Source organism: Phaenicophaeus curvirostris, unplaced genomic scaffold, assembly GCF_032191515.1.
Source record: "Phaenicophaeus curvirostris isolate KB17595 unplaced genomic scaffold, BPBGC_Pcur_1.0 scaffold_153, whole genome shotgun sequence".
NCBI classification, from domain to species: domain Eukaryota; kingdom Metazoa; phylum Chordata; class Aves; order Cuculiformes; family Cuculidae; genus Phaenicophaeus; species Phaenicophaeus curvirostris.
The window spans coordinates 247,455-312,579 of NW_027206773.1; the positions used below are offsets into that span (position 1 = coordinate 247,455).

The 65,125-nt window shown below is 63.2% G+C and overlaps 6 protein-coding genes across 11 annotated transcripts in view; 2 read left to right on the forward strand and 4 right to left on the reverse strand.

Annotated features, from left to right (window-relative positions):
• The window catches only part of GRK1 (G protein-coupled receptor kinase 1), a 5,657-nt gene extending 1,720 nt beyond the window's left edge, over positions 1–3,937 (reverse strand). The window contains exons 1-6 of the mRNA XM_069882464.1: positions 3,416–3,937; positions 2,170–2,450; positions 1,367–1,494; positions 996–1,153; positions 618–701; positions 416–540 (exon numbers count right to left, since the gene is read on the reverse strand). Of these exons, the coding sequence (XP_069738565.1) occupies positions 416–540; positions 618–701; positions 996–1,153; positions 1,367–1,494; positions 2,170–2,450; positions 3,416–3,917 (1,278 nt within the window). The 5' untranslated portion in view covers positions 3,918–3,937. The remainder of the gene's footprint in view (positions 1–415; positions 541–617; positions 702–995; positions 1,154–1,366; positions 1,495–2,169; positions 2,451–3,415) is intronic.
• A 3,298-nt stretch (positions 3,938–7,235) lies between these two features.
• ATP1B2 (ATPase Na+/K+ transporting subunit beta 2) lies at positions 7,236–16,281 on the forward strand. Of its 2 annotated transcripts, XM_069882470.1 has the most exons (7): positions 7,236–7,391; positions 9,728–9,856; positions 10,217–10,321; positions 11,362–11,567; positions 12,669–12,725; positions 14,959–15,057; positions 16,063–16,281. In XM_069882470.1, the coding sequence occupies exons 1-7, from the start codon at positions 7,280–7,282 to the stop codon at positions 16,225–16,227; spliced, it is 873 nt and encodes a 290-aa protein (XP_069738571.1). In that variant the 5' UTR covers positions 7,236–7,279; the 3' UTR covers positions 16,228–16,281. The 2 variants fall into 2 exon arrangements, with proteins under 2 accessions (XP_069738571.1, XP_069738572.1); XM_069882471.1 differs by lacking the exons at positions 14,959–15,057; positions 16,063–16,281 and adding an exon at positions 13,079–13,219.
• A 1,552-nt stretch (positions 16,282–17,833) lies between these two features.
• TP53 (tumor protein p53) lies at positions 17,834–23,582 on the reverse strand. Of its 2 annotated transcripts, none has more exons than XM_069882486.1 (11): positions 23,530–23,582; positions 23,066–23,218; positions 22,407–22,443; positions 22,073–22,222; positions 21,226–21,412; positions 20,598–20,710; positions 20,116–20,225; positions 19,402–19,523; positions 18,856–18,935; positions 18,419–18,510; positions 17,834–18,132 (listed from the first exon to the last, which is right to left on the reverse strand). In XM_069882486.1, the coding sequence occupies exons 2-11, from the start codon at positions 23,122–23,124 to the stop codon at positions 18,042–18,044; spliced, it is 1,041 nt and encodes a 346-aa protein (XP_069738587.1). In that variant the 5' UTR covers positions 23,125–23,218; positions 23,530–23,582; the 3' UTR covers positions 17,834–18,041. The 2 variants fall into 2 exon arrangements, with proteins under 2 accessions (XP_069738587.1, XP_069738586.1); XM_069882485.1 differs by having other exon boundaries at positions 22,073–22,225.
• Positions 23,583–24,846: 1,264 nt separating this feature from the next.
• Positions 24,847–38,446, reverse strand: STAG3 (STAG3 cohesin complex component). The gene is made up of 33 exons (XM_069882458.1): positions 38,337–38,446; positions 38,170–38,260; positions 37,992–38,096; positions 37,718–37,814; positions 37,552–37,628; positions 37,271–37,475; positions 36,335–36,486; positions 36,190–36,263; positions 35,947–36,070; positions 35,649–35,747; positions 35,499–35,578; positions 35,092–35,199; positions 33,947–34,046; positions 33,754–33,865; positions 32,619–32,722; positions 32,444–32,533; positions 32,261–32,350; positions 31,425–31,625; positions 30,364–30,434; positions 30,061–30,148; positions 29,859–29,939; positions 28,858–28,950; positions 28,607–28,787; positions 28,409–28,536; positions 28,014–28,115; positions 27,581–27,726; positions 27,067–27,186; positions 26,388–26,578; positions 25,503–25,587; positions 25,342–25,380; positions 25,175–25,259; positions 25,029–25,073; positions 24,847–24,918 (listed from the first exon to the last, which is right to left on the reverse strand). Exons 1-33 carry the CDS (start codon positions 38,444–38,446, stop codon positions 24,910–24,912), a joined length of 3,483 nt encoding a protein of 1,160 aa, XP_069738559.1. The 3' UTR covers positions 24,847–24,909.
• Positions 38,447–40,935: 2,489 nt separating this feature from the next.
• TRAPPC14 (trafficking protein particle complex subunit 14) lies at positions 40,936–53,847 on the forward strand. 3 transcript variants are annotated; one of them, XM_069882442.1, is made up of 13 exons: positions 40,936–40,952; positions 41,809–41,922; positions 42,850–43,111; positions 46,743–46,838; positions 48,276–48,408; positions 48,484–48,570; positions 49,248–49,368; positions 49,477–49,624; positions 49,940–50,022; positions 50,151–50,314; positions 51,231–51,385; positions 51,462–51,655; positions 53,350–53,847. In XM_069882442.1, coding segments are annotated over exons 1-13 (1,713 nt in total). In that variant the 5' UTR covers positions 40,936–40,950; the 3' UTR covers positions 53,504–53,847. The 3 variants fall into 3 exon arrangements, with proteins under 3 accessions (XP_069738543.1, XP_069738545.1, XP_069738544.1); XM_069882444.1 differs by lacking the exons at positions 40,936–40,952; positions 41,809–41,922 and adding an exon at positions 42,156–42,304; XM_069882443.1 differs by lacking the exons at positions 40,936–40,952; positions 41,809–41,922; positions 42,850–43,111 and adding an exon at positions 45,924–46,662.
• A 54-nt stretch (positions 53,848–53,901) lies between these two features.
• On the reverse strand, positions 53,902–55,810 carry LAMTOR4 (late endosomal/lysosomal adaptor, MAPK and MTOR activator 4). Of its 2 annotated transcripts, none has more exons than XM_069882446.1 (4): positions 55,769–55,810; positions 55,589–55,642; positions 54,265–54,376; positions 53,902–54,158 (listed from the first exon to the last, which is right to left on the reverse strand). In XM_069882446.1, the coding sequence occupies exons 1-4, from the start codon at positions 55,769–55,771 to the stop codon at positions 54,061–54,063; spliced, it is 267 nt and encodes an 88-aa protein (XP_069738547.1). In that variant the 5' UTR covers positions 55,772–55,810; the 3' UTR covers positions 53,902–54,060. The 2 variants fall into 2 exon arrangements, with proteins under 2 accessions (XP_069738547.1, XP_069738546.1); XM_069882445.1 differs by having other exon boundaries at positions 55,562–55,642.
• Between the last annotated feature and the right edge of the window lie 9,315 nt (positions 55,811–65,125).

A 65,125-nucleotide genomic window follows, 5' to 3' on the forward strand; every position in this document is an offset into this window, starting at 1 on the left:
TGGGAGTCCTGGGATGTTAATCGTGGAGTTTTGGGGGGTTCCTGAAGGTTCCTGGGTGGTTCTGGTGGCCCTTTTAGGGTTTCTGGTGGTCCCTGGGAGGTTCTAGGAGCCACTGGGAGTCCTGGGATGTTAATCATGGAGTTTTGGGGGGTTCCTGAAGGTTCCTGGGTGGTTCTGGTGGCCCTTTTAGGGTTTCTGGTGGTCCTTGAGGGGTTCTAGTGGTCCCTGAGAGGTTCTGGGAATCCTGGGGTGTTACTTGTGGAGTTCCTGACGGCTTCTGGAGGTCCTTTAGCGTTTCTGGTGGTCCTTGAGGGGTTCTGGGGCTACCAGGAGGTCCCTAGGAGGTTCCTGGAACCCCTGGGATGTTTCTGGTGGACGTCAAGGGGTTCTGGGAGCTCCTGGGGGGGTCGGGCACCTTCTCCCCTCGCCGGCGGAAAGGTCCCTTGGCCTCCAGCATCTCGTAGAGGGTCACCCCCAGCGTGAAGTAGTCGACGGACCAGTCGTACTCCTCGTCGCGGAGAACCTCGGGGGCCATGAACCCTGGGGGGCGACCAGGGGGTGACCAGGAGGCCCCAGGAGAGGAGCAGGGCTGAGGGGCCACCACCCGTGTCCCCTACCTGGGGTCCCAGCGTAGCCGCGGGTTTTGCTCTGTCCGTCCTTCAGCTCCACGGCCAAGCCCATGTCGGACAGACGGACGTGGCCTGTCCACACCAGTAACCACCAGTAACCACCAGTAACCCCCTCCAGGACCTCCTGCCAGTGTCCCAGCTCCACCAGTGCCACCAGTAACCCCCTGTACCTCTACATCCCTCCACGTCCTCCCCATGGCCCCGACGTCCCCAGCGTCCTCGTATCTCCCGGGGTTCCTGATGTCCCCACGTCCCCCACTGTCCCCGAAGCTCCTGAAGCTCCTGGTGTCCCCGTGTCCCTTTGCCCTCCAATGTTCTCCATGTCCCCGAAGTCCCCGATGTCCCCAGATCCGTCCCCAACGTCACCATCGTCATCGAGGAGGACGTTCTCGGGCTTGAGGTCGCGGTAGACGATGCGATGCTGGTGAAGATGCTCCAGCCCCAGCAGGATCTGAGCCGTGTAGAAGACGGCGCGGGGCTCGGGGAAGCCGGGGTTGTCCTCGTCCACGTTGTAGATGTGGTACCTGCCACGCCGAGGACACGCTAAGGACACGCTGAGGACATGCCAAGGACACGCCACCACCCGGGGGTGCGGCTTGAGGAACCCGAGGTTGGACTCATCCATGTGTGGTAGCTCCACACGCCGCTGGGAGGTGACCCCAGAGGCCACCATCGAGGAGATGAAGGTGGAACCCATCAAGGAAAGCGTGGGAGGAACACGCCAAGGACATGCTTACCGCAGGTCCCCACCGTTCATCAGGGTCATGACGAGGCAGAGGTCGGTCTTGGTCTGGAAGGCGCAGGCCAAGGAGACGATGAAGCGGCTGTGAACCCGAGCCAGGATCCGCTTCTCCACCAGCGCCGCCTGCGCACGGCAAGGAGATCAAGATGGGACCCATCAAGGAGATGAAGGTGGGACACAAGGACATGAAGGTGGCACAGGTCGAGGAAAACACGGGAGGAACATGCTGAGGAGATGAAGATGGGACCCATCAAGTAGATGGAGGTGGGACCCATCAAGGAAATCATGGGAGGAACACGCTGAGGAGATTAAGATGGGACACAACAAGGAGATGAAGATGGGACCCATCAAGGAAATCATGTGAGGAACACGCTGAGGACATGAAGATGGGACCCATCAAGTAGATGGAGGTGGGACACAAGGACATGAAGGTGGCACAGGTCGAGGAAAACATGGGAGGAACATGCTGAGGAGATGAAGATGGGACACAACAAGGAGATGAAGATGGGACACAACAAGGAGATGAAGGTGGAACCCATCAAGGAAGCCACGGGAAGAACACACTGAGGACAAGAAGATGGGACCCATCAAGGAAATCATGGGAGGAACACACTGAGGAGATGAAGATGGGACACAACAAGGAGATGAAGATGGGACCCATCAAGGAAACCATGTGAGGAACACGCTGAGGACACGAAGATGGGACCCATCAAGTAGATGGAGGTGGGACCCATCAAGGAAGCCACGTGAGGAACATGCTGAGGAGATGCAGGTGGGACCCGTGGCCGCCGCCCCCACCTCGTAGCCCTGGCGCTTCTTGAGGCGCTTCTTGTTGAGGCGCTTGTTGGCGTACATCTTGCCGGTGGCTCGGCGCTGGCAGGCGCAGACCTCGCCGAACCCGCCCTTGCCCAACACCCGGAAGTCCACGAAGGCCTCGGCGCCCACCGGCTGCTCCTCCAGCCACTTGAACTGCAGGAACCGCCCGAACTCCAGCGACTCCTGGTACGGCGCCCAGGCCACCGACTCCAGGTGGGCCAGGACCTCCTGCAGCGCCGGCCCGAAGTCGTCCTCGGAGGCCGCTGTGGGGAGAGAGGGCGGCGTGGGGGCCGGGGCAGGAGGAGCGAGGCCCGTGGGGGGCGTGGCGGCGCTGAGAACCGTCGTGGGAGGTGCCAAGGCCTCCAAGCCTGTCATGGCCGCCCGATAGCCACGAGCACTGTCCTGGTGGCCCCCGCCGGAGGTGTCATGGGCACCCCTGGGGGAGGTGTCATGGCCGCCCTCTTTGGAGGCATCATGGCGGCGCCTATGGGAGGCGCCATGTTTGCCCCTATGGGAGGTGTCATGGCCGCCCCCATGGGAGCCGCCATGTTCCCCCCTCAGGAGCCGCCATGTTGACCCCTCGGGAGCCGCCATGTTCCCCCCTCAGGACCCACCATGTTGACCCCTCAGGAGGCGCCATGTTCCCCCTCAGGAGCCGCCATGTTGACCCCTCAGGAGCCGCCATGTTCCCCCTCAGGAGCCGCCATGTTGACCCCTCAGGAGCCACCATGTTCCCCCTCAGGAGCCGCCATGTTGACCCCTCAGGAGGCACCATGTTCCCCCCTCAGGAGCCGCCATGTTCCCCCTCAGGAGCCGCCATGTTGACCCCTCAGGAGCCACCATGTTCCCCCTCAGGAGCCGCCATGTTGACCCCTCAGGAGGCGCCATGTTCCCCCCTCGGGAGCCGCCATGTTGACCCCTCAGGAGCCGCCATGTTGACCCCTCAGGAGGCACCATGTTCCCCCCTCAGGAGCCGCCATGTTGACCCCTCGGGAGCCGCCATGTTGACCCCTCGGGAGCCGCCATGTTGACCCCTCAGGACCCACCATGTTGACCCCTCAGGACCCACCATGTTGACCCCTCGGGAGCCGCCATGTTGACCCCTCGGGAGCCGCCATGTTGACCCCTCAGGAGGCGCCATGTTCCCCCCTCAGGAGCCGCCATGTTCCCCCCTCAGGAGCCGCCATGTTGACCCCTCGGGAGCCGCCCTGGCCGCCGCCGGCCTCACCTTTGCGTGCTTTCTGGCTGAGGAAGGGGCAGGGCAGGCTGGCTCGGGGCTCCAGGTGTCGCTCGCGCAGGGCGGCGGCGGCGCGGGGCCTCTCGGGCCTCTCGCAGCGCTCCAGCTCCTCCAGCCCCTCCCAGAGCGCCGCGGGCGCCGCCAGCTCCGCCGCCGCCCCCGCCAGGAACCTCCGGAAGAGCCGCTGCCCGATGGGCTGCTCCACGCACTGCCAGCGGAACGACGCCTCGCGCCGCGCCGCCGCCTCCTCGGGGCCCTCGACGCCTCCGCCGGGAGCGGCTCCCACGCCGTTCGGAGCCCCTTGGCCGCCATGCGGAGCCTCGACGCCTCCTCCGGGGCCCTGGGGGGCCAGCCTCGCGCGCAGGGCCTGGCACTGGGAGATGTGGGGCAGGCGGAGGCGATGGCGGCGGTCGCGGGTCGAGCCCCCCGGCCCCCCCCGGGCCGACACGTAGGCCGAGTTGGCCACCACCGTCTCCAGGCCCCCGATGTCCATGGCTGCGCGAAAGAGGCCAGGGATGAGCCCTCGTGCGGCGCACGAGGAAAGGCGGGGGGGGGGGGGGGGGGGCTAAGGGGACAGGGCTGAGCCCTCGTGCGACGCACGAGGCCGGCGGGGGATTAACCCCGCTCTCATCAAGGTCGGGGCTCTTAACGAGCTGCTATAATTAGCGGGTAAGCGGCTCAAGCTTAAGCTGCTTTTAGGCCTCCCCCCCCCCGCCACTCCCCGCCGACTCGCACGAGAGATAACCCCCCCCCAACATCCCATAATACCCCGGGGCCACAGGGCAGGATGGGAAGGGGTTTCCCCCCCCACCCCCCCAAAATAAATGGAGCCACAAAGGATTGTGGGAGACACACCCCCCCCCCCCCAGCGCCCCCCCCGGGCTGCAAGGGATGCTGGGAAGTTGGGGGGGGGGGGTAAGGGGTGGGGGTCCACATCAAGAACTCCCCCCAACTTTGGGGCCCCCCCACCCCATAATCCCCTCCCTTGAGACCCCCCCCAACATTCCCAGAACCCCCCCATTTGGGGACACCCCCACCCCCCAAACCGACCGCTTTGGGACCCCCTCACCCCCAACACCCCTCTGAGGCCCCCCCCCCCCAATTTGGGACCCCCCCCAATCCACAAACAAACCCACTTGGGGACCCCCCCCCCTTGAGCCCCCCGCTGCTCATCTTTGGGACCCCCCCCGCCCACTTTCAGGCCCCCCCACCCCCAAACAACCCCTCTTCCCCCCCCCAACTTTGGGGACCCCCCCCCTCCCCCTTTGGGATCCCCCCCAACCTCAAACAACCCCCCTTTGGGACCCCCCCACTCCCACAACCCCCCCTCTTTGGGACCCTCCCCTCTTTGGGGACCCCCCCCACCCCAAACCCAAGCCCATTGGGACCCCCCCCCACTTCGGGGACCCCTCCCCTCTTTGGGGACCCCCCCCCCTTTGCCCCCCCCACCTTTGCTGCTCCCGCTGCTGCGGCTCCCGGTGGCCCCGGATTCGGGATTAACCCCGCCCGGGATTAACGAAATCCTCGGGGGGGGCCCGACCCCCCCCCCCTTACTGACCCCCCCCCATTGATCCGGGGAGGACCCAGGGAAACACCCTCCCCCCCGCCCCCCCGAAACCGAGACCCCTCCTTATTGCCCCCCCCCTTCACTCCAGGGGGTTCCAGTCATCCGGGACACCCCCCCCCCTTCCTAAGACCCCCCCCAATAACTACAGGGGGTCCCAGCCCCCCCCCATTAATTCTAGGGGGTCTCATGCATCCAGCCCCCCTCCCCATTGATTCCAGGGTCCCCATGACCCCCCCACATTGATTCCAGTGGCTCCTAGACCCCCCCCCATTGATTCCAAGGTTCCCAGCCCCCCCCCCCATTGATTCCAGGGGGTCCCAGGCATCCTGCCCCCCCAACTGATTCCAGGGGATCCCTGCCCCCCCAATCAATCCCAGGGGATCCCTGCCCCCCCCAATCGATTCCAGGGGATCCCTGCCCCCCCCCAATTGATCCCAAGAGGTCCCTGCCCCCCCCAATTGATTCCAGGGGATCCCTAACCCCCCCCATCAATCCCAGGAGGTCCCTGCCCCCCCCCAATCGATCCCAGGGGGTCCTTGCCCCCCCTCAATTGATCCCAGGGGGTCCCTGCCCCCCCGCCCCCCCCCCTTGTCCCCATTTTTCCCCGCGGGGGGGTCCAGGGGGGGTTTTTTTTGGCTGCAGCCTCCGCCGGGACGAGCCGTTTCCGAGGAGCTCGAAGCGCTCGGCCGGGAACGCGGAGCCTCCGGATGCCTTGGGGGGCTCCCCCCCCCCCAAAAAAAAACCAACCACCCCCCCTAAACCAACCCCCCCAATGCCTTCGACCCCCCCCAATCGCTCCCTCCCCCCAATTACCTGTTTCACCCCCCCCCCCCCAGTCCTGGAGCCCCTTATTGGTCACACCCCCCCCCCCACTCTTTTCCCTCCAGTCTGACCAGTTTGGAACTGGGGGGGACTGGGAAGGGGGTGCGGGGGGGGGCAGTGGGGGGGGGGGTCTTCTTCCCATGGCCTTGACCCCGAGTGACCCCGAAGGCCACGCCCCCTCCCCCTCAAGCTACGCCCCCTCCCATTAAGAACCAGCCCAGTAACCGTCCCCCAGTGCTCCCAGTAAGGACCCCCGGATGATCCTCCCAGTGTTCCCTGTTCTCATTCCCAGTGCCCCCAGTTCCCATCCCCGGTGCTCCCAGTAACCATCCCCAGTACACCCCGTAACCATCCCCAGTGCCCCCAGTAACCACCACCCAGTGATTCCCCAGTTCACCCAGTAACCGCATCCCAGTGCACGCGGTTTCCGTTCCCCAGTGCTCCCAGTAACCAGCTCCTGGTGCTCCCCCAGTGCGCCCAGTAACTCCTATCGTTATCCCCTAGTAGCCTCCCAGTGATCCCAGTAACCTTCCAGTTGCTACCGGTTACCCTTCAGGGCTCCCAGTCATCTCCAAGTAGCCTCCTAGTGTTTCCAGTAACCACTTCCAGTGCTCCCAGTAGCCTCCCTGTAACCCTCTCCTTCCCAGTGACCCTCCCCAGTGCTTCTCCCCAGTACTCCCAGTAACCCCTACAGTCACATCCCAGTGCTCCCAGTTACCCCCAAGGCTCCCAATTCCTCCTCCAGTGCTCCCAGTCCCCCTCCAGTGCTCCCAGTATTCCCCAGTAACCCCTCCAGTAACATCCTAGAGCTCACAGTTACCCTCAATTCTCCATGTAACCCTCCCCAGTAACATCCCAGTACCCCCAGTTACGCTCAAGGCTCCCTATCCTTCTCCCAGTATCCCCCAGTGCCCCCTGCGACCCTCCCAGTGCTCCCAGTTACCCCCAATTCCCCATGTAACCCTCCCCAGTAACATCCCAGTTACCCCCAATTCCCCATGTAACCCTCCCCAGTAACATCCCAGTGCTCCCAGTTACCCCCAATTCCCCATGTAACCCTCCCCAGCAACGTCCCCGCGCTCCCAGTTACCCTCAAGGCTCCCAAGCCCTCCCCCAGTGCTCCCAGTATCCCCCCAGTGCTCCCAGTCCCCCCCCATCCCCCCGCTCCCCGAGTTTCTCAATGGGGGCCGGTGGGAACCGCCGCGGGTGGCCACGCCCCTTTATGCAAATGAGGCCGCGCGCCGCGCGTTCTATTGGGGAGGGGGGCGTGGCCGAGGCGGAAGGGGGCGTGGCCTCCGAGGCTTTAAAAGGCGCGGGCGGCGGGGGCAGCGGGAGTCGCGGGTTCGAGTCCCGGCGCGGGTGGAGCGGAGCGAATCGAATCATCGACTCGAATCGAATCGAATCGACTCTTGTGTTCGAACAGCGCCCCGGGGGGGTGGGAATCGCGGCGGAGCCCCCTCCTCCCCATGGCTCGAGACAAGGAGAAGCGGAGCTGCGGGCAGGTGCTGGCGGAGTGGAGGGCGTTCCTGTGGGACCCGCGGAGCCGCCAGTTCCTGGGGAGGACTGGGACCAGTTGGGGTAAGACTGGGGACCCCCCTCACCTGGTGGGGGGCGGGGGGAGCATCCCTGGGGGGCGAGGGGGGGGGTTGCAACCCCGTTTCCCCCCAAACTGGGATGATGTGGGAGCTGTCAGAGCTCCCATCCTATAGGGATGCAGCTGGGGGGGGGGGCTAAAGGGTGAAATTAGGGGTCCCCCCCATCTGGGTGCAAGGAGGGGGGTAGTGGGACCCCCCCGTAGGGGTGCAAAGGGAAAGGGGTGCATAGAGACCCCCCCTATGGGGTTGGGGGGCTGCTAGGGACCCCCCCCCCATGTGGGTTCGATGCAGGGGGGTGCATGAGGACCCCCCCCCCCCCCCCTCCATGGGGGCGATTGGAAGGGGGGGGGCTGCATAGGGACCCCTGTATGGATGCGATGGGATGGGGTGAAACGGGGACTCCCCCTCTATAGATGGACCTGGGGGGGGCTGCATAGGGTCCCCCCCTTTTGGGTGCGGGGGGGGGTGCATAGGGACCCCCTGAGGTGGATGCAATTGGGGGGGGGGGGTTGCATATAACCCCCCCCCCAAATCACTGAGACCTCCTCTATGAGCAGCTGGGGGGGGGCTCTTGCCTAGGAGGACACCCACCCCCCCCATTGGGGTGAAATTGGGGACCCCCCCACTTTTAAGGCTGTTTTGGGGGGGCCATTCATACAGGACCCCCCTTATGGACATAAAGGACTGCATAGAGCCCCCCCCCTGCTTTTTGGGGTGCAAGAGGCAATGGGTCTATAGCCCCCCCCCCCGAAATGAATGGGAGGGGGGCAGATTTGGGGGTCCCAAGGCTGAGTTTAGGGGGGGCAAGGGGTGGGTTTTTACCACCCCCCCCCCCATCTGTCGCGCTGTGGCTGGGAAAGTAGGTCATGGTCGGGATTGGGGGATGGGAGCGACGGGACCCCCCCGAGGGGGGGGGATGACCAGATGGACACCCCCCCCCTGCCCAGGGACCCCCCCAAAACTGCAGATGGGGACTTGGGGGGGGGGTTGGGGGGGTCTGGGGTGGGTTTGAGACGCTCTAGAGGGGGATCGGGGTGGGATTCGAGGGGTATAGTGGGGGATTTGGGGGGGGCACTGGGAGAATTTGGGGGGCTAGAGGGGGTCTGGAGGGGGATTTGGGGGGTTTAGAGGGGCATTTGGGGGGGTCTAGAGTGGGATTTGAGGGGGCAGGGGGAGAATTTTGGGGACTAGGGGGGCTTGGGGGGTCTGGAAGGGGATTTGGGGGGTATAGAGGGGGGTTTGGGGGGTCTGGAGGTGGGTTTGGAGGTATTTAGGGGGGATTTGAGGGGTCTAGAGGGGGATTTGGGGGTGCAAGGAGAGAATTTGGGGCTCTAGAGGGGGATTTGGGGAGTCTGGACGTGGGTTTGGGCGTATTTATTGAGGATTTGAAGGGTCTAGAGGGGGATTTGGGGGCCGCGGGGGGGCCTGGGGGGTCTGGAAGTGGGTTTGGGGGGTATTTAGAGGGGGATCAGGCAGAGAGTTTGGGGGATCTGGGGGGCTGGGGGGGGTCCACAGGTGGTTTGGAGGGTCTGGAAGTGGATTTGGGGGGGTCAGGGAGAGAATTTGGGGGGTCAGAGGGGTTGTGGTGATTGGGAGGAGGATTGCGGGGGTCTGGAATTGGGTTTGGGGGGGTCTAGGGAGGATTTGAGGGTCAGGAGGCAGATTGGGAGGGGACTGGAGGTGGGTTTGGGGGATCAGGGGGAGGATTTGAGGAGGATTCCGGGGATCCAGAGGATTTGGGGGGTTCGGGAGGAGGACTGGGGGGTCTGGGGGTTGGGAATGGTGCTTGGGGGGGCCAGGAGGGGATTTGGGGGGTATGGAGAGAGGGTTTGGGGGACTCTAGAGGGGATCTGGGGGCTCTTGGAGGAAGAAGATGAGCATTTGAGGGGTGCGGAAAGGACATTTGGGGGTATCCAGAAGGTTCAGGGGGGTGTCCAGGGGTCAGTTTGATATTGGGGTGAAGTAAGGGGATTTGGGGGGTTCTTTGAGGCTCCGGGGCAGTTTGGGGGGGGGCATTTGATGTCATTAGGGTGGGTTTGGGGGTATTTGAGGGGCCGTGGGGCAGTTTGAGGGGGCATTTAGGGGCTTTGGGGCAGTTTTGTTGGGCATTTAAGGGGTTTGGGGCAGTTTTGTTGGGTATTTAGGGGCTTTGGGGCAGTTTTTATGGGAATTTAGGGGCTTTGGGGCAGTTTGAGGGGGCATTTAGGGCCTTTGGGGCAGTTTTGTTGGGCATTTAGGGGCTTTGGGGCAGTTTTTATGGGAATTTAGGGGCTTTGGGGCAGTTAGGGGGTTATTTACCCCCCTGTTTTGCCCCCCCAGGGCTGATCCTGCTCTTCTACCTGGTGTTTTATGGGTTCCTGGCGGGGCTCTTCGCCCTCACCATGTGGGTGATGCTGCAAAGCGTCGACCCCCACGTCCCCAAATACCAGGACCGACTCGCCACACCCGGTGCGCACCAGGATTTGCACGAGGGTTTGCACGAGGGAGCCCCTCGCACGAGGGTTGGCATGAGGGGGGGCCACGAGGGGCTTCGAGTGTGGGGGTAGGGTGGAATTGGGGGGCGAGGGGGGTGGCCTCGGCACCCTTGGAGCGCCCCAGGGGGTCCCTCGCACGAGGGTTTGCACGAGGGAGCCACCGAGGGGGTCCCTCGCACGAGGATTTGCACGAGGGGAATTAGGTAGGAGCTGGGGGTCATGGCAGCTCCACCGTCGTGCAAGCAGCGTGCGTGGCTCGTGCAAGGCGAGTCCTCGTGTGAGAGGCGGGTCCTCGTGCGAAGCCCTCGTGCGAGGCCACGTTCCTCGTGCGCAGGGATGATGATCCGCCCTCGCACGGAAGGGCTCGACGTCACCTTCAACGTCACCCAGAGCCAGACCTGGCGCCACTACGTCCACGCCCTGCACCAGTTCCTCGAGCGTGAGTGCACTGGGAGGCACTGGGAGGGGACCAGAGCGGGCTGGAGTGGACTGGGCTGTACTGGGAGGGCTCTAGTCCATACTGGGAGGCACTGGGAGGGCCCTAGTCCATACTGGGAGGCACTGGGACAGCCCTAATCCCTACTGGGAGGCACTAGGAGGGCCCTAGTCCATACTGGGAGGCACTAGGAGGGCCCTAGTCCATACTGGGAGGCACTGGGAGGGCCCTAATCCCTACTGGGAGGCACTGGGAGGGCCCTAGTCCATACTGGGAGGCACTGGGAGGGCCCTAGTCCATACTGGGAGGCACTGGGACAGGCCTAATCACTACTGGGAGGCACTGGGAGGGCCCTAGTCCGTACTGGGAGGTACTGGGAGGGCCCTAGTCCATACTGGGAGGTACTGGGAGAGGCCTAATCCCTACGGGGAGGCACTGGGAGAGTCCTAGTCCATACTGGGTGTCCCTGGGAGAGCCCTAATCGATACTGGGAGGGCCCTAATCAATACTGGGAGTGCCCTAACCCTCTACTGGGAGGCACTAGGAGAGCCCTAACCCATACTGGGAGGGCCCTAATCGATACTGGAAGGTCCCTAGTCAATACTGGGAGGGCCCTAGTCCCCACTGGGAGGCACCGAGAGGGCCCTAGTCCATACTGGGAGGCACTGGGACAGCCCTAATCCCTACTGGGAGGCACTGGGAGAGCCCTAACCCATACTGGGAGGGCCCTAGTCGATCCTGGGAGGCACTGGGAGGACCCTAGTCGATACTGGGAGGCACTGGGACAGCCCTAATCCCTACTGGGAGGCACTGGGAGAGCCCTAATCCCTACTGGGAGGCACTGGGAGAGCCCTAATCCCTACTGGGAGGCACTGGGAGAGCCCTAACCCATACTGGGAGGGCCCTAATCAATACTGGAAGGTCCCTAGTCAATTCTGGGATGGCCCTAGTCCCTACTGGGTGTCCCTGGGAGAGCCCTGGGAGGCACTGGGAGGCACTGGGAGCACTGGTGCCGAGCCGGTGCGAGCGGGTGCTGGGCGCAGCGTACAACGACAGCGTCCAGGCCGCCCGCAACGCCGCCTGCGTCCCCGGGCGCTACAACGAGCAGCCCGACGACAGCGTCCCCAACTACCCCAAACGCGCCTGTCGCTTCAACCGCTCCCTGCTCGGCCCCTGCGCCGGCCTGGAGCCCGACGGCGACTACGGCTACGGCGCCGGACAGCCCTGCGTCCTCATCAAGGTCAACCGGGTGAGCTGGGGGGCACTGGGAGGGTGCTCTGTGGGGATTTGCCATGCATTGAATGGCACTGGGAGGCACTGGGAGGCACTGGGGAGCACTGGGAGCACTGGGAGGGTGCTCTGTGGGGATTTGCGTTGCATTGAATGGCACTGGGAGGCACTGGGAGGCACTGGGATGGTGCTCTGTGGGGATTTGCATCGCATTGAATGGGACTGGGAAGCACTGGGAAGCACTGGGAGGCACATGGAGGCACTGGGAGGCACTTGGAAGCACTGGGATGGTGCTCTGCAGGGATTTGATATGCATTGAATGGGACTGGGAGGCACTGGGAGGCACTGGGATGGTGCTCTGTGGGGATTTGCATTGCATTGAATGGCACTGGGAGGCACTGGGAAGCACTGGGAGGCACATGGAGGCACTGGGAGGGTGCTCTGTGGGGATTTGCATTGCATTGAATGGGACTGGGAGGCACTGGGAAGCACTGGGGGGCACTGGGAGGCACTGGGAGGGTGCTCTGTGGGGATTTGCATCGCATTGAATGGCACTGGGAAGCACTGGGAGGCACATGGAGGCACTGGGAGGGTGCTCTGCAGGGATTTGCGTTGCATTGAATGGGACTGGGAGGCACTGGGAGGGACTGGGAGGCACTGGGAGGGTGCTCTGCAGGGATTTGCGTTGCATTGAATGGGACTGGGAGGCACTGGGAGGCACATGGAGGCACTGGGAGGGTGCTCTGTGGGGATTTGCATTGCATTGAATGGGACTGGGAGGCACTGGGAAGCACTGGGAGGCACATGGAGGCACTGGGAGGGTGCTCTGTGGGGATTTGATATGCATTGAATGAGACTGGGGGGCACTGGGAGGCACTGGGGGGCACTGGGGGGCACTGGGAGCACTGGGATGGTGCTCTGCGGGGATTTGCATTGCATTGAATGGGACTGGGAGGCACTGGGAGGCACTGGGAGGCACTGGGAGGCACTGGGAGGCACTGGGGGGCTGCTCTGTGGGGATTTGCATTGCACTGAATGGGACTGGGAGACCCCGAGGCAAGGCTCACTGGGCCGTACTGGGCCGTACTGGGCAGGTGCATTAACCCTTTGCCTCCCGCAGGTCATCAACTTCTTCCCGGGTAGAAACAAGAGCATCAACGTTGTCTGTGCCGCAAAGGTGACACCAGTGTCCCCACATCACCCCCAGTGTCCCCCTGTCACCCCCAGCGTCCCTATGTCACCCCCCTGTCCCCTCCAGTATCCCCCAGTGTGTCCCCATGTCACCCCTAGTGTCTCCGTGTCCCCCCCAGTGTGTCTCCATGTCCCCTCCAGTGTCTCCATGTCACCCCCAGTGTCCCCCCTGTCACGTCCAGTGTTCCCCTGTCACCCCCAGTGTCTCCCAGTGTCCCTATGTCACCCCCTTGTCACCCCCATGTCCCCCCCAGTGTCCCCTGTCCCCCAGGGGCCCCCATCCCATCAGTGTCCCCCGATGTCCCCAATGTCCCCTCACTCTCTCTTGTCTCTCCCCAGCGGCCCCGGGTGAAGGGCGACCTGGTAAGGGGGAGCCCTCCCGTAGCCCCCCAAAACCTGCGGGATGCACCCCAAAGTCCTGCTGGCCACCCAAAAACTGCTAGTTTCACCCCAAATCCTGCTTGACTCACCCCCAAATAGGTTAGATTCACCCCCAAAATCCTGCCGGGCGCCCCAATATCTGCTCGTTTCACCCCAAAATCCTGCTGGGTGCCCCAAAATCCTGCCAGGCACCCCAAAATCTGCTTGTTTCACCCCAAAATCCTGCCGGGTGCCCCAAAATCTGCTCGTTTCACCCCAAAATCTGCTTGTTAAACCCTAAAATGCTGCTGGACTCTCCAAAAAATCCTCTTTTCACTCCAAACTCCTGCTTGATTCATCCCAAAATGGGTTAGATTCACCCCAAAATCCTGCCGGGCACCCCAAAATGTGCTAATTTCACCCCAAAATCCTGCCGGGCACCCTAAAATGTGCTAGTTTCACCCCAAATCCTGCTTGATTCACCCCGACATAGGTTAGATTCTTCCCCAAATCCTGTTGGGTGCCCCAAAATCTGCTCGTTTCACCCCAAAATCTGCTCATTGCACCCAAAAAGTGCTCAAGTCACCCCAAAAACCTGCTTAATTTCCCCTAAGACAGGTCAGATTCACCCCAAAGTCCTTCCATGTCCCCATGGTCCTTGTCCCTCATCCCCAAGGTCCTCATGCCACCTCCCTGCTGTCCCCAAGGTCCTTGTCCCTTGTCCCCAGTGTCCCCCAGGTCCTTGTCCCTTGTCCCCAGTGTCCCCAAGGTCCTCATGCCACCTCCCTGCTGTCCCCAAGGTCCTTGTCCCTTGTCCCCAGTGTCCCCCAGGTCCTTGTCCCTTGTCCCCAGTGTCCCCAAGGTCCTCATGCCACCTCCCTGCTGTCCCCAAGGTCCTTGTCCCTTGTCCCCAGTGTCCCCCAGGTCTTTGTCCCTTGTCCCCAGTGTCCCCAAGGTCCTCATGCCACCTCCCTGCTGTCCCCAAGGTCCTTGTCCCTTGTCCCCAGTGTCCCCAATGTCCTCATGCCACCTCCCTGCTGTCCTCCAGGTCCTTGTCCCTTGTCCCCAATGTCCTCATGCCACCTCCCTGCTGTCCCCAAGATCCTTGTCCCTTGTCCCCAGTGTCCCCAAGGTCCTCATGCCACCTCCCTGCTGTCCCCAAGGTCCTTGTCCCTTGTCCCCAGTGTCCCCAATGTCCTCATGCCACCTCCCTGCTGTCCTCCAGATCCTTGTCCCTTGTCCCCAATGTCCTCATGCCACCTCCCTGCTGTCCCCAAGGTCCTTGTCCCTTGTCCCCAGTGTCCCCAAGGTCCTTGTCCCCCACTGTCCCGTTGATGTTCTCTCTCTCTCCGGCCGCGGGCGCAGGGACAAACCGCCACCAGTGTAAGGGGACTGGGGGGGGGCACTGGGGGGGGGGGGGGGCACAAAGAGGTATTTTGGGGGGTTAAATGGGGCGGGGGGGCATTTAAGAAGGTGTGGGGGGAGCTGGGGGGGTAATTAAGGGGGTAGGAGGGGGTATTTGGGGAGGTAGAAGGGGGTATTTTAGGGGGGTATTAAGTGTTGGGGGGGTATTTGGGGGGTATTAAGGGTCTGGGGGGGCAGAAAGGGGTATTTTAGGGGGTATTAAGTGTTTGGGGGGTATTTTAGGGGGTATTGAGGGTCTGGGGGGGCAGAAGGGGGTATTTAGTGTTGGGGGGGCATTTAGGGGAGTTCTAGGATGGATTTTAGAAGGGGGAGGTCCCAGGGTGGTGTTTTTAAGGGGGGGCATTTGGGGGGGGGGGGGGGGTGTCCCAGGGTGGTGTCTGGAGGCAGTTGGAGACACCCCCCCCCCCCCCCTTTTATTTTCTGCCTCCCCCCAGAGGGAGGAGGACGCTGCCCTCCTGGGCCCCCTCCAGCTCTTTCCCCCCAACGGCTCCATCGACCTCATGTATTTCCCTTATTATGGAAAAAGAGTCCATGTGAGCCCCGCTTGCGGCCGGGGGGGGCTCGATTTTTTTTTGGGGGGGGGGTGGGTGTCCTTTTGGGTGGGGGACGTGGGGGACGTCCGTTTTTTGAGGGGTACGGGGTCCCTGCATCCCCTGCAAGGGGTTTTGGGGGGACGTCCCAGAGGCCTGGAGACCCTTGGAGGGTGGGGAGGGGTCTCTGGGTTCATTGGGGGGGGGGGGGGATTTGGGGGGCATCTTTGGTGGGGGGGTCCCTATGGATCCTTTTGGAAGTTCCTATGGATCCCTAGGAGAGTAGGGGTGTCATTAGGTCCCCTTTGAGGTGGGGGGGGGTGTCCCCTAGGAGGATTGGGGGGGTCCCCATGGGGGGGGGGTGTGTCCCCAAATGCTTGGGTCCTCTTGGAAATGGGGGGAGGTCCCCAAATATCTGGGTCCTCTTAAAAGGGGTGGAGGGGGGTCCCCAAATGCTTGGGTCCTATTAGAAATGGAGGGGGGTCCCCAAATGTTTGGGTCCTATTGGAAATGGGGGGACCCAAGTATCTGGGTCCCCTTGGAAATGGGGGGTCCCTAAGTATCTGGGTCCCCTTGGAAGGGGTGGGGGGGGTCCCCAAATGCTTGGGTCCTCTTGGAAATGGGGGGAGGTCCCCAAATATCTGGGTCCTCTTGGAAGGGGTGGAGAGGGGGTCCCCAAATGCTTGGGTCCTCTTGGAAATCGGGGGGGGTCCTCAAGTGTCTGGGTCCTCTTGGAAATGGGGGGTCCCCAGGTATCTGGGTCCCCTTGGAAGAGGTTGGGGGGGGGGTCTGCAAATGCTTGGGTCCTCTTGGAAATGGGGGGTCCCCAAGTATCTGAGTCCTCTTGGAAATGGGGGGGTCCCCAAGTATCTGGATCCCCTTGGAAGGGATGGGGGGGTTCCCCAGATTCCTGGGTGCCCTGGGAGGGGGTTGTGGGGCCCTTGGGGTCCCCCATTTTTGGGGGGGCGGCTACGTTAAGGGGTTGCGTGTGTCCCCCCCCCCCCCCAGGTGAACTACACGCAGCCCGTGGTGGCCGTGCAGTTTGCCAACGCCACGGCCAACGTGGAGCACCACGTCGAGTGCCGCCTCAACGCCGCGGGGCTCCGCACCGACGACGAGCGCGACAAGTTCGCCGGGCGCGTCGCCTTCCGCCTCCGCATCAACCGTGACTGAATCCCCCACCCCCCCAAAAAAAACCCCCCCTTGTAGCCCCCCCAAGTCCCCTCTCTCTGTGCCACATTCACCCCTTCTATTGGGTCTAATCCCTGCCCCCCCCCCCCCCCCAGATGCTCCTAATATAAGGATAATAAATGTACATAGATATTTTTTATATGATATATAAATTAAACGCTGCCGTAGGGCCCCGGCTCCTCCCCTCCGCCTCCTCTTCCCCCAAACACCCACCTTTTGCCCCAAAATTTGACTGTCTGCTGTGGTTTTTTTGCCGTTTCGGGGCTGGCTGAGGGGGCTTCAAGTGGGTTGGGGGCGGGGGGAGGTCTAGAACAAGATGGCCGCCATTTCCTGTCGGGGTCTAGAACAAGATGGCCACCATTTCCTGCAGGGGTCTAGAACAAGATGGCCGCCATTTCCTGCACGGGTCTAGAACAAGATGGCCGCCATTTCCTGCAAGGGTCTAGAACAAGATGGCCGCCATTTCCTGTCGGGGTCTAGAACAAGATGGCCGCCATTTCCTGTAAGGGTCTAGAACAAGATGGCCGCCATCTTGTGTGGAATCCAAAAGGGCCCTGGGGGGGGTGGGGGGGCCATTTAATTTGGGTTTAAACCTCCACATTTTAGTGAAAACCCCTGTTTTCATGATGTTTTTTTAACAGGAGCCCCTGGTAACGAGGCCACAGGGCAGGGCTGGGCTGCTAACGAGCTTGATGAACTCGTTAAGGAGAAGAAGGTGGGGGAGGAGGGGACAAGGACCCCAAATTCTTTCTGAATTAACCCAAATTTCTCCACCAGACCCCCCCCTTCCCTAATTACCCCCAATTAAGCGTCCCTAATTAACATATGCTAATTAAAATGGCTGCCAATTAACAGCCCCCCCAATAAACAGCCTCCCAATTAACGCCCCCCCAATTAACACCCCCACTAAGCTCCCCCAATAGGCCTCCCACTTCAATGCCCCCCAATTAACAATCTCCCAATTAACAGCCCCTAATTAACATTCTCAATAGCCTTAATAGACCCCACTATTTAACAGCTCCCAATTAATAGCTCCTAATACACCCCTCTAATTAACACTCCAAAATTAATAGCACCCAACAGACCCCGCCTAATTAATAACCCAGATTAATAGCCCCTAATAGAGCCCTCCCTTAATTAATAGCCCCAATTAGCAGCTCTAATTAACAAATCCTCGTTAACAGCCACTAACTACCCTATGCATCCATCCTACAGACGTCCCCAATTAACTCCCCACTAACGCTCCTGATTAGCACGCCTGTAGCCCAAATTAACGCCCCCCAATTAATTAACCTTTAATTAATCATTAATTAACCCCCTAGAAAACCCCCAAATTGCCCCCCCCCCGCATCAACACCCCCACAGCCCCCCTAGAATTAACACCTCCCCTTAACGAAGCCCTCGTAACTCCCTCCCCAATTAACACTCCCCTTGATTAACTCCCCTAATTACCACCCCAGACGACCCCCCATGACCCACATTGCGGGGTGGGGGGGGGGCAAATCCCCCCTAATCCCAGACAGATGGTTCCCCCCACCCCATCCTCAAACTGGGCTCCCAGTTCCCCCATCCTAGGGACTGGGGGGGGGGCAGTACAAAAAAGACCTTTATTGTATAAAAAGGGCCTTAAAAAAAAGATGGCGGGGGGCGTGGCCAAAGCGGCAGGGGGCGTGGCCAGGGGGCGTTGGGGGCGTGGTCACCGCGCAGGACAAGCATGACCATATATGGCTATGAGGGGCGTGGCCTAGCGGAGCGGGAGGGGGAAGTGGGCGTGGCCTACAGGGCAGGGGGCGTGGTCAGTCGGAGTCCGCCACTTCCGCCTTGAGCAGCAGCTTCTTCCCGCTCCGCGGCACCAGCCCCTCCCCCCGCGAGCGGCGTCCCTTGAGCCTGGTTGGGGGGGGGGGGGGGAAAGGGGGGTCAGGGGATACCCCACAGGCCCCCCCCAGTTAGCCCACTGCCCCCCAATTAGCCTGTAACGGGGTCTCCTTCTCCTACTGGGACCCCAGTTCCCCCCCTTCCTCCCAGTTCTGCCATACTGGGGTCCTCCCTCTCCAAACTGGGACCCCAGTTCCGTTCCCCCCCCCTTCCTCCCAGTTGCCCCAGTCTCCTGGATCCCCCCCCCCCCCACCCCCAGCCCCCGTAAATGGGGCCCGAGCCCCCCAACCAAACTCACGGCAGCGGCGCTGCTGCTGCTCTCGCCTCGGCCGCCACCTCCAGCGCCTCGTTAATCTCCTTCAGCATCTCGTAACGACGGCGCCCGCGGACCTGACCCCCCCCCAGAATGAAATTCGGGTGTCAGAGATGGCCCTGACCCCCCCCAAAATGAAATTCGGGTGTCAGAAATGGCCCTGATCCCCCCCAAAAATGAAATTGGGGTTTCAAATGGCCCTGACCTCCCCCCAAGTGCCCCCCGACACCCCAAATCGCCCCCTAGACCCTCCCAGAAGTGCCTCCACCCCCCACCAACTGCCCCAAGGGACCCCCAACATGACCCCCTGGAACCCCTAAACGCCCCCGCCCCCCCGATCCCTAAAAGCCCCTAAGACCCTCAACTGCCCCAAGGAAACCCCCTCCAGACCCCCAATTGCCCCCCACCCCCCCCTCACGCACCGGCAGGTAGAAAACCTCGGGATCAGGATTCAGCATCCGCTTCTTGGAGCTCTCGGGGGCTTCAGCCGGGGGGGGCAACGCTGGGGGGGCACGGATGACAAAATAGGAGTGAGAGAGGGGTTTTGGGGGGGTCTAAGCACACCCAAAGACCCCCCCAAAAAGGAATTCAGGGGCTCCCCTGCCCTCCAAAAAACGTGCCAGGTGTTGGGGGGGGGGGGAAGTATAGACACCCCTAGCCCCCCGAAAAGGGAACCAGACGTCGGGGGGGGCCCACAGACACCCCCATCCTCCCCTAAAGGGTCTCAGGTGTCTGGGGGCGCCCATAGCCACCCCTAGCGCCCCCCCAAAATGGAACCAGGTGTCTGGGGGGGCCTCATAGACACCCCCCATCCTCTCCTAGAGGGACCCAAGGGGTTGGGGGTGCCCATAGACACCCCTAGCTCCCTCCCAAATGGAACCAGGTGTCTGGGGGGGCCCCACAGACACCCCTAACCCCCCCAGAAAAGGCCCCAGGTATCTGGGGAGGGGTTAGGGGGGCCCCCCCACCTCGTTTAGCGCCTTTCTGGCCCTCTCCCCTCTTGCGGAAATTCTCCTCCTCGATCTTGCGGTCGCGGCCGGGGCAGGCGCAGACTCGCACCTCGAAGCAGCGACGCCCCAGGATCTGACCCCTAAATTGGGGGGGGGGGGGACATGGCAGGTGTTTTGGGGGGGCAGCACCCCCTACTTCCCCCCCCTGCGCCGAGGGATCCAGGCACCTCCAACCAGCACCCCCCCCCAACCCCCTTCGAGGGATCCAGGGTCCCCCAGAGACCCCAAAGCTCCAACCCAGGGACCCCTCCCCCCCCCCCCGCGACAAAAAGGGATCGAGGTGCCTGGGGACCCCCCCAAAAAAGGGATTTGGGCATCCGGGGACCCCTCCCCATCCAAGGAGACCCAGGGATCGCCCCAAAAACGGACTGAGGGTTGTAAGGTTGGGGGGGGACACGACCCAAGGATTGGGGGGGGGGAGGGTGACCCAGGAAAATGGGGAGACCCAGGAATCCAGGACTTTGGGGGGGGGGACACAACACGGACACCCAGGGATTGGAGAAAGGGGGAGAAAAACAGGATAGGAGAAGGACACCCCCCGAGACTGAAGTTGGGGGCAAACCCAGGGATTCGTGACTTTGGAGAGCACAGGGATTGAACTAGGGGTGGATCCAGGAATGGGGCGAGGGGCTGGGGGGGGAATCTGGGATTTGGGGAGGGGGGTCAGCTCACCCCGGCCCCTCCAGCGTGAGGATGGCGAGGATGGGGCGCCTGTTCATGCCCCCCATGCAGGAGCTGTTGCACATGAAGTTGTACAGAACCGTGGTACAATCCGAGCCCACCTGAGGGGGGGGGGCGGCATCACTAAGGGGGGTGCGGTGCACCCCGAAAACCCCCCAGCACCAGAAAATCCCCTCCCTGAGCCTCCTCCGGGACTCTTTGTAAGAACTGGGGGTCTAGGGAGCAATCTTGGGGTCTCAGGGGAGGGACAGGGGTCCTGGGGAGTATTTTGGGGGTCCCAGGAGGGTGTTTTGGGGTGCCAGAGAAGTATGTACTGTCCAAAGATGGTGTTTTGGGGTGCCAAAGGGATATCTAGGGGTCTCAGGGGGGTGTTTGGAGGCCTAGGGGGTATTTTGGGGGGTCCCAGGAGAGCATTTTGGGGTGCAAGTGATTATTTTGGGGTGCAGGAGGAGTTTTTTGGGGGGGGGTGTTACCTCGGGGGGCTCGTAGGGGACAGTCACGCTGTGGCGCTTGGTGGTCTCGTCGTCATAGTAACGAGCCTGGGGGTTCCCCTCCACCCGGATCAGATGCTGGGCTGGGGCCAGGCCTGGGGGAGAGAACCCCGAGTCAGGACACCCCCCGTACCCCAAAATACTCCCCAAACACCCCCTTGGGACCCCCAGATACCCCTCAAAACACCCCCCTGAACCCCAAAACTGCCCCTTGTAACCCCCCCACAATCCCAAACACCCCCCCGAACCCCAAACCAGCCTCTTGTAACCCCCCCGTAGCCCCCAAACAACCCCCTGATCGCCCCCAATACCCCTCAACACCCCAAAATACCCTCCTGAGACCCCTAAATTATCCCCCTGACCCACTAACATCCCCCCCGAGACCCCCAAGCCCCCCTAAATCCCCCCACACCCCCTCCCAGCCCCCTAACTCCCTCCCCACTCCCTAATACCCCCTTTAAACTCCTCCGTACCCCCTAATTGCCCCCAACGTGCCCTCCCAGCCCCCTAACTCCCCCCAAAAAACCCCTCCCCACTCCCCAATACCCCCTCTAAATCCCTAATTGCTCCCCCCCATCCCCTCGCAGGGAAAGGGGGGGGATCCCCTCACCGTCTCCGGGCCCCCCACATCTCTCATGGTGGGGGCAGCGCCGCACGACCTCGGCCACGTGCTCCGATTTCTTGTAGACGGCGACGGCTCGAAGCAGCGTCCCGGGGGGCGGCGGGACCCCCACCCTCACCTGCACCGGGCAGGGCTTGGCCAGCCGGCAGTACAGCTTGTTCAGCTCCGGGGAGTACTGGGGGGGGGGCAGGAGGTGGGACCCCCAGTTGGGACCCCCTCAGTGCCCCCCCCATAGCACCCTGAGATGTGGGACCCCTAGTTGGGACCCCCCCCAATATGCTTCTATAACACTCAGATATGTGGGATCCCCAGTTATCCCCCCCGCAAAGAACCCAGATATGTGGGACCCCCAGTTATCCCCCCCCAAAGAACCCAGATATGTGGGACCCCCAGTTATCCCCCCCCCAAAGAACCCAGATATGTGGGACCCCCACTTATCCCCCCCCCCCAAAGAACCCAGATACGTGGGATCCCCAGTTATCCCCCCGCAAAGAACCCAGATACGTGGGATCCCCAGTTATCCCCCCCCACAAAGAACCCAAATATGTGGAACCCCCAGTTGGGACCCAAACCCTTGCCCCCTGCCCCCCTCTCAGTGTCCCCCTAAATCCTTGAGCTCCCCCAACTTGCCCCTCTAAGCTCCCTGTGCCCCCCCCCTCGAGCCCCCTGTCCCCTCCCCAAACCCTCAAATCCCCCAAATCCTCGCCCCCCCCCCCCCGCACCCCCAAACCCTGCCCTCCCCCCCACCCCATAGACCCATGGCTCCTTCCCACCCTCTGTGGCCCCCCAAACCCTTGATCTCCCCCCCCAAAACCTGTGACCCCCCCCCCCTTACGGTGCAGGTGACGGACTTGGCGGTCCCGGCTTCGAGGAATCCCAGTCGGAAATCGTAGTGCCCCCCATAATCCTCGGTGGAGGGAACGACCGGGGAGGGGGGCGGCAGCGAGGGGGGGGGCTCCGGGGGGGGCCCCAGGGGGCTCAGCTCCTGCTGGGGGGGGTGAGGGGGGGTTAGAGCATCTGGGACCCCTTTTTGGGGGGGTCTCAGGATGCCAAGCACCCTTTTTGGAGGGTTAAGGAAACTTTTCTTTGGGGGGGAAGGCAGAACACCTTCTTTTTTTTGGGGGGGGGGGGTGTCCCCCAGGACCCTTGCCCCACCCCCCAACACTCACCCATTCTGTTGGATCCTCCAGGAACGTGTCATGGAGCCTGGGGGGGCGGGGGGGGCGCAAAGTCAAAGGTCACTCAGGTGCCCCCACCAGCCCCCAAAAGTCCTCCCTCCAGCCCCCCAAATCCCCCACCAGCCCCATAAATAACCCCCCAGCCCCATAAATAACCCCTCCAGCCCCCCACAAATCCCCCCCAGCCCCAAAAATCCCCCCTCCAGCCCCCCAAAATCACCCCCCAGCACTCCAAATCCCCCCTCCAGCCCCACAAATCCCCCAGCCCCAAATATATCACCCCAGCCCCAAAAATACCCCCCCAGCCCCAAAAGTACCCCCTCCAGCCCCCAAAAATTCCCCTTCCAGCCCCCCAAATGCCCCCTTCCAGCCCCCCAAATGCCCCCCCAGCCCCCAAAATAACCCCTCCAGCCCCCAAAATGCCCCCCAGCCCCAAAAGTACCCCCCCAGCCCCAAAAATGCCCCCCCAGCCCCCCAACATCCCCCTTCCAGCCCCCCAAAATGCCCCCTCCAGCCCCCAAATATGCCCCCTCCAGCCTCCAAATATGCCCCCTCCAGCCCCCCAAAACCCCCCCAGCCCCAAAAATGCCCCCTCCAGCCCCAAAAACGCCCCCCCAGCCCCCCAATTCCCCCCCCAGCCCCTCACTCACATGTTCCAATGCTCCAAGAAGCCCTCGCCCCCCAGCAGCGGCTCCAGCTCTTCAGCCATGACGGGGGGGGGGGGGGGCGGGGGGACGGTGCTAGAAGACTGGAACCCGCTTTTTTTCGGGGAGGGGAGGGCGCTGATCCGACGTCTGAGACCCCTGTGATAGGGGGGGGGTAAGAAAATAAGCGATTCAAGCACCCAAATTCCTGGCTTTTCTTTTATTTTTTCTTTTTCCGGGGGGGGCCCAGACCCCTGAGGCCCCTGAGCTTGGAGCCCCCCCCCCCCCCAAGGCCTTCAGGAGCCCAGGACCCCCCCAAAAAGGCGACCCAGAGCCCCGCCAGGCCCTTTCCTACAGGGGATAAAGGGACCCCTCCCCTTCCATGAAGGAGGGGGCAGTTTTTGGGGTGCCCCCCCCCCATTTAATGCGCTCTCCGACTCGCCCCCCCCCCACCCCCTCCGCCCCGGTACCTGCGTCCCGCGCTGCCGCCGCCGCCGCCGCACGCGCTGGGGAATCCCCCGTCCCGACATGCACCGCGCGAGGGGGCGGGGCGGGGCGTTGAGGCCTCTGCCGCCATCTTTGGTGATGGCACAGGGTGGGGGGTGGGTCTCGTTTGCCTATTGACCCCGTGAGGCCGCGACGCCATCTTGGATGAGGGCAAAGGGCCTGGTCGCTCCTTCACCCCGTGGGCGCTGGGGTGGCTCTAACCCCCCCGCTGGGGTCCCAGTCAGACCAGGCAAGAGCACTGAGGGGGAACTGGGAGCACTGGGGTGCCTCTAACCCCTACCCCGGGGTCACTAGGAGCTCTGGAATGCCTCTAACCTACCCTCCGGTGCCCCAATAAGACCAGTAAAGGCCACCGGGGGGCACTGGGAACACTGGGATGCCTCTAACCCAACCCCTTGAGGTCCCAATTAGACCAGGAAAGAGCACTGGGAGAACTGGGAGAGACACTGGGAGCACTGGGGTCTCAGGGGGCTCTAGAGGGGTCCTAGGTGGCTCTAAAGGGGTGTTGGGGGTCCCTACAGGGGTCCTGAGGGCCCTAGATGGGAACTTGGGGGCTCTAGGTAGGTCTGGGGGCCTTTAGAAGGGTCCTGGGGGTCTCTAGAGGGGTCCAGAGAGTCTCTAGTGGGGTCCTGGGGGTCCTATAAGGGTCCTAGAAAGCCCTAAAAGAGTCCCAGGGGGCTCTAGAGGGGTGCTGGGGGTCTAAGAGGGGTCCTTGAAGGTCTTAAAGAGGTCTCGGGGGGGGGGCTCTAGATGGGTCCAGAGTGGCCCTGGGGGTCCTGGAAGGATCCCAGGGGGCTCTAGAGGGGTGACACTGGTTGACCCCCCACCCCACAGGACGATGAAGCTGCTGCTCATCCGCTGCCAGCTGCAAGCACCCTCTAAAGGAGCCCCCAGACCCTCAAAGTGACCTCTAGGCACCCCCCGAAGAAGCCCCCAGATGCCAAAATGAGCTCCCAGACCCCCACCTTGTCCCTAAAGGAGCCCTCGCACCCCGATGAGCCCCCAGACCCCCAATTCTCCAGGTATTCCTGAAGCTCTGCGCTGATTTTCCCCTCCAGTGATGGGCGTTTGGGGGGGCTGGGGGGGGTAGCAGGGCCGAGCCTGGACCTGACTCCCCCCCAAAATTCCAGCCAAACCGTTAACGTGATCAACCAAGTTTATTCACGGTGCCGAACGGGCTCCGGGGGCCCCGCTCGGAGCTCCCAACAAAATAAACGGGTTCTGAACTGCTCAGGGGAGCTGGGGGGTGATGAGGGGGGCCGGGAGACACCCCCCCCACCCCCCTGCAAACTTGGGGGGCACTAATTCGGGGTCCCAACAACAATAAACGGGTCCTGAACTGCTCAGGCGTCCTAGGGGCCAAGAGAGTTTGGGGGGCGCTGCTTTGGGGTCCCGTGAGACCTCCCCCCCCCCAAAGTTGGGGGGCACTAAGTTGGGGTCCCATGAGACCCCCCCCCCTCACCTCGATTCCCAGGGTGGTGGAGTCGAAGAGGTCGCAGAGCCGATCCTGGGGGGCACAGACAGGAGTTGGGGGGCGTCCCAGGGCGCTGCCGCTCCCCCTGCCCCTGTCAGGGGTTTTGGGGGGCCCTCAGGGAGCGGGGGGCTCACCTTGTCCTGCTCTGGGACGCCCTCGCTGCTCTCCTCCTGGCCGCCCTCCTCCTCCTCCTCTTCCTCCTCCACCATCAGGCTGAGCCTGGAGCAGGGGGGTCCCCATGTCTCCCCCAGCCCCCCGCGTGCCCCCCAGCTCCCCCCGTTTCCCCCCGCGTCCCCCTCACCGGCTCATCCTGCTGTGCCACAGCGACACCGAGCTGCTGCTGGAGGGGCGAGTTGGGGTTCAGGGGAGTCCCCTCTGTTTTCTGGGGGCCTCCCCACCCCCCGCCCCCCCCCCCAGCCCAGTTTTTGGGGTTCGGGGGTCACCCCGCGGCGCGTTCCTCACCTCCGGGAGAAGCCGGGACGCCGCAGCCCCGTGGAGGCGAGCGTCGGGCTGGGCAGCGGCGTGGGGAGCGCGGAACTGGGGGACTCTGAGAGGGGGACGGGGGGGCTGGTATCCCCCCCCAGCCCCTGTCCCTGTCCCCAACCCCATCCACGTCCCCAATCCCACAGCAGGACACGGGGACCCCCAGGACATGGAGAACTCACACTTGGGGACCCCCAGGGCACTGAGAACCCCAGGACATGGGGACTGCAGACTTGGGGACCCCAGGATGTGGGGACCCCAGGACACGGAGACCTCAGACTTGGGGACCCCCAGGACATGGAGACCTCAGACTTGGGGACCCCAGGTCACAGAGACCCCCAGGACACGGGGACCTCAGACTTGGGGACCCCCAGGGCACTGAGACCCCCAGGACATGGGGACCGCAGACTTGGGGACCCCCAGGACACAGAGACCTCAGACTTGGGGACCCCCAGGACCCTGAGACCCCCAGGACATGGAGACCTCAGACTTGGGGAGCCCCAAGACACGGAGACCCCCAGGACATGGAGACCTCAGACTTGGGGACCCCCAGGTCACAGAGACACCCAGGACACGGGGACCTCAGACTTGGGGACCCCCAGGGCACTGAGACCCCCAGGACATGGGGACCGCAGACTTGGGGACCCCCAGGACACAGAGACCTCAGACTTGGGGACCCCCAGGACCCTGAGACCCCCAGGACATGGAGACCTCAGACTTGGGGACCCCCAGGGCACTGAGACCCCCAGGACATGGAGATCTCAGACTTGGGGACCCCAGGTCACAGAGACACCCAGGACACGGGGACCTCAGACTTGGGGACCCCCAGGACATGGGGACCCTGGACTCGGGGTCCCCCCTCACCGTGCAGTCGGGGTCTCTTGGCGGGGGTCGCGGTCGGGGGCCGTGGTCGGGGGCCTCTGGGGGCCAAGGAGCCCCCCTCGTCCTTGTCCGGGGGGTGCAGGGACTGCCGGTAAACGGCCACGGGGGGACAGGAATCGGGGTCCCCCCGGCGCAGCCACCGCTCCCGGCACAGCCGCTCCAGGTGCAGCAGCCTGGGGGGTGCAAGGACCCACACGGAGCCCCGAGAGACCCCGGATCCCACCAGGAACCCCATATGGACCCTGAAGAACCTACCGGAACCCCATATCGTCCCCCAGAACCCCAATGAGACCTTGAGGACTCCCCAGTGACCACACGTGGACTTGGAGAACCCCACAGGGAACCCATGGAGATGTTGAAGACCCCCCCTAGACCTTGCGGACCCTACTGGGACCCCTTAGGGATGTTGAGGACCTCACAGGGGACCCCCCCAGCACCCCTAGATCCCTAGCGGGACCTTGAGGGTCCCACATCACCCCCAGGACCCCACGTGAACCTCAGGAACCCCACCGGGAACCCCTCATGGACATCAGGGGCTCCATAGGGACCTTCAGGACCCTACTAGGACCCCATGGGGACGTTGGGGACCCCACCCAGACCCCCCCATGGACCCCAAGACCCCCCCCCAAGGCTCCCGGAGATGTTGAGGTCCCTCTCTCACAGCCGGGCGCGGTCGGGGGGCAGCAGCCGCGGGGAGAACTCGCTGAGAACCTCCAGGAACGGGAGCGTCTGGGGCGCCGACGCCTGCCCCGGGGGGCCCAGCGCGAACTGCAGCCCCTCCCTGAGGAGACCCCAGACCCATGGAGCCCCCAGACCCCGAAAAGGAGACCCCAGAACTCCCGAAGTGAGTCCCCATACTCCAAAATGAGACCCCACAACCCCCAAAGCGAGACCCCACAACCCCAAAATGAGCTCCTAGAATCCTCAAACCGAGCCCCCAGCCCCCAAAGAAACCTCCGGACACCAAAATGAGCCCCCAGACCCAAAATGGGCTCCTAGAGCCCCAAAGGAGGCCCCAGACCCCTCCAGGAGACCCCAGAACCCCCAAAGTGAGCCCCTGTACCCCAAAGTGAGACCCTCCAACCCCAAAGTGAGGTCCTAGAATTCCAAAATGAGCTCCTAGAACCCTCAATCTGAGCCCCCAGACCCCAAAATGAGCCTCCAGCCCCCCTGACCAGTGCAGGTGGAGCAGCTCGGGGCGGTGCTGGATGGGGTGGAGGTTGAAGAAGAGCGAGAAGCGCCGCGCCAAGTCCCGGATCTCTAGGAACCCTTCGGTTGCTTGGATCTCGGGCCCCTGCGTCAGCAGCAGCTCTGACATCAGCTGGGGGGGGGGGAACATGGGGAGTGAGGGGACCTGGAGACCCCAGACCCACCTGGAGACCCCTAGAACCACCCAGTGCCTCCCACCCAGCCCTGGTTCTCTCCAAAATCCTCACATCCACGCCTCCTGGACCTTCCCGGAGACCCCCAGACCGACCTGGATGATCCCCTCACCCAACCTCGGACCTCTCCAGAGACACCATGTTTGCATCTCCTGGACCTTCGTGGAGACCCCCAGATCCACCCGGAGACCCTGGGACCCCCTGGAGCCCCCCAAGACCCCAGGACCTGCTGGAGGCTGAGGAGCAGGATCTGCGCCCACTTCTGGGGGTCGATGTGGCGGATGGAGCTCAGCGTCTCCTTGATGATGTCCCCGTAGTCGCTGTAGAACTGGGGAGGGCACAAGGTCCTGGTGTCCTCAAAGCCATCCCGGTGTCCCCAAGATCATCCTGGGGTCCCCAAAGCAGTCTCCCAGTCTCCACCAACACCATCCTTGTGTCCCCAAAGCCATCTCAGTGTCCCCAAGATCATCCTGGGGTCCCCAAAGCAGTCTCCCAGTCTCCACCAACACCATCCTTGTGTCCCCAAAGCCACTCCAGATGCCATCTTGGCATCCCCAGGGCCGTCCCGGTGTCCCCAAAGCCGTCCTGGTGTCCCCAAAGCCGTCTGGGCCACGTTCCCACCTTGTCATAGTGCTTGGCGACATCGGAGGCGGCGTGGAGCTCGAGGACGCCGTAGAGGACGAGTTTGCAGTAGGCGGCGAGGAGGACGCGGCGCCGATTCAGCTCACAGACGCGGCTCTCGCTGTCGTCTGCGGGGATCGAGGGTGCAGGAGGCGCCGGCAGCGCAGAATCCCGGGATACGCAGAGAGCGGACGTTACCTGCGGCCTCCAGCTCGTCGCAGGCGCCCCCGGGGCTGAAGACGTGATCCAGGAGGAATCCCGCGAGCAGCGACTGGAGCTCCGTGTCCGGCCGCAGCTCCAGCGGCGCCAGCGCCTCGCGCCCATCGCGCCGCAGCCGCGGCCCCAGCACCACCAGGAGGTCGGCGAGCGCCATGAAGGCCTGAGGAGACGAGGACGGGCTCGGGGACAGCCCCGAGGCCGCGTCCCCCCAGCCCCGGCGTGGCCCAGACCTGCTCCCGCACGCCGGCGTCCGCGTCGGAGAGGCAGCTCTGGCACAGCGAGCAGAAGGAGGCGGCGCGAGTCTGGAGGCGCCGCAGCGGCTCCTGCAAAGGGACGTGGTGGCCGTTAGGGACGTGGTGGCCACGAGGAATGGACGTGGTGGCCGTTAGGGACGTGGTGGCCGTTAGGGACGTGGTGGCCACTAGGAATGGATGTGGTGGCCGTTAGGGACGTGGTGGCCACTAGGAATGGACGTGGTGGCCACGAGGAATGGACATGGTGGCCGTTAGGGACATGGTGGCCACTAGGAATGGACGTGGTGGCCACGAGAAATGGACGTGGTGGCCGTTAGGGACGTGGTGGCCACGAGGAATGGACATGGTGGCCGTTAGGGACGTGCTGGCCACTAGGAATGGACGTGGTGGCCGTTAGGGACGTGGTGGCCACTAGGAATGGACGTGGTGGCCGTTAGGGACGTGGTGGCCACTAGGAATGGACGTGGTGGCCGTTAGGGACGTGGTGGCCACGAGGAATGGACGTGGTGGCCGTTAGGGACATGGTGGCCACTAGGAATGGACGTGGTGGCCGTTAGGGACGTGGTGGCCACGAGGAATGGACGTGGTGGCTGTTAGGGACATGGTGGCCACTAGGAATGGACGTGGTGGCCACGAGGAATGGACGTGGTGGCCGTTAGGGACGTGGTGGCCGTTAGGGACATGGTGGCCACTAGGAATGGACGTGGTGGCCACGAGGAATGGACGTGGTGGCCGTTAGGGACGTGGTGGCCACGAGGAATGGATGTGGTGGCCACGAGGAATGGACGTGGTGGCCGTTAGGGACGTGGTGGCCACGAGGAATGGACGTGGTGGCCGTTAGGGACGTGGTGGCCACGAGGAATGGACGTGGTGGCCGTTAGGGACGTGGTGGCCACTAGGAATGGACGTGGTGGCTGTTAGGGACACGGAGGTGGCTCCAAGCTGTCCTGGCAGCCACCCCCGTGCTGCTCTCTCACCTCGGGGACGTCGGTGCTGGGCAGGTGGGAGAGATCCCAGAGGATGTGGAAGGCGAGGCAGGAGATGGTGGGGACGAGGACCTGTGGGGACAGGAGCTCACGGGGCAGCCCTCCCGGAACAGGAGGGGCTCCAGAGACCCCGCGGAACTCGCAGGGCGACCCTAGAGACCCCCCGGAGCCCCCCCCCGAGCCCCCAGGGTACCTGTGACGGCACCTCTCCCGTGTCCACCGCGCGCTGCAGCAACTGGGCACAGGGCTCGAAGAGCTGCCAGGGCGTCAGGTCGTGGGCGCTGCAGGACACGGGGACGGAGGGACAGGGACGTCACGGGGACACGGAGAGGGACCTGGAGAGCTCACGGGACAGGGATGCGGCGATGGGGACAGAGGGACGGGGACATAGGGAACAGGGACACAGGATGCTCGCAGGGCAGGGGATGAGCAGTGGGACGTGGGACATAGAGGGGAGGGGACCCTGGGGACGTGGTGGCCCTGGGTCCCTGCTCACTTGAAGAGGATGGAGATGCGCTTCAGTGTGGCCGCCATGCTGTACAGCTCCTCCTCCTCCAGGGACGCGGCCTGGGGGACACCAGGTGGGGTTAGGGACACCCATGGGGGGCTGGCCCCAGCTCCGTCCTGGGCTCCAGGTCCCTCTCCCATTCCCACTGGTCCCAGCCCCATGTCCCTCTTGAGTCCCCAGTTCCATCCCTCTCCCATCCCCAGTTCCATCCTTCTCCCATCCCCAGCTCCATCCGTCCACTGTTCCCAGTTCCATCCTTCCCCCATCCCCACTTCCATCCCTCTCCCATCCCTCTCCCATCCTTCCACTATCCCCAGTTCCATCCCTCTCCCATCCCCAGTTCCATCCGTCCACTATCCCCAGTTCCATCCCTCTCGTCCCCAGTTCCATCCGTCCACTCTCCCCAGTTCCATCCCGCTCCCATTCCAGTTCCATCCCTCTCGAGTCCCCAGTTCCATCCCTCTCCCGTTCCAGTTCCATCCGTCCACTATCCCCAGTTCCATCCCTCTCAAGTCCCCAGTTCCATCCTTCCACTATCCCCAGTTCCATCCCGCTCCCATTCCAGTTCCATCCCTCTCCCATCCCCAGTTCCATCCATTTCCCGTCCCCAGTTCAATCCCTCTCCTGTTCCAGTTCCATCCGTCCACTATCCCCAGTTCCATCCCTCTCGAGTCCCCAGTTCCATCCTCCCACTGTTCCCAGTTCCATCCCTCTCCTGTCCCCAGTTCCATCTGTCCACTATCCCCAGTTCCATCCATCTCCCGTCCCCAGTTCCATCCTTCCACTATCCCCAGTTCCATCCCTCTCCTGTTCCAGTTCCATCCCTCTCCTGTTCCAGTTCCATCCCTCTCCCATCCCCAGTTCCATCCCTCTCAAGTCCCCAGTTCCATCCTTCCACTATCCCCAGTTCCATCCCTCTCCCATTCCAGTTCCATCCCTCTCCCGTCCCCAGTTCCATCCCTCTCGAGTCCCCAGTTCCATCCCTCTCCCGTCCCCAGTCCCATCCCTCTCCCGTCCCCAGTCCCATCCCCGCTGGTCCCACTCTGCACCTGCAGCAGCTCCGCCACGTCCTGCCGGCACTTGTCGGCGAGCTGGTCAGCGAGGCGGCTGCGGGCCAGGTCCCCGCGCCCGTGAAGCGCCAGCTCGGGGTCGCAGAGCGCGTGGAGAGCGCGGGACGCGGCCTCCAGCACCGCCGGCTCCGTGTGCTTCTCCACCACCTCCTGCAGCTGCGCCAGCAGCAGCTCCAAGTGCTGCGGGGACGAGGGGACTCCCAGGACGGGGACAAGGAGGGGACATTTCTTGCTAATGTCTAGTCTAAATCTTCCTCGCTCTTATTTATAGTCATGCCTCCTTCTTCTCTTCCTTTCCCAAAAATCAACGTTCGTGCCCCAGTCAGGGTCTTTGGGCGCTGGGGCTCAAAGGAATCAAAGCCAGGGATCTAGAAACAGGGGGTTCTCTACCCAAAATAGCTCTTCTGACTCACAAAATGGGAGTTCTGGTCCCCAAAATCAGTGGACTGTCCCCAGCCAGGGGGCTGTGGGCTCTGAGGAAAGCACGGATCAAAGCCAGGGGTCTGGGCATGGGGGTTAAGGCCCCCAAAAGGGTCTTCTGGCCCTCAAAAGGGAGTTCTGGCCCTAAAAGTGGCAGTTCTGGACCCCAAAATTGGTGCTCTTGACCCAAAATTAGTGTTCTGGCTCAAAAATTGGTATTCCGTCCCCCAAATTCGGTGTTTCAGCCCCAAAAATCAGTGTTCTGCCCGTAGAAATCACTGTTCTGCCCCCCCCAAATCACTGTTCTCCTAAAAATTAGCATTCTTGACCGAAAAAAGTCCCCCAGCCCCGTTTTTTTTGGGACGGGGGGAGACGAGGGAGCGAGGCGACGCCACCTTTTCCAGCCTCCCGGTGCAGTAGACGCTGAGGTCGCAGCGGCGCAACGTTTCCAGGAGCGGAGCCGCTTTCTCGGCGTCGGCTGAGAACTGGGAGAAGCGGTGGGAAAGGGAGGGTCCGTGCGCACCCCCCCCCCAAAGCCCCCCCCCGGCGCTGCTTTTGGGGGGCTGCCTCCCGCTCACCTTAGCCAGGAGCTGGGGCAGCACCGGGATGAGGCAGTGGCTGAGCCGGGATCTCTCCTTCGCCTGCGCTTTGCGCTCCTGAGCCGAGGGCTGGTGGTGGGGGGGGAGGACACGGTGAGGAAGGGGGTTTGGGGGGGTTCTCAGGGGACCCCAGCCCCTCTCCCGGCTCTGTCACCTTCCTGGAGGGGACGCGGCCCGGCGGGGGCTCCCCCTCGGCCGCCTGCACCACGCTGGCTGCCAGGATCTCCACCAGCGCCTTCTCCTGCCGGTCCGAAAGGCCTGGGGGGGATTGGGAAGCACTGGGGGGGGTGGTCCGGGCACCCCTCTCAACGGGCCGGGGGGTCCCAGGGTGTTCCCACAGCTCCCAGTACCTCCCAACGTCTCCCAGTGACGTCCCAGCATGTCCCTGTATGTCCCAAGGATGCCCCGGGGCCTCCCCAGCGCGTCCCACCAGCTTCCAGGGGTGTCCCAGTATATCCCAGTGCGCTGCCACGGTGACCCAGTGTCTCCCTGTGCCCTCTCAACACACCCTTGCATGTCCCAGCATCTCCCAGTGCCTTCCCAGCATCTCCCAGGAGCATCCCAGCATCTCCCAGTGTGCCCCAGCATCTCCCAGTGCATCCCTAGCGTGTCCCAGTATCTCCCAGTGCATCCGTAGTGCATCCCAGTGCATCCCAGCATCTCCCAGGAGCATCCCAGCATCTCCCAGGAGCATCCCAGCATCTCCCAGTGCATCCCTAGCGTGTCCCAGTATCTCCCAGTGCATCCGTAGTGCATCCCAGTGCATCCCAGCATCTCCCAGGAGCATCCCAGCACCTCCCAGGAGCATCCCAGCATCTCCCAGTGCATCCCTAGCGTGTCCCAGTATCTCCCAGTGCATCCGTAGTGCATCCCAGTGCATCCCAGCACCTCCCAGGAGCATCCCAGCACCTCCCAGGAGCATCCCAGCATCTCCCAGTGCATCCCTAGCGCGTCCCAGCATCTCCCAGTGTGTCCCAGCAGCATCCCATACAACTCAAGGGTTCCCCAAGCTCTTCTAACGTAGCCAGTACTCGGTCCCAGCGTATCCCAGTCTCTCCCCGTGCATCCCAGTCTCTCCTCGTGCATCCCAGCCTCTCCCAGCAACTTACCTACTGCGTCCCAGCATCTCCCAGTGCGTCCCAGCGGCATCCCCATATACCTCAAGGGTATCCCAGGGCGCTCCAATGTCGCCTACTTGGTCCCAGTGTCTCCCAGTGACATCCCAGCATCTCCCAGTGCCTCCTCCGCGGCGTCCCAGTACGTTCCTGTCTCTCCCAGTGCTGCCGTACCCTCGGAGGGCGACTCCTCCAGCAGGAAGGCGCTGACGGTGTCCCAGTCGCGCAGCCGGGGCCCGGCGCAGTCCCACAGGCTGTCCACCAAGTAGGCCGCGTGCTCGTGGAGCTGGGGACGAGGACAGGGGCCATCACGGTGCCCCCCTGGGGGTCCCGGCGCCCTCCCTGGGCTCCCAGCGGCCACGCTCACCTCGCTCTCGATGAAGAAGGTCAGAAGCAGACGGAAGAAGACCCGGTTGTCACCACTGCCTGTCGCCTCCTCGTCCGCCTCGTGCCGGGGATCCAGCAGCCTGCGGGAAGGTGGGAGAGGTCACTCTGGGGACTCCGTGTCCCCGGGCTCGGGGGGCACAGGGGTCGTGAGCAGGACGAGGCTCCAAGGGACATGGACACAGGGATCCACTCTGGGGACGTGGGGCTCCCCACACATCCCCCTGCTCTGGGGACAGAGCCCTGGGGGGACACAGAGAGGCCAGAAACCCCAGGGACACGGACACGGGGGTCCCACAGAGCCCCCACTCCGAGGACAGAGCCCTGGGGGGACACGGAGAGGCCAGAAACCCCAGGGACAGGGACACGGGGGTCCCACAGAGCCCCCACTCCGAGGACAGAGCCCTGGGGGGACACGGAGAGGCCAGAAACCCCAGGGACAGGGACACGGGGGTCCCACAAAAGCCCCCACTCTGAGGACAGAACTCCAGGGACAGGGATACAGGGGTCCTCTGCTTCCCCCCTGCCCTGGGGATGGAGCTGGGGGACACGCGGGGACCAGCAGCCGCAGGGCCCGAGGTGGGTCCCCCCCACGGCAGGGCGGCACCCGCGCCCCGAGCCCCGGGGGACAGGGAGGATCCGCGCTGACGGCAGGAGCAGCTGTGCCGGGAACGGAGCCGGGACAAGCCCAAACACGGATAGTGCCAGGGGCCACCACAGCCTGCGCCGAGATAAACACGGCGCCACCAGATGCGGCTGCAGCGAGCGTGCCAAGAGCCGCAAGCACGAGACGCAGTCGGGGCTCGGAGCAGCTGACCCAGCACGCGCTGGTCTTGTGCTCACGGCCACCCTCTGCCCCGTTCCCATTCAGGATTCGGTCGCCCCGTGCCTCGTTCCCTTCCAGGACGGCGTCGATCCGCTCGGGACAGCGACGGTCGCCCGTCTGCCGGCCTCCACGGGCCGCCTGCCAGCGGCTCCCCACGCGCAGCAGGGAGGAAATCGAGGCCGAGTCAGGGTTTCGGCTGCAGAAACCGCTGGGATTTTTGTGGGGGCTGCGGCCGGGGTACGGCAGCTCCGGTGCCAGGCACGGATGAGCTGCAGGGGGCAGGTCCTGGCACCGGCTCTCACCTGCGGTAGAGAAAGAGCCCGGCAGCAGAGGCCAGCGCCCGGCTGGAGACGTAGACCATGGGATAAACGCTCTGACAATCCTCCTCCGTCAGCGCCTCCTCCATGTTCCTGCGCACGCGGAGCAGTCAGGGGCCCTGCTCCCTCTGTCCCCAGTCCCGCTGGAGGACCCTGTCCCCACAGGTCCCCCCATTCCACTCCCCCATTCCCAATCCCGGTGGAGGACCCTGTCCCCGCATGTCCCCCCATTCCCAATCCTGCTAGAGGACCCTGTCCTCCCACGTCCCCCCATTCCCAATCCCACTGGAGGACTCTGTTCCCCCACGTCCCCCCATTCCATTCCCCCATTCCCAATCCCGCTGGAGGACCCTGTCCCCCCACGTCCCTCGCAATCCCGGCCCCGCACTCACTCCAGCATCAGCGTCAGCAGCTTCACCGCCTGCACAGCCACGTCGGTGTCCTTGTCGAGCACCATGGCCACCATGCGGGGCTGGGGAAGGGGGTGCAGTCACTGCCGCCCCACCGGGCTCCGGAGGAGTCTCCATGGAATCCCCGCTCACCTTGAAGCGGCTGGTGAAGAGCTCCATGTGCGCAGCTGTGTCGCGGTTCCTGTACAAGCCCTGCAGAGCCTTCACGCACTGCATCCGCACCTCCCGCTGCTGCGGGGACAGAGAGCATCAGCGGGACCCCTCGTCCTGTCCCCGTGCCTCCCGGACCCCCAGCGGGACCCCTCGTCCTGTCCCCGTGCCTCCCGGACCCCCAGCGGGACCCCTCGTCCTGTCCCCGTGCCTCCCGGACCCCCAGCGGGACCCCTCGTCCTGTCCCCGTGCCTCCCGGATCCCCTCATTCCCGACCCACCTTGTCGTGCAGGGTCCATCCGACGTACTTGAGGTAGCTATCGGTGAGGAAGGAGGCCGTGTAGCTCCTCATCCATGTCCCCAGCTCCTCCATGCAGATGGCTCGGATCTCCGGCACCACGTCTCTGCCGCACACAGCGACGTCCCATGCTCATGTCGTCACCCCCAGCGGCGCCAAATCCCATCCCCACATCGCTCCCACCTGCCCTTTCCCTGGACACGAGCCCCCAGTTCCCCTCCCGACCTGTAGCGGTGCACGAAGACGCCCTTGAAGATGGCGTTCATCATGTTCTCCATCTCCTCTTGCTGCTCCTGGAGCTGGTGGGACATGGCGGGGCTCAGGTGGGGCTCAGATTCCCACCACCGTCGCTCCTGCCGCCGCCGCTCACCTCCCGGCGCTTCTCCAGCAGAGCCTCCAGCTTCTCAGCAGCGCGGCGGCCGAGATCTTTGCCGCGCTCGGCCTCGAACTGCCGCCGGTTGTTCTCCTGGTGCCGCCTGACGGCGAGCGCCACGTTCACCAGCGCCGTCATCAGCTTCATGGCTGGAAAAGCGGTGGGATTCATAGGATTGTAGAATCACCAGGTTGGAAGAGACCCACCGGATCATCGAGTCCAACCATTCCTATCAAACACTAACCCATGTCCCTCAGCACCTCGTCCACCCGTCCCTTAAACCCTCCAGGGAAGGTGAATCAACCCCCTCCCTGTTCCAGAGCCCAACGACCCTTTCTGTGAAAAATATTTTCCTAATGTTCAGCCTGAACCTGCCCTGGCGGAGCTTGAGGCCATTCCCTCTCGTCCTGTCCCCTGTCCCTTGGGAGAAGAGCCCAGCTCCCTCCTCTCCACAACCTCCTCTCAGGGAGTTGGAGAGAGCAATGAGGTCTCCCCTCAGCCCCCTCTTCTCCAGGCTAAACACCCCCAGCTCCTCCTCATAATCCTTGTTCTCCAGCCCCTTCCCCAGCTCCGTTCTCCTCTCTGGACTCGCTCCAGAGCCTCAAGGTCCTTCTTGGAGCGAGGAACCCAGAACTGAGCCCAGGATTCGAGGTTTGGTCTCAGCAGAGGGAGAAGAACCTCCCTGGCCCTGCTGGCCGCTCATTTCTGCTCCAAGCCAAGACGCCCTCGGCCCCCTGGGTCCTGTTCAACCAACCCCCCCAGGCCCTTCTCCTCCAGCACCTTTCCAGCCGCTTCCCTGGGCTGGAGCTGCTCAGGGTTGTGCCCCAAGGGCAGGACCCGGCGTTTGGCCTCGTTAAACCCCATCCCGTTGATCTCAGGCTGTTCAGATCCCTTTGGAGAGCTCCGCGAGGAGCCCCCCTGGGAGCCGCCTACCTGCCAAGGTGCTGGTGTGTCGGAACGCTCGCACCTGAGAGTCGGAGAGGCCGATGAGCAGCGAGATGAGAGAATCCATCAGGAACTCGTCGTAGACGATGCTGTACTGGCAGCGCTGCACCAGCACCGCCAGCAGCTCGCAGAAGCCGGCTCGGAAGCGGCGCCAGAGCTGGGTGCTGAGCGAGAGCGGATAACCAGCCGAATCCTGCGGGAGACGGGGTGAGTCGGGCCCCCCCTGCCCACCCTACTGCCACTTCTCCCATCTCGCTCCCACTCGGGACCTCCTCAAACTTCTCCGTCAGCTGCTGGATGATCTCTGAGTTCTGCAGGTTCCTGAACATCTCCGGGGTCACCACGCCTGCCGGAAAAAACAGGGATGAAGCCAGGGGTCCCCAGGCTTGGCGGGGTGGGGTCAGCACCGAGCGGGACAGAGTAGCCGGTGGGGACCTCTGCAGCCGCAGGAACGGACAATGAAGTTGGCAAGCTCCAGGAATCCCGTCTCCTGGTCCTGCTTGTAGGTCTCCAGCCACTCGTCCACCACCGTCTGTGAGCACGGGAAGGTCACGTCACGCAGCAGCCAGGGGCAGACGCCGGCGTCCCCCTGCATCCCTCCCGTGTCCCCGCGTCCAGGTGTCCTGCATCTTCCTGCATCCCAGTGACCCCCAAATCCCTGCGTCCCGCCATCCCGGATCCCCGACGCGATCCAGCCACGAGCCGTTACCTCCACAGCGACCTTGGCTGACTTGACGGCCTCAAAGAGGCTGGTTTGCTCCGGGCTGCTCCCATCCGCACCGGGCTCCCTGCTCCGGGGACGCTTCGAGGCCTGCTGGGAGGGGACACGGAGCTTCAGAGCAGCCCCAGGACAGGGGACGCGGTGGCAAACGGGGCACAGGACGTACCGGGAGGGCAGGACCCTGGCGAGACCCCCTCTTGCCGCGCAGCCGGAGCGTCTTCTCGAAGTCGCTGCCTGAGTCGTCGCTGCTGATGTCCCTGCGGGAACGGCAGCACCGTGGGGCACGGCTGGGGGGGTCAGGGGACCCCCACCCTGGCCCCCCCCGAAACTCACGGGGTGTCGGAGGTTGAACGCGGGGAGCTGCTCTGCATCCCAGCGGATCCCGCAGCTGCGCTGGAGCTGGATGAGCCACCCTGGGCTCGGGGGGCGCGGTGACGGGGCATGGCGGGGCCTGGGGAGGGCAGCGGGGGTCAGGGGCACCCCAAAACCCCAGGGATGGGACAGGAGAGACCCCAAAACCGCAGGGATGGGATCAGGGGGTCCCAAAGCCCCAGGGAGGGGATCGAGGAGACCCCAAAACCTCAGGGAGGGGATCGGGGGGTCCCAAAGCCCCAGGGAGGGGATCGAGGAGACTCCAAAACCTCAGGGAGGGGATCGGGGGGTCCCAAAGCCCCAGGGATGGGATCGAGGAGACTCCAAAACCTCAGGGAGGGGATCAGGGGGTCCCAAAGCCCCAGGGAGGGGATCGAGGAGACTCCAAAACCTCAGGGAGGGGATCAGGGGGTCCCAAAGCCCCAGGGAGGGGATCGAGGAGACCCGAAAACCTCAGGGAGGGGATCGGGGGGTCCCAAAGCCCCAGGGATGGGATCGAGGAGACCCCAAAACCCCAGGGAGGGGATGAGAGAGACCCCAAAGCCCCAGGGAGGGGATGTGGGAGCCCCCAAAACCTCAGGGAGGGGATTGTGGGGGGGGAGATCCTGAAACCCCAGGGATGAAGGAGCTGAGCCAGGCCTCCCCAACCCTCCTGGATCACAGGGAGGGGGCTGAGCCCCCCCAGTCCCACAGGGGAAGGCGGGACCCCCCCCCCTAACGAGGGGAGGGTTGAAGCCCCCCAGCCCCCCCCCCCCGATCACGTGACACCGCGCGCCCCTTTCCCGCCTCGCCTGGCGCTCCGGAGCACGTGCCGGGGGGGGAGGGGGGGAGGGGGCTGCGCGCGCGCAGAGGGAGGCCACGCCCCCTGGGCGGGGCCAACCCCGTGCTCAGTGCGCATGCGCGGGGCACGCTCCTCCCCTCCCCCCCCGCTCCAGCACGTGCGGGGCTGGGGCTAGAGAGGCACCAGGAATCACGTGGTCTAGGGGGGCGAGGGGACTCATAGCCCCCCAGAGCCTGGGGGTCCCCACAGCGCCCCCTATGGCCCCGGGGGTCCCCACAGCCTGGGGGTCTCCACAGCCCCCCCTATGTCCCCGGGGGTCCCCACAGCCTGGGGGTCCCTACAGCCCCCCCTATGGCCCCGGGGTCCCCACAGCCCCCCTATGTCCCGAGGGTCCCCACAGCCTGGGGGTCCCCACAGCCCCCCCTATGTCCCGAGGGTCCCCACAGCCTGGGGGTCCCCACAGTCCCCCCTATGGCCCGGGGGTCCCCACAGCCTGGGGGTCCCCACAGTCCCCCCTATAACCCAGGGGTCCCCACAGCCTGGGGGTCCCCACAGTCCCCCCTATGTCCCGGGGGTCCCCACACCCTGGGGGTCCCCACAGCCCCCCTATGGCCCCGGGGGTCCCCACAACCTGGGGGTCCCCACAGCCCCCCCTATGTCCCGAGGGTCCCCACAGCCTGGGGGTCCCCACAGCCCCCCCTATGTCCTGGGGGTCCCCACAGCCTGGGGGTCCCCACAGTCCCCCCTATAACCCAGGGGTCCCCACACCCTGGGGGTCCCCACAGCCCGCTCTATGGCCCCGGGGGTCCCCACAGCCCCCCCTATGTCCTGGGGGTCCCCACAGCCTGGGGGTCCCCACAGCCCCCCCTATAACCCAGGGGTCCCCACAGCCTGGGGGTCCCCACAGCCCCCCTATAACCCAGGGGTCCCCACAGCCTGGGGGTCCCCACAGCCCCCCTATGTCCCGAGGGTCCCCACAGCCTGGGGGTCCCCACAGCCCCCCCTATGTCCCGGGGGTCCCCACAGCCTGGGGGTCTCCACAGCCCCCCCTATAACCCAGGGGTCCCCACAGCCTGGGGGTCCCCACAGCCCCCCCTATAACCCAGGGGTCCCCACACCCTGGGGGTCCCCACAGCCCCCCCTATGGCCCCGGGGTCCCCACACCCTGGGGGTCTCCACAGCCCCCCCTACGGCCCGGGGGTCCCTACGGCCCGTGGGTCCCTACAGCCTGGGGGTCCCCACAGCCCCCACTATGGCCCGGGGTCCCCTCAGCCTGGGGGTCCCCACACCCTGGGGGTCCCCACAGCCCCCCCTATGGCCCCGAGGTCCCCTCAGCCTGGGGGTCCCCACAGTCCCCCCTATGGCCCCGGGGTCCCCACAGCCTGGGGGTCCCCACAGCCCCCCCTATGTCCCGAGGGTCCCCACACCCTGGGGGTCCCCACAGCCCCCCTATAACCCAGGGGTCCCCATAGCCCCCGCCCCATATCTAGGGGGTCCCTACAGCCCCTATATGGCCCGGGGGTTCCCTATACGCCCCCCGTCCCGGTTTTGGGGGGGGGGGGGGGGCGGGGTTGTCCCGGTACCGGGGGGGGGCGGGGCGGGAGACAAAGGAGAAAACTTCGCGGAGAGCGAGGGAGCTGCTGGGACACCGGGGGACAAGGAGACCCCCCCCCCTCCCCGGGACACCGGATCCCCCTGACCCCCCCCCCCCCCCTCTCCCCCTGGTCTCCGGGACACCGGGCACAGCGACACCCCCCCCCCCCCGGAGCGCAGCGGGATGCGGGGCTGAGCCAGATGTGAGTGCGGGGGGGGTACTGGGGGGTACTGGGGGGTACTGGGAGCTGAAGGGGGTACTGGGGGGGTCACTGGGAGCTGGAGGGGCGGGTCACTGGGATAGGGGTACTGGGAGCTGGGGAGGGGGCACTGGGAGCTGGGGAGGGGGGGTACTGGGAGCTGGAGGGAGGTTCACTGGGATAGGGGTACTGGGAGCTGGGGGGGCACTGGGATAGGGGTACTGGGAGCTAGAGGGGGTGTTACTAGGATGGGGGTACTGGGAGCTGTGGGGGGTTCACTGGGATGGGGGTACTGGGAGCTGGGGGGGCACTGGGATAGGGGTACTGGGAGCTGGGGGGGCACTGGGATGGGGTACTGGGAGCTAGAGGGGGTGTCACTGGGATAGGGGTACTGGGAGCTTGGGGGGTCACTGGGATGGGGTACTGGGAGCTGGGGGGGGTTCACTGGGATGGGGGTACTGGGAGCTTGGGGGGTCACTGGGATAGGGGTACTGGGAGCTGGAGGGGGGTTCACTGGGATTGCTGGGAGCTGGGGTGGTGTACTGGGAGCTGGGGGGGACGCTGGGATAGGGGGGCTCTGGGACTCAGAGTGGGGGGACGGACACACAGACACACTCAGCAGGGAGTCCAGGAGGCCGTGGGGACAGGGGACGGGGGTTCCGGAGAGGGGACGGGGGTTCCGGAGAGGGGGACACGTAGCTGTAGGGGATGGGGGGGCTGTAAGGGGTCGGGGGGATCCAGGGGGGCCAGACCCCCTGCCCTCCCCCGCAGCCCCCCCACCTCCGGCCACAAGCACGTGGCTCTGGGCAGTCCCGTGTCCCCAAGGGGGGTGACACCTTCCCCCCCCCCCCCCTCGCAGGACGATGAAGCTGCCGCCCCCCCGCTGGCGGCTGCAGGCGCTGGGGGTCGCGCTGGGGGTCTGCGTCACCATCGGCTTCGCCCTGCAGCTCCTGCGGGGGCCCTTCCAGCGCAGGTGAGACCCCCCCGAGGTGCTTCCATCCCCCCTTCAACACACGCTTCTGCTCCCCAAGGCGCTTCACCCCCTCCTCCAAGATGCTGACACCCCCCCCCCCCCTGCTTGAAATGCCCTGGAGCCCCGGGGGGGGGGGGTCTGGATGGGGTGGGGGGTCCCAATCTCCTTGGACAGCCAGGCGGGATTGGTGGGGGGACATCTCATCATCCAGAGAGACCTGGACGAGCTGGAGAATCGGGTCTGAGAGAACCTCAAGAGGTTCAACAAGGCCAAGGGGAAGGTTCCTCCGTCTGGGTCGGGACGATCCCGGATTTCAGTCCAGGCTGGGGAATGACGGGACGGAGAGAAGCTCCGCGGAGGAGGACTCGGGGGGTGCTGGTTGGTGAGGAGCTCAACGTGAGCTGGCAACGTGGCTGGCGGGGAGGGTGGGGATCCTGCCCCTCTTATTTCTCGCTTGTGAAACCTCATCGGGAGAATCGTGTCCAGTTCTGGAATCGCCACCGTAAGAAGGAGGTGGAGCTGTTGGAACGGGCCCAGAGGAGGCTGCACGGATGATGAGAGAGCTGGAGAACCTCCCATGTGAGGACAGGCTGAGAGAATTGGGCTTCTTCAGCCTGGAGAACGCTACGAGGAGATTTTCTAGTGGTTTTCCAGGATCCGAAGGGGCTCCAAGAAAGCTCCAAGAAAGCTGGGGAAAGGCCTTTGCGGTGGTTGGACGAGCGGGCACGGGTACAAACCGGAGAGGGGAGATTTAGACTAGGCGTAAGGAGGAATTTCTTCTGAGACCCTGGCCCAGGTGGTCCCATCCCTGGAGGTCTTCAGGGCCGGGTTGGATGGAGCTCAGAGCAGCCTGATCTCGCGGGGGCTGGATGGTTTTTAAGGTCCCTTCCAACCCTAACGGTTCTATGATCTCCCACCGTGTCCCAGGTTCCACCACGCGCCGCCCCAGGTGGCCCCGTGCCAGCCCCACACGCACCTCGTGTTCCTCAAGACGCACAAGACGGGGGGCAGCAGCGTGGTCAACCTCCTGCACCGCTTCGGGGAGGCCCGGGGGCTGCGGTTCGCGCTCCCTCACCGCTACCAGTTCGGGTACCCAAACAGCTTCCGTGCGGAGAGGGTGAAGGGCTACAGCCCCGGGGGGGCCCCCTTCGACATCATCTGCCACCACATGCGCTTCAACCTCACCGAGGTAACGGGGGCAGCTGGAGAACGCGGAGAGGTTGGAAAGAGAAACGATGTCTGGTGGAGCTGGGAGAACGTGGGACGTGGGGGGAGATGGAGAATGGAATGTAGGAGGGAGATGGAGAACGTGGAGAGGTTGGGAAGGGAAACGATGTCTGGTGGAGCTGGGAGAACGTGGGATGTGGGGAGAGATGGAGAATTTGGAGAGGTTGAGAAGAGACGATGTCTGGTGGAGCTGGGAGAACGTGGGATGTGGGGAGAGATGGAGAATTTGGAGAGGTTGGGAAGAGAAATGATGGCTGGTGGAGCTGGGAGAACATGGGACGTGGTGGGAGATGGAGAAAGTGGGACGCAGAGGGAGATGGAGAACGTGGGATGTGGGGGAGATGGAGAATTTGGAGAGGTTGGGAAGAGAAACGATGGCTGGTGGAGCTGGGAGAACGTGGGATGTGGGGGGAGATGGAGAATTTGGAGAGGTTGGGAAGAGACGATGTCTGGTGGAGCTGGGAGAACGTGGGATGTGGGGGGAGATGGAGAATTTGGAGAGGTTGGGAAGAGAAACGATGGCTGGTGGAGCTGGGAGAACATGGGACGTGGTGGGAGATGGAGAAAGTGGGACGCAGAGGGAGATGGAGAACGTGGGATGTGGGGGAGATGGAGAATTTGGAGAGGTTGGGAAGAGAAACGATGGCTGGTGGAGCTGGGAGAACGTGGGATGTGGGGGGAGATGGAGAATTTGGAGAGGTTGGGAAGAGACGATGTCTGGTGGAGCTGGGAGAACGTGGGATGTGGGGGGAGATGGAGAATTTGGAGAGGTTGGGAAGAGAAACGATGGCTGGTGGAGCTGGGAGAACATGGGACGTGGTGGGAGATGGAGAAAGTGGGACGCAGAGGGAGATGGAGAACGTGGGACGTGGGGGAGATGGAGAACGTGCAGAGGTTGGGAAGAGAAACGATGTCTGGTGGAGCTGGGAGAACGTGGGATGTGGGGAGAGATGGAGAATTTGGAGAGGTTGGGAAGGGAAACGATGGCTGGTGGAGCTGGGAGAACGTGGGATGGAAGCTGGAGAACATGGAGGGAATTTGGGAAGAGAAATGAAGTCTGGGGGACATTGGGGACATCTGGGGGAGATGGAGAACGTGGAGGGGATTTGGGAAGAGGCGCGATGTCTGGTGAAGCCCGAGGATGCCCAGGGGCCGTCTGAGGGAGGTGCCGGGCGTCCCGTGAAGCGGACGAGGAGCTCTGGGGGCGCTGAGCCGCGCGGGCGCTTCCAGGTGCAGAAGGTGATGCCCAACGACAGCTTCTACTTCTCCATCGTGCGGGACCCGGGCACGCTGGGCGAGTCGGCCTTCTCCTACTACCGCGCCGTGGCCCCCGCCTTCCGCCGCGCCCCGTCGCTCGCCGCCTTCCTGGCGTCGCCCGAGCGCTTCTACCAAGCCGGCGCGCGGGGGAACCACTACGCCCGCAACCTCCAGTGGTTCGACTTCGGCTTGCCGGCCGCGGCGAGCGGCGCGGCGGTGGCGTCGGCGCTGGAGGCCCTGGAGCGCGTCTTCGCCTTGGTGCTGCTGGCCGAGCACTTCGACGAGTCGCTGGTTCTGCTCCGCCACGCCCTGTGCTGGCCCGAGGACGCCGTGGCCGCCTTCGCCCACAACGGGCGCCTGGCCGAGGCGGCGCCGGGCTCGCCGCGGGTTTCTCCGGCGCAGGCCGCCCGCCTGCGGGCGTGGAACGGCCTCGACTGGGCTCTCTACGCCCACCTCAACCGCTCCTTCTGGCACCGCGTGGAAGCCTTCGGCGCCGCCCGCCTGCGCCGCGAGGCCTCCCGCCTGCGCCAGCGCCGCGACGCCCTCGCCCGCCTCTGCCTGCGCGGCGGGGGGCCCCTGCCCGCCCGCAGCATCGCCGACGGACGCCTCCGGCCCTTCCAGCCGCCGGGGAGGGCGCAGATCGCCGGCTACGCCCTGCGCCCGGGGCTGCCGCCCGCCGACCGCGAGCTCTGCACCCGCCTCGCCACCCCCGAGCTGCAGTACAAGGACATCCTGGACCAGCGGCAGTTCGGCTGGCGGGGGAACGCCTCCGCGCCCCCCGCGGGGTGACCCTCGCGGTTGACCTTGCGTGCCTCAGTTTACCTTGCGTGCCTCGGTTTACCTGCTGGGGGTGATGCCGTCCCCCCTCCCCTCCCGCCACGGTACGGCTCCGTGCCTCAGTTTCCCTGGGCTGCTGACAGCCCCCCCCCCAGCCCCAGCGGGGCTCGGGGTGCTCCTACGGTACCGCTTCGCACCCTGGTTCACGGGGACTGAGTTAATAGGCTCCCCCTCTGACTGCTGGTCTGGCTCCGTGCCTCAGTTTACCCGGGATGGGTGACAGCCTCCCGCTCCCAACCCCGACAGGGAGTGGGGCTGCTCCTAGGATAACGCTTGGTGCCTCAGTTTCCCCAGGGGAGCGACGGGCTCATCCCGTGCCTCAGTTTCCCCTCTGGGCTGCTCCCCCCTCTTCCAGCGCCGCCATTAGGGGCCGCGCGTCCCGGTTGCCATGGCAACAAGGGGGGGTTTGCCGTACGGCGCGGTCGCCGTGGCAACAAGTGGAGGGTGGGGGGGTGTTGCCGTACGGCGCGGTCGCCGTGGCAACCAGGGCGGGTGGGGCCGCGCGTCGCGGTCGCCGTGGCAACCAGGGCGGGCAGCGCCGCTGTTGGTTGGGCGCCGCATCGATCCGCTCGGAGCTCCGCTGCCCGGCCTGCGCCGCGCCCCGCGCACGCGCGGTGGCTCCGGGAGCGCCGAGCGGAGCCGGGCCCGGCCCGGCCGCCTTTCCCCTCCTCCCCCGCCCCCCCCCCCCCTCCTCCTCCTCCTCCCCGGGAGCCCCCGGAGAGGCCCCGGCACCCCGAGCCCCTCCCGCCCGCTTCCCCCGGGTCCCCCCGTTCCCGGTGCCGCGGGATTTCCGACCCCCGCCGCTGCCTCTTCTCCCGGCCCGCCCTGTTCCGTTCCCCGGGGCTCTCCGCCCGCATCCTCGGTGCCCCCCGGTTCCCCTTTCCCTCCGGGCTCCCCCTGTTCCGTTCCCCGGGGCTCTCCGCCCGCATCCCCGGTGCCCCCCGGTCCCCATTTCCCTCCGGGCTCCCCCTGTTCCGTTCCCGGGGGCTCTCCGCCCGCATCCCCGGTGCCCCCCGGTTCCCGTTCTCCCCTCCCGGTGCCCCGGGATCCCCTCCCGGTTCCATGGAGTCGCAGTGCGATTACTTCATGTACTTCCCGGCGGTGCCGTTCGCGGCCCGGGAGCTGCTGTCGGGGGAGCCGGGCCGGTACCGGGCTCTGCCGCGCCGTAACCACCTCTACCTCGGCGAGACCGTCCGGTTCCTCCTGGTCCTTCGCTGCCGCCCCGGGCCCGCCGCGGCCCGGCCGCCCTGGGCCGAGTTGGCCGCCTCGCTCGCCGCCTTGGCCAGCGTCAGCCCCGGGGCCACCGAGGCCACCGAGCCCGACGGCGACGCCGACAGCCCCGACGCTTCCGCGGTGTTCCGGGAGTGCCGGGCCCTGCTGACCCACGGCCAGGGCCCCCCGGGCCGCCCCGCAGCCGGGGTGGGTGGGAACGGGGCTGCGGGAGGGCGCGGGGGGAGCCCCGCGCTGTCCCCACGGGGCTGACCCCGCGCTGTCCCCAGATCCCCGTGGAGGAGCCGATTGTGTCCACGGACGAGGTGATCTTCCCGCTGACCATCGCCCTCGATAAACTGCCGCCCGGCACCAGCAAGGCCAAGGTGAGGCCCAGGGGACCTTGGGGACAGTGTGGGGACCCTGGGGACAGTGTGGGGACCTCGAAGATAGAAAGGGACCTCGAGGGTAGGAGGGGACCTTGGGAACAGTGTGGGGACCTCGAGGATAGGAGAGGACCTGGGGACAGTGTGGGGACCTCGAGGATAAGAAGGGACCTTGGGGACAGTGTGGGGACCTCGAGGATAGGAGGGGACCTTGGGGACAGTGTGGGGACCCTGGGAACAGTGCGGGGACCTCGAGGATAAGAGGGGACCTTGGGGACAGCATGGGGACTTCGAGGATAGGAGGGGGCCTCAAGGATAGGAGGGGACCTTGGGGACAGCTTAGGGACCTCGAGGATAAGAAGGGACCTTGGGGACAGTGTGGGGACCTTGGGGACAGTGTGGGGACCTCGACGATAAGAAGGGACCTTGGGGACAGTGTGGGGACCTCGAGGATAAGAGGGGACCTTGGGGACAGTGTGGGGACCTCGAGGATAGGAGGGGACCTTGGGGACAGTGTGGGGACCTTGACGATAAGAAGGGACCTTGGGGACAGTGTGGGGACCTCGAAGATAGAAAGGGACCTCAAGGATAGGAGGGGACCTTGGGGACAGTGTGGGGACCTCGAGGATAAGAGGGGACCTTGGGGACAGTGTGGGGACTTCGAGGATAGGAGGGGGCCTCAAGGATAGGAGGGGACCTTGGGGACAGCTTGGGGACCTTGGGGACAGCGTGGGGACCTCGAGAATAGGAGGGGGCCTCAAGGATAGGAGGGGACCTTGGGGACAGCTTGGGGACCTTGGGGACAGCGTGGGGACCTCGAGGATAGGAGGGGACCTTGGGGACAGCTTGGGGACCTTGGGGACAGCGTGGGGACCTCGAAGGTAGGAGGGGACCTTGGGGACAGCGTGGGGACCTCGAGGATAAGAAGGGACCTTGGGGACAGTGTGGGGACCTTGGGGACAGTGTGGGGACCTCGACGATAAGAAGGGACCTTGGGGACAGTGTGGGGACCTCGAAGATAGAAAGGGACCTCGAGGATAGGAGGGGACCTTGGGGACAGTGTGGGGACCTCGAGGATAAGAGGGGACCTTGGGGACAGTGTGGGGACTTCGAGGATAGGAGGGGGCCTCAAGGATAGGAGGGGACCTTGGGGACAGCTTGGGGACCTTGGGGACAGCATGGGGACCTCGAGGATAGGAGGGGACCTTAGGGACAGCTTGGGGACCTTGGGGACAGCTTGGGGACCTCGAGGATAAGAAGGGACCTTGGGGACAGGGGGGAGGACATCCTGGGATGGGAAAGGACTTGAGGGACAGCGTGAGGACAGGGGGTGGGGAGCAGCTCCAACCCTCTCTGGGTCCTCTTGGGGCTGACGTGGGGGGCGAGTGGCACCGTGGGGACAGCGGGGGCTGGAGCAGCGTCCCCGCTCGTCCTCAGATCGTGGTGACAGTGTGGAAGAGGGACACGGAGCCGCCGGAGCTGCAGGAGGGCGGCGGGTACCTGAGCCTGCTGCAGGCGCGGGCGCCGGCACACGTCTTCCGCCAGGAGCAGGGAGCCTTCAAGGCGCAGGGTAAAGGTTTCCCCGCGTCCCTGCTTCCCCTCTTCGTCCCCGTGTCCCCGTGTCCCACGTCCCCTGTTCCTGCAGTGAGCACCCTGCTAACGGTGCTGCCGCCGCCCGTGGTTCGGTGCCGCCAGCTCACCGTGTCCGGGAAATACCTCACGGTGCTCAAAGGTGAGGGGGACGGGGACCGGAACGGGGGTCCCAGGGGTGAGAAAAGGGGTCCCAGGGGTGGTTTGGGATGGGGACGGGGGTCCTAGGAGTGAGAGAAGGGGTCCCGGGGTGAGAAAAGGGGTCCTAGAGGTGGTTTGGGATGGGGACGGGGGTCCCAGGAGTGAGAAAAGGGGTCCTAGGAGTGGTTTGGGATGGGGACAAGGGTCCCAGGGGTGAGAAAAGGGGTCCCAGGAGTGAGAAAAGGGGTCCTAGGGGTGGTTTGGGATGGGGACGGGGGTCCCAGGAGTGAGAAAAGGGGTCCCAGGAGTGAGAAAAGGGGTCCTAGGGGTGGTTTGGGATGGAGACGGGGGTCCCAGCAGTGAGAAAAGGGGTCCTAGGGGTGGTTTGGGATGGGGACGGGGGTCCCAGGAGTGAGAAAAGGGGTCCTAGGGGTGGTTTGGGATGGGGACGAGGGTCCCAGGGGTGAGAAAAGGGGTCCTAGGGGTGGTTTGGGATGGGGACGGGGGTCCTAGGGGTGGTGGGATGGGGAAGAGGGTCCCAGGACCGGGGGCCTGTGGGGCGGTTGTGACACAGCGGAGGGCGCGGGGCAGAGGAGGGGGTGACGTAGAGTGGCGCGGGGGGAACACAGAGTAATCCCGGGTGGCCCCGGCCGCATCGTCGTCCCTCGCTGTCCCCAGTGCTCAACGGCTGCTCGCAGGAGGAGATTTCCCTGTGGGACGTGCAGATCCTGCCCAACTTCAACGCCAGCTACCTGCCCGTCATGCCCGACGGCTCCGTCCTGCTGGTCGATGACGTCTGGTGAGCCCCGGGAGCCCCGTTTTCCTTGGGATGGGGCCGCAGGGACGCTCGGGGCGGCGGTGCTGCCTCCCCTGTGTCCAAGCTGTCCCCGTTGTCCCTGTTGCGCAGCCACCACTCCGGAGAGGTGCCGGTGGGAGCTTTCTGCCGCGTGACGGGCGCCGGCTCCGCTTGTCCCTGTGCCCTCGGTGCCCTCGAGGAGCACAATTTCCTCTTCCAGCTCCAGGCACCGGAGAGGCCTCCGGAGGACGCCAAGGAGGTGAGGGGACACCCTGGGCAGGGACCGTCGTGGCTGGGGACAGGGATGGGCTTCCTGGAACAACGGGGATGGGTGTCCTGACGTGGCTGGGACGGGAAAAGGAGCCTGGAGGCCGTGTTGGAATGATCTGGGCCAGGATCAAGGGCCTGGGGAACGATGTCCTTGTTCCTGGCCAGCGGAGACCAACCTGGGTGGGATGTGTGGCCACTGTGCTTGCCGTGGGGCCACTGTCCTCCAAGGGGACCCCAAGGGGACGTGAGGACATTGGGGACTGTGGGGACAGGGACATCTCTGACCCGTTGTCCCCACTCCCAGGGCCTGGAGGTCCCGCTGGTGGCCGTGATCCGGTGGTCAACGCCCAAACTGCCCTTCACCAGCAGCATCTTCACCCATTACCGGTGAGCGTGGGATTCCCCGGAAAGGCTCCTCCGTGTCCCTGTCCCAGCGTCCTTGGGGCTCCGTGGGGAACGTCCCACCCTGCTCCTGGTGGGAAGCTTCCCTCCCTCCCTCTCCGGCCCCCTCCCAGGCTGCCGAGCATCCGCCTGGAGCGGCCGCGCTTCGTGATGACGGCCGACTGCGAGTCGCCGGTGCGAGCCCGGCAGCGCTTCACCGTCACCTACACCCTCCTCAACGACCTCCAGGACTTCCTGGCCGTCCGCCTCGTCTGGACACCCGAAACCGCCACGGCCGGTGGGAATGGAGGGACCGGAGAGGGTGGGAAGGGGATTGGAGGGGCTGGGGGCGACCAGCGGGAGATGGGAGTGGAATCGTAGAATCACCAGGTTGGAAGAGACCCACCGGATCATCGAGCCCAACCGTTCCCATCAAACACTAACCCATGTCCCTCAGCACCTCGTCCACCCGGCCCTTAAACCCTCCAGGGAAGGTGAATCAACCCCCTCCCTGTTCCAGAGCCCAACGACCCTTTCTTTTTCCTAATGTTCAGCCTGAACCTCCCCTGGTGGAGCTTGAGGCCATTCCCTCTCGTCCTGTCCCCTGTCCCTTGGGAGAAGAGCCCAGCTCCCTCCTCTCCACAACCTCCTCTCAGGGAGTTGGAGAGAGCAATGAGGTCTCTCCTCAGCCTCCTCTTCTCCAGGATAAACACCCCCAGTTCCTCCTCGTAATCCTTGTTCTCCAGCCCCTTCCCCAGCTCCGTGCTCCTCTCTGGACTCGCTCCAGAGCCTCAAGGTCCTTCTTGGAGCGAGGAACCCAGAACTGAGCCCAGGATTCGAGGTTTGGTCTCAGCAGAGGGAGAAGAACCTCCCTGGCCCTGCTGGCCGCTCATTTCTGCTCCAAGCCAAGACGCCCTCGGCCCCCTGGGCCCCCTGGGTCCTGTTCAACCAACCCCCCCAGGCCCTTCTCCTCCAGCACCTTTCCAGCTGCTTTCCTGGGCTGGAGCTGCTCAGGGTGGTTGTGGTGGATGGGAGGAGCCGGAGGTGGTCGGGATGGGATGGGATGGGAATTGGAGGTGGTGGAGATGAGATGGGCTGGGGAGGCCGCAACGGGCCGGGAGGAGCTGGAGGGCGCGGAGATGGGGAAAAAAGGAGGCGGAGGTGTCCGCGCAGGTTCCCGCGGCCCCGTCTCAGCCGGGCCGCTGTTCCCACAGGGAAGAAGCTCTCCGGGGAGGAACGCCGGGCCACGCAAGCGGCGCTGGACGCCATCGTGTGCCACACGCCGCTCAACAACCTGGGCTACTCGCGCAAGGGCAGCGCCCTCACCATCCGGGTGGCCTTCCAGGCGCTCCGGGCCGGACTCTTTGAGGTGAGGCCGCGTGGCCGGCGGCGGGAATGCCGAGGGCCGGTCCGGCGTCGTCACCGTGTCCCCTGCGTGTCCCCAGCTGTCCCAGCACATGAAGCTGAAGCTCCAGTTCACAGCCAGCGTGGCCAACCCGCCGCCCGAGGCCCGACCCGTGTCCCGCAAGAGCAGCCCCAGCAGCCCGGCCGTGAGGGAGCTGGTGGAGCGACACCAGGCCGGGCTCGGCCGATCCCAGTCCTTCTCCCACCAGCAGCCAGCACGGAGCCACCTCATGCGGTAACGGGGACAGCAGGGAGCGGGAAAAGAGGGACACGGGGCAGGGGACAGAGGGAAAAGGGATGATGGGGACTGAAAAAAGGGACACAGAGGGAAAAGGGATGATGGGGACCGGGAGAAGGGACACAGAGGGCAAGGGATGATGGGGACTGGGAAGAGGGGCACGGGGCAGGGGACAGAGGGAAAAGGGATGATGGGGACTGGGAAGAGGGACACGGAGGGGGAGACGAGAGAGAAAAGGGATGATGGGGATGGGGAAGAAGGACACGGGACAGAGGGAAAAGGGATGATGGGGACTGGAAAAAGGGACATAGAGCAGGGGACAGAGGGAAAAGGGATGATGGGGACCGGGAGAAGGGACACGGGGCAGGGGATAGAGGGAAAAGGGATGATGGGGACTGAAAAAAGGGACATAGAAGGAAAAGGGATGATGGGGACTGGAAAAAGGGACACAGAGCAGGGGACAGAGGGAAAAGGGATGATGGGGACTGAAAAAAGGGACACAGAGGGAAAAGGGATGATGGGGACCGGGAGAAGGGACACGGAAGGCAAGGGATGATGGGGACTGGGAAGAGGGGCACGGGGCAGGGGACAGAGGGAAAAGGGATGATGGAGACTGGGAAGAGGGACACGGGACAGAGGGAAAAGGGATGATGGGGACTGAAAAAAGGGACACAGAGCAGGGGACAGAGGGAAAAGGGATGATGGGGACTGAAAAAAGGGACACAGAGGGAAAAGGGATGATGGGGACCGGGAGAAGGGACATGGGGCAGGGGACAGAGGGAAAAGGGATGATGGAGACTGGGAAGAGGGACACAGAGGGGGAGACAAGAGAGAAAAAAGATGATGGGGATGGGGAAGAAGAACATGGGACAGAGGGAAAAGGGATGATGGGGACTGAAAAAAGGGACACAGAGGGAAAAGGGATGATGGGGACTGGGAAGAGGGACACAGAGGGGGAGACAAGAGAGAAAAAAGATGATGGGGATGGGGAAGAAGAACATGGGACAGAGGGAAAAGGGATGATGGGGACTGGGAAGAGGGACACGGAGGGGGAGACAAGAGAGAAAAGGGATGATGGGGATGGGGAAGAAGGACACGGGACAGAGGGAAAAGGGATGATGGGGACTGGAAAAAGGGACATAGAGCAGGGGACAGAGGGAAAAGGGATGATGGGGACCGGGAGAAGGGACACGGGGCAGGGGATAGAGGGAAAAGGGATGATGGGGACTGAAAAAAGGGACACAGAGGGAAAAGGGATGATGGGGACTGAAAAAAGGGACACAGAGCAGGGGACAGAGGGAAAAGGGATGATGGGGACTGAAAAAAGGGACATAGAGGGAAAAGGGATGATGGGGACTGAAAAAAGGGACATAGAGGGAAAAGGGATGATGGGGACTGAAAAAAGGGACACAGAGGGAAAAGGGATGATGGCGACCGGGAGAAGGGACATGGGGCAGGGGACAGAGGGAAAAGGGATGATGGAGACTGGGAAGAGGGACACGGAGGGGGAGACAAGAGAGAAAAAAGATGATGGGGATGGGGAAGAAGAACATGGGACAGAGGGAAAAGGGATGATGGGGACTGGAAAGAGAGACAGGGAGTGGCAGGGATGGGACAGAGGGCTGTGAAGGGCCGGGGGGGGGACCTGGGGAGCTGTAGGGACGCGGGGACAGCCCGCTCTGTTCCCGCAGGTCCGGCAGCGTGATGGAACGCCGCGCCATCACCCCGCCGGTGGGGTCCCCCGTGGGGCGGCCGCTCTACCTGCCCCCGGAGAAGACGGTGCTTTCGCTGGATAAAATCGCCAAGCGGGAATGCAAAGTGCTGGTCGTGGAGCCAGTGAAGTGACAGGGACCTCGGGGTGGGGGGACGATCGTCCTGGAGAAAGTTGGGGGGGGGGGCGGGGGGAGGGGGGGAACCTGCTGCTTCCCTGGGGCTGGAAGGTGCCATGGGGAGGGACCAAGGGGGACAGGGGGTTTGTCCCCAACCTGGGGCTGGTCCCAGCGCTGTTTACACCCCGTTCGGCTTCGATTTGGCTGCTTGGGAAGGGAGGGATGGGGGGGGGGGGGGGACACGGGGCCAGGACCCTTGGGGACACGGGGACGTCACCGAGCCCTGGTACAGGTGCCACCTTCACTCCCTGTTATTTATTTATCTGCACGCGTGCCAATAAACGCCAGCCCGGACATGGGGACAGTCGCTTGGAGAGCACGGGGAGGGGGACACCCCCCCAAAAAAAGGCTGGATTGGGGAACGGGGACACGATTTATTGTCTCAGTAGAGGGACAGCAGGGAAGGGGATGTGGGAACTGGGGGGGGCAGCATCCCCATCTTTGAGGCCCTGGGGACAGCAGGGACGCGGGGGGACCCTGTGCCCCCTCCCCGGGGAACGGGGCAGGGGGGGGTCAGACGGGAACAGGCTCCTGGCTGTGGTTTTGTCGCTTCACCACGAAGAGCTTCTGGCCGGAGATGGTGACGAGGAGGGAGTGTTCCCCAAAAACCACTGCGGGGACAGCGAGTGGGGACAGTGGGGACTGGGGCGGCGGCGGGGGGGGGGGGGTTGTTTGCGCTGTGTCCCCCCCCCCAACCTCCTGCCCCCTGTGTCTCACCTGAGAGACGTTTGAAGGGGGGGTCGTGGCCGCGCTGCAGCCCGCAGGCTGTGGCCACCAGCTCGGAGAGGACGGACGCCGTCTGCTCGTCGTTCTCCAGGTCTCCCGAGGACTTTGGGGGGGGGACGACACACGGACAGTGTCGCGACACCCCGAGGGCAGGGAACCCCCCACTTCCCACCCCTGTTTCCCCCCCAATTCCCACTGCCCCCCCTCTTTTAACCCCCCAATTCCCACTGCCCCCCCTTTAACCCCCCAATTCCCACTGCCCCCCCTCTTTTAACCCCGCAATTCCCATTTCCCACCCCTTTTCTCCCCCAATTCCCACTGCCCCCCCACCCCTTTAACCCCCAATTCCCACTGCCCCCTTCCCTCTTTTCCCCCCCAATTCCCACTGCCCCACCCCTTTTCCCCCCCAATTCCCACTGCCCCCCCACCCCTTTAACCCCCAATTCCCGCTGCCCCCCCTCTTTTAACCCCCCAATTCCCATTTCCCACCCCTTTTCTCCCCCAATTCCCACTGCCCCCACCCCTTTTCCCCCCCAATTCCCACCGCCCCCCCTCTTTTAACCCCCCAATTCCCATTTCCCACCCCTTTCCCCCCCAATTCCCACCGCCCCCCCTCTTTTAACCCCCCAATTCCCACTGCCCCCCTCTTTTAACCCCCCAATTCCCATTTCCCACCCCTTTCCCCCCCAATTCCCACCGCCCCCCCCTTTTAACCCCCCAATTCCCACTGCCCCCCTCTTTTAACCCCCCAATTCCCACTGCCCCCCACCCCTTTCCCCCCCAATTCCCATTTCCCACCCCTTTCCCCCCAATTCCCACTGCCCCCCACCCCTTTTCCCCCCCAATTCCCGCTGCCCCCCCTTTTAACCCCCCAATTCCCACTGCCCCCCCTTTTAACCCCCCAATTCCCACTGCCCCCCCCTCTTAACCCCCCAATTCCCATTTCCCACCCCTTTTCCCCCCCAATTCCCGCTGCCCCCCCCTTTAACCCCCCAATTCCCACTGCCCCCCCCTTTTAACCCCCCAATTCCCATTCCCCCCTCTTTTAACCCCCCAATTCCCATTTCCCACCCCTTTCCCCCCCAATTCCCACTGCCCCCCACCCCTTTAACCCCCAATTCCCACTGCCCCCCCCTTTTAACCCCCCAATTCCCATTCCCCCCCTTTTAACCCCCCAATTCCCATTTCCCACCCCTTTCCCCCCCCAATTCCCACTGCCCCCCCTCTTTTAACCCCCCAATTCCCATTTCCCACCCCTCTTTCCCCCCAATTCCCACTGCCCCCCCACCGCCAGGACGGCTCCATCGCTGATCACCAGGTAGCCCAGCTGCCCCGGGATCCGCTCCAGCCCCTGGGTCAGCGCTGTGGTCTGGGGGGGGGACACACACACGACTGAACCCCAATACCCCCCCCCACAACCCTCGCCGCCCCCCCCCCCCCCCCCCACAACCCTCGCCGCCCCCCCCCCCCCCCTCCCCAGCCCCGCCACACACACCATGGCGCCCGCTCCGCAGCGCTGGCCCCGCCCCCCCGGGCTCCCATTGGCTCCGGGAGCTGCCAATCACCGCACGGCGGCCAATGGAAGCGAGAGGGCCCCGCCAAGCCCCGCCCCGCGCCCCGCTGCTGCCACCGCCTGGCCGAGGAGCGGTACTGCAGCCGCGTCCCGTGGGGGCCTCTGGAGGGTTCCTGGAGGGGAGAGGAGGGTTCTAGGAGGCCGAGGGTTAGGGATGCGGTTAGGGTTAGTGTTAGGGTTCGGATCTATAAGGCTCTGGGGTCCTTTAGAATTGTCCAGAGGGCCTATAGAAAGGTCTGGGGGCCTTAAAAAAGACTCTGGGGGGCTCTCAGACCCGTCTAGAGCCCCTCTGGACCGTTTTAAAGGCCCCCAGACCCTTCTAGAGTCCCCCCCCGAACCCTTCTAAAGGCCCCCCATACACTTCTAGAGCCCCTCTGGACAATTCTAAAGGCCTCTAGACCCTTCTAGAGCACCCTAGGCCTGTTCTAAAGGACCCCAGACCCTTCTAGAGGCCCCCAGAGTCCTTCTAAAGGCCCCAGACCTCTCTAAAGCCTGCCAGGGCCCTTCTAAAGACCTCCAGACCCTCCTAGAGCTCCTCTAGACCCTTCGAAAAGCACCCAAACCATTCTACAGCCCCTAAGGTCCCTTCTAAATGCCCTCAGACCCTTTTAGGGCGCCTCGGGACCCTTTTTAAAACCCCCAGACCCTTCTAGAGCCCATCTGGACCATTCTAAAGGCCTCCAGACCCCTCTAGAGCCCCCCAGAGACCTTCTAAAGGCCACTGGACCCTTCTAGAGCATCTCACATCCTTTCTAAAGGCCCCCAGACTCTTCTAGAGCCCCCCAGGGACCTTCTAAAGGCCCCCGGACCCTTCTAGAGCTTCTCACGTCCCTTCTAAAGGCCCCCAGACCCTTCTAGAGCCCCCCAGGGACCTTCTAAAAGTCCCCAAACCATTCTACAGCCCATAAGGTCCCTTCTAAATGTCCTCAGACCCTTTTAGGGCACCTCTGGACCCTTTTTAAAACCCCCAGACGCTTCTAGAGCCCCTCATGTTTCTTCTAAGGGCCCTCAGACCGTTCTAGAGCCCCTCATGTCCTTTCTAAATGCCCCCAGACCCTTCTAGAGCCCCCCCGGGGCCATTCTAAATTCCCCCAGACCCTCCTAGAGCCCCCAGGGCCGTTTTAAAGGACTCCAGACCCTTCTCAAGCCTCCCAGGGCCCTTCTATAGGCCCCCAGACCCTTCTAGAGTGCCCACGAGCCCGTCTAAAGGCCCCCAGACCCCTCTAGAGCCTTTTAGAACCCTTCTAAAGGGCCTCAGACCCTTCTAGTGGCCCTCTGGACCCCCTTTAAGGCCCTCAGACTGTTTTAGAGACCCCCGAGCCACTCAAAAGGTCCCCAGACCCTTCTAGAGACCCGCAGGACCCTTCAAAAAGTCCCTAGACCCTTCTAGAGAATGCCCAGGATCGTTCTAAAGGAATCCAGACCCTTCTAGATCCTCTTTGAGCCCTTCCAAAGGCTTCCAGACCCTTCTAGAGCCTCCGAGGACCATTCTAAAGGAACCCAGACCCTTCTAAAGGCTCTAAGAAACATTCTAAAGGATCCCAGACACTTCTAGAGTCCCCCAGGGCCCTTCTAAAGGCCCCTGGACCCTTCTAGAGCTTCTCACGTCCCTTCTAAAAGCCCCCAGACCCTTCTAGAGCCCCCAGGGCCCTTCTAAAAGCGCCAAGACCCTTCTAGAGCCCATCTGGACCATTCTAAACGCCCCCAGACCCCTCTAGGGGCCCCCAGAGCCCTTCTAAAGGCCCCTGCACCCTTCTAGAGCCTCTCACGTCCCTTCTAAAAGCTTACAGACCCTTCTAGAGCCCCCAGAGACATTCTAAAGGCCCCTGAACCCTTGTAGAGCTTCTCACGTCCCTTCTAAAGGCCCCCAGACCCTTCTAGAGACCACCAGGACCCTTCTAAAGGCCCCCAGACCCCTCTAGAGCCCTTTAGAGCCCTTCTAAAGGCCCTCAGGCCCTTCTAGTGGCCCTCTGGACCACTTTTGAGGCCCCCAGACCATTTTAGAGCCCCCCTTAGCCACTCAAAAGGTCTCCAGACCCCTCTAGAGCCCCCCAGAGACCTTCTAAAGGCCACTGGACCCTTCTAGAGCGTCTCACATCCTTTCTAAAGGCCCCCAGACTCTTCTAGAGCCCCCCAGGGACCTTCTAAAGGCCCCCGGACCCTTCTAGAGCTTCTCACGTCCCTTCTAAATGCCCCCAGACCCTTCTAGAGCCCCCCAGGGCCCTTCTAAAAGTCCCCAAACCATTCTACAGCCCATAAGGTCCCTTCTAAATGCCCTCAGACCCTTTTAGGGCACCTCTGGACCCTTTTAATAACCCCCAGACCCTTCTAGAGCCCCTCATGTTTCTTCTAAGGGCCCTCAGACCGTTCTAGAGCCACTCATGTCCTTTCTGAAAGCCCCCAGACCGTTCTAGAGCCCCCCAGGGGCCATTCTAAATTCCCCCAGACCCTCCTAGAGCCCCCCGGGCCTTTTTAAAGGACTCCAGACCCTTCTAGAGACCACCAGGGCCCTTCTAAAGGCACCCAGACCCTTCGAGAGCCCTTTAGAGCCCTTCTAAAGGCCCTCTAGGCCCTTCTAGTGGCCTTCTGGACCCCTTTTAAGGCCCCCAGACTGTTTTAGAACCCCCCTGAGCCACTCAAAAGGCCCCCAGACCCTTCTAGAGCCCCTCATGTCCCTTCTAAATGCATCTAGACCATTCTAGAGCCCCTCATGTCCCTTCTGAAAGCTCCCAGACTATTCTAGAGCCCCTCGGGACAGTTCTAAAGGCCCCCAGACCCTTCTAGAGACCCTCTGGACAGTTCTAAAGGCCCTCAGACCCTTCTAGAGCCTCCCAGGGCCCTTCTAAAGGCCCCCGGACCCTTCTAGGGCACCTCTGAACACTTCTTAATGCCCCCAGACCCTACTAGAGGCCTCAGAGCCCTTCTGAAAGCCCCCAGACAAATCTAGAGCCCCCTAGAGCCATTCTAAAGGCCCCCAGACCCTTCTAGAGCCCCCCACGGCCCTTCTAAAAGCGCCAAGACCCTTCTAGAGCCCCCTTGAGCCATTCTAAAGGACCCCGGACCCATCTAGAGCCCCCCAGAGACCTTCTAAAGGTCCCTGGACCCTTCTAGAGCTTCTCAAGTCCCTTCTAAAAGCCCCCAGACCCTTCTAGAGCCCCCCAGAGACCTTCTAAAGGTCCCTGGACCCTTCTAGAGCTTCTCACGCCCCTTCTAAAGGCCCTCAGACCCTTCTAGAGCCTACCAGGACCCTTCTAAAAGTCCCCAAACCATTCTACAGCCCATAAGGTCCCTTCTAAATGTCCTCAGACCCTTTTAGGGCACCTCTGGACCCTTTTTAAAACCTCCAGACCCTTCTAGAGCCCCTCATGTTTCTTCTAAGGGCCCTCAGACCGTTCTAGAGCCACTCATGTCCTTTCTAAATGCCCCCAGACCCTTCTAGAGCCCCCCCGGGGCCATTCTAAATTCCCCCAGACCCTCCTAGAGCCCCCAGGGCCGTTTTAAAGGACTCCAGACCCTTCTCAAGCCTCCCAGGGCCCTTCTATAGGCCCCCAGACCCTTCTAGAGTGCCCACGAGCCCGTCTAAAGGTCCCCAGACCCCTCTAGAGCCTTTTAGAACCCTTCTAAAGGGCCTCAGACCCTTCTAGTGGCCCTCTGGACCCCCTTTAAGGCCCTCAGACTGTTTTAGAGACCCCCGAGCCACTCAAAAGGTCCCCAGACCCTTCTAGAGACCCGCAGGACCCTCCAAATGTCCCTAGACTCTTCTAGAGAATGCCCAGGATCGTTCTAAAGGAATCCAGACCCTTCTAGATCCTCTTTGAGCCCTTCCAAAGGCTTCCAGACCCTTCTAGAGCCTCCGAGGACCATTCTAAAGGAACCCAGACCCTTCTAAAGGCTCTAAGAAACATTCTAAAGGATCCCAGACACTTCTAGAGTCCCCCAGGGCCCTTCTAAAGGCCCCTGGACCCTTCTAGAGCTTCTCACGTCCCTTCTAAAAGCCCCCAGACCCTTCTAGAGCCCCCAGGGCCCTTCTAAAAGCGCCAAGACCCTTCTAGAGCCCATCTGGACCATTCTAAACGCCCCCAGACCCCTCTAGGGGCCCCCAGAGCCCTTCTAAAGGCCCCTGCACCCTTCTAGAGCCTCTCACGTCCCTTCTAAAAGCTTACAGACCCTTCTAGAGCCCCCAGAGACATTCTAAAGGCCCCTGAACCCTTGTAGAGCTTCTCACGTCCCTTCTAAAGGCCCCCAGACCCTTCTAGAGACCACCAGGACCCTTCTAAAGGCCCCCAGACCCCTCTAGAGCCCTTTAGAGCCCTTCTAAAGGCCCTCAGGCCCTTCTAGTGGCCCTCTGGACCACTTTTGAGGCCCCCAGACCATTTTAGAGCCCCCCTTAGCCACTCAAAAGGTCTCCAGACCCCTCTAGAGCCCCCCAGAGACCTTCTAAAGGCCACTGGACCCTTCTAGAGCGTCTCACATCCTTTCTAAAGGCCCCCAGACTCTTCTAGAGCCCCCCAGGGACCTTCTAAAGGCCCCCGGACCCTTCTAGAGCTTCTCACGTCCCTTCTAAATGCCCCCAGACCCTTCTAGAGCCCCCCAGGGCCCTTCTAAAAGTCCCCAAACCATTCTACAGCCCATAAGGTCCCTTCTAAATGCCCTCAGACCCTTTTAGGGCACCTCTGGACCCTTTTAATAACCCCCAGACCCTTCTAGAGCCCCTCATGTTTCTTCTAAGGGCCCTCAGACCGTTCTAGAGCCACTCATGTCCTTTCTGAAAGCCCCCAGACCGTTCTAGAGCCCCCCAGGGGCCATTCTAAATTCCCCCAGACCCTCCTAGAGCCCCCCGGGCCTTTTTAAAGGACTCCAGACCCTTCTAGAGACCACCAGGGCCCTTCTAAAGGCACCCAGACCCTTCGAGAGCCCTTTAGAGCCCTTCTAAAGGCCCTCTAGGCCCTTCTAGTGGCCTTCTGGACCCCTTTTAAGGCCCCCAGACTGTTTTAGAACCCCCCTGAGCCACTCAAAAGGCCCCCAGACCCTTCTAGAGCCCCTCATGTCCCTTCTAAATGCATCTAGACCATTCTAGAGCCCCTCATGTCCCTTCTGAAAGCTCCCAGACTATTCTAGAGCCCCTCGGGACAGTTCTAAAGGCCCCCAGACCCTTCTAGAGACCCTCTGGACAGTTCTAAAGGCCCTCAGACCCTTCTAGAGCCTCCCAGGGCCCTTCTAAAGGCCCCCGGACCCTTCTAGGGCACCTCTGAACACTTCTTAATGCCCCCAGACCCTACTAGAGGCCTCAGAGCCCTTCTGAAAGCCCCCAGACAAATCTAGAGCCCCCTAGAGCCATTCTAAAGGCCCCCAGACCCTTCTAGAGCCCCCCACGGCCCTTCTAAAAGCGCCAAGACCCTTCTAGAGCCCCCTTGAGCCATTCTAAAGGACCCCGGACCCATCTAGAGCCCCCCAGAGACCTTCTAAAGGTCCCTGGACCCTTCTAGAGCTTCTCAAGTCCCTTCTAAAAGCCCCCAGACCCTTCTAGAGCCCCCCAGAGACCTTCTAAAGGTCCCTGGACCCTTCTAGAGCTTCTCACGCCCCTTCTAAAGGCCCTCAGACCCTTCTAGAGCCTACCAGGACCCTTCTAAAAGTCCCCAAACCATTCTACAGCCCATAAGGTCCCTTCTAAATGTCCTCAGACCCTTTTAGGGCACCTCTGGACCCTTTTTAAAACCTCCAGACCCTTCTAGAGCCCCTCATGTTTCTTCTAAGGGCCCTCAGACCGTTCTAGAGCCACTCATGTCCTTTCTAAATGCCCCCAGACCCTTCTAGAGCCCCCCCGGGGCCATTCTAAATTCCCCCAGACCCTCCTAGAGCCCCCAGGGCCGTTTTAAAGGACTCCAGACCCTTCTCAAGCCTCCCAGGGCCCTTCTATAGGCCCCCAGACCCTTCTAGAGTGCCCACGAGCCCGTCTAAAGGCCCCCAGACCCCTCTAGAGCCTTTTAGAACCCTTCTAAAGGGCCTCAGACCCTTCTAGTGGCCCTCTGGACCCCCTTTAAGGCCCTCAGACTGTTTTAGAGACCCCCGAGCCACTCAAAAGGTCCCCAGACCCTTCTAGAGACCCGCAGGACCCTCCAAATGTCCCTAGACTCTTCTAGAGAATGCCCAGGATCGTTCTAAAGGAATCCAGACCCTTCTAGATCCTCTTTGAGCCCTTCCAAAGGCTTCCAGACCCTTCTAGAGCCTCCGAGGACCATTCTAAAGGAACCCAGACCCTTCTAAAGGCTCTAAGAAACATTCTAAAGGATCCCAGACACTTCTAGAGTCCCCCAGGGCCCTTCTAAAGGACCCTGGACCCTTCTAGAGCTTCTCACGTCCCTTCTAAAAGCCCCCAGACCCTTCTAGATCCCCCCAGGGCCCTTCTAAATGCGCCAAGACCCTTCTAGAGCCCATCTGGACCATTCTAAACGCCCCCAGACCCCTCTAGGGGCCCCCAGAGCCCTTCTAAAGGCCCCTGCACCCTTCTAGAGCCTCTCACGTCCCTTCTAAAAGCTCACAGACCCTTCTAGAGCCCCCAGAGACATTCTAAAGGCCCCTGAACCCTTGTAGAGCTTCTCACGTCCCTTCTAAAGGCCCCCAGACCCTTCTAGAGCCCCCATGAGCCCATCTAAAGGCCCCCAGACCCCTCTAGAGCCCTTTAGAGCCCTTCTAAAGGCCCTCAGGCCCTTCTAGTGGCCCTCTGGACCACTTTTGAGGCCCCCAGACCATTTTAGAGCCCCCCTTAGCCACGCAAAAGGCCCCTAGACCCTTCTAGAGACCCCCAGGCCCATTCTAAAAGCCCCCAGACCCTTCTAGAGCCCTCCAGAGACCTTCTAAAAGCCCCCGGACCCTTCTAGAGCTTCTCACGTCCCTTCTAAAAGCCCCCAGACCCTTCTAGGTACCCCCAGGGCCCTTCTAAAAGCGCCAAGACCCTTCTAGAGCCAATCTGGACAATTCTAAAAGCCCCCAGACCCTTCTAGAGCCCCCCAGAGAGATTCAAAAAGCCCCTGAACCCTTCTAGAGCTTCTCACATCCATTCTAAAAGCTCCCAGACCCTTCTAGAGCCCCCCAGATCCATTCTAAAGACCTCTAGAGCACCCTGGGAGCCCTTTATGGCCTTCTAAGACCCTTCTAGGACCACGAGGAACCCTCTAGAGCTCCCTGGGACCCCTTTAGGGCCTCCTAGGACCCTTCTAGGACCACGAGAAACCCTCTAGAGCCCTCTGGGAACCACTGAGGGCCTTCTAGAATCCTTCTAGGACCACGAGGAACCCTCTAGAGCCCCCTGGGACGCACTTACGGCCTCCTAGGGCCCTTCTAGGACCACGAGGAACCCTCTAGAGCCCCCTGGGACTCCTTAGGGCCTTCTAGGACCCTTCTAGGACCATGAGAAACAATCTAGAGCCTACTGGGACCACTTTAGGGCCTTCTAGGACCTTTCTAGGACCACGAGAAACCATCTAGAGTCCCCTGGGACCCACATAGGGCCTTCTAGGATCATTGTAAGACCCTGGGGAACCTACTAGAGCCCCCTGGGACCCCCTTAGGGCCTTCTAGGACCCTTCTAGGACCACCAGGAACCCTCTAGAGCCCCCTGGGACCATTTTAGGGCCTTCTAGGACACTTCTAGGACCATGAGAAACAACCTAGAGCCCCCTGGTACCCACGTAGGGCCTTCAAGGACCAGTGTAAGACCCCGGGGAACCCTCTAGAGCCCCCTGGGACCCCTTTAGGGCCTTCTAGGATTCTTCTAGTGCCCCCAGGGACACTCTAGAGCCCCCTGGAACCCCTTAGACCGTTCTAGGGCCCTTCCAGGAACCCCAGGAATCCTCTAGAGCCCCCTGGGACCCACTTAGGGCCTTTTAGGCCCCTTCTAGGACCACGAGAAACTATCTAGAGCCCTCTGGGAACCCCTTAGGGCCTTCTAGAATCCTTCTAGGACCACCAGAAACCCTCTAGAGCCCCCTGGGACCCCATTAGGGCCTTCTAGGACCCTTCTAGGACCACCAGGAACCCTCTAGAGCCCCCTGGGACCCACTTAGGGCCTTGTAGGACCATCGTAAGACCTCGGGGAACCCTCTAGAGTCCCCTGGAACCCCTTTAGGGTCTTCTAGGACACTTCTAGGGCCCCCAGGGAAACTCTAGAGCCCCCTGGAACCCCTTAGACCGTTGTAGGGCCCTTCTAGGAACACCAGGAACACTCTAGAGCACCCTGGGACCACCTTAGGGCCTTCTAGGACCCTTGTAGGATCACCAGAAACCCTCTAGAGCACCCTGGGACCCCTTTAGGTCCTTCTAGAACACTTCTAGGACCACGAGGAACCCTGTAGAGCCCCCTGGGACCCCCTTAGAGCCTTCTAGGACCCTTCTAGGACCACGAGAAACCATCTAGAGCCCCCTGGGACGTCCTTAGGGCCTTCTGGGGTATTCTAGGAACACAAGGAACCCTCTAGAGCCCCCTGGGACAATTTAGGGCCATCCAGGACCATTGTAAGACCCCGGGGAACCCTCTAGAGCCCCTTGGGACCACTTTAGGGCCTTCTAGGACCCTTCTAGGGCCCCCAGAGACCTTCTGGAGCCCTCTGGGACCCCCTTAGAGCCTTCTAGGACCCTTCTAGGACCACGAGGAACCCTCTAGAGCAAACTGAGACCCTCTTAGGGCCTACAAGGACCCTTCTAGGAGCCCCAGGAAACCTCTAGAGCCCCCTGGGAAACCCTTAGGGCCTTCTAGGACCCTTCTAGGACCAGGAGAAACCCTCTAGAGCCCCCTGCGACCCCTTTACAGCCTTCTAGAACACTTCTAGAACCACGAGGAACCATCTAGAACCCCCTGGGAACCTTCTAGGGTTTTCTAAGACCCTTCTAGAGGCACCAGAAACCCTCTAGAGCCTCCTGGGACCCCCTTAGGACCTTCTAGGACCCCAAAGGTCCCTCTAGAGCCCCCTGGGACCGACTTAGGACCTTCTAGGACCTTTCTAGGGCCACGAAAAACCCTCTAGAGCCCCCTGGGACCACTTAGAGCCTACTAGGACCCTTCTAGGACCACGAGAAACCATCTAGAGCTCCTTGGGACCCACTTAGGGCATTCTAGGACCCTTCTATGACCATAAGAAACCATCTAGAGCCCCCTGGGACCCTTTAGGGTTTTCTAGGATCCTTCTAGTACCATGAGATACCATCTAGAGTCCCCTGGGAGCACCGTAGGGCATTCTAGGAGAATTTTAAGACCCCGGGGAATCATCTAGAGCCACCTGGGAC

Bases quoted from the DNA above. Each gene is read 5' to 3' on its own strand.
- ATP1B2 (XM_069882470.1), top strand. From the start codon at position 7,280: ATGGCTCGAGACAAGGAGAAGCGGAGCTGCGGGCAGGTGCTGGCGGAG. The intron at 7,392-9,727 runs GTAAGACTGGGG...TTGCCCCCCCAG, and splicing joins GAGGACTGGGACCAGTTGGG to GGCTGATCCTGCTCTTCTAC. The intron at 11,568-12,668 runs GTGAGCTGGGGG...TGCCTCCCGCAG, and splicing joins TCCTCATCAAGGTCAACCGG to GTCATCAACTTCTTCCCGGG.
- TP53 (XM_069882485.1), bottom strand. From the start codon at position 23,124: ATGGCTGAAGAGCTGGAGCCGCTGCTGGGGGGCGAGGGCTTCTTGGAG. The intron at 22,444-23,065 runs GTGAGTGAGGGG...CCGCCCCCCCAG, and splicing joins TTCTTGGAGCATTGGAACAT to GCTCCATGACACGTTCCTGG. The intron at 19,524-20,115 runs GTGAGCTGACCC...CCCCCAATTTAG, and splicing joins CTCACGCTGGAGGGGCCGGG to GGGTCAGATCCTGGGGCGTC.
- STAG3 (XM_069882458.1), bottom strand. From the start codon at position 38,446: ATGCCCCGTCACCGCGCCCCCCGAGCCCAGGGTGGCTCATCCAGCTCC. The intron at 35,200-35,498 runs GTGAGTGCGGGG...CCGCGTGCGCAG, and splicing joins CTGCTGACGCTGATGCTGGA to GAACATGGAGGAGGCGCTGA. The intron at 32,723-33,753 runs GTACGGCAGCAC...AATCCCCCCCAG, and splicing joins GGAGGAGTCGCCCTCCGAGG to GCCTTTCGGACCGGCAGGAG.
- TRAPPC14 (XM_069882442.1), top strand. The intron at 46,839-48,275 runs GTGAGGCCCAGG...GCTCGTCCTCAG, and splicing joins CCGGCACCAGCAAGGCCAAG to ATCGTGGTGACAGTGTGGAA. The intron at 49,369-49,476 runs GTGAGCCCCGGG...CCTGTTGCGCAG, and splicing joins CTGCTGGTCGATGACGTCTG to CCACCACTCCGGAGAGGTGC.
- LAMTOR4 (XM_069882445.1), bottom strand. The intron at 54,377-55,561 runs GTGGGGGGGCAG...CCCCCCCCAAAG, and splicing joins GCGATGGAGCCGTCCTGGCG to TCCTCGGGAGACCTGGAGAA. The intron at 54,159-54,264 runs GTGAGACACAGG...CTGTCCCCGCAG, and splicing joins CCCCTTCAAACGTCTCTCAG to TGGTTTTTGGGGAACACTCC.